The sequence below is a fragment of the Henckelia pumila genome, chromosome 3, assembly GCF_033568475.1.
Source record: "Henckelia pumila isolate YLH828 chromosome 3, ASM3356847v2, whole genome shotgun sequence".
Taxonomy (NCBI): domain Eukaryota; kingdom Viridiplantae; phylum Streptophyta; class Magnoliopsida; order Lamiales; family Gesneriaceae; genus Henckelia; species Henckelia pumila.
In genome coordinates this window covers 36904316-36976404 of record NC_133122.1, presented here as the reverse complement: position 1 = coordinate 36976404, position 72089 = coordinate 36904316, and the positions used below count along the sequence as shown (strand labels likewise).

Here is a 72089-nt window from a genome sequence, read left to right as displayed (position 1 = left end):
TTTTTGGAGACAAGGCAAGTATATGTCATTTCTTTGGTCCCAAGCAAAGCTATTGTATTTTATGTTGTGTTCTTGACTTACATTCGAATTTTTCTTGATGGTTAAGCTATGGTTTTGGTTTTTCAGTAGAAATAGTGGGGTGACTTGTGTATTTCGAAATCCATCTTCTATTTATTGCTAAAATGAGTTGTATGTGTTGTTGGAGATGAATCTTGGCAAGCTTTGGCTCAATTTCGAAATTTTCAGTGTGTGATGATATGGCCCCTGTTTATTTTGAAATCTTGATGATGTTTTGGAGTTGGAATGAGCAATGTATCATGTATAGGTTAATTCTTGAGGTTGCTTGATCAATTTAAAAATTTCAGCTTGTGTTCTTGAGCCATTTGAGCTCGATTTCTGAAATTGGATTGTATGGTGTTAGGGGATGCCTAGGCAAGGTATGGGGTGTTTGAATGGTGCATTGGGTGAATTTGAGATGGTATAAGGAGCTGGAGTTGTGGGCATATTGGTGGGATGAGTGTTTGTGTAGAAGGGAACCCCATTTGGTGTAAGTCGATCAAGATTTTGGCCTTCGAGCTAGCTTTGGCCGAGAGGGCTCTACTCGATGGTTCAATGTGGTCTAAGTGATGTTGATGGTGTTGGTTGGTAGGCTGGAAATCTATAAATTTATTGGTTCATGGTTGGAGAGGTCAAAGTTCAAGTTGAGTCTTGGTGCAGAATTTTTGTGTTTGTCGTGGGCTGTTAGGAATCGGTTCAGGGGGGATGGTTCGGTGGTCTGGGCAGGGTTGGTCTGGTCCTAAATCAATTTTGGGACGTTGTGGTCGTTTCGGTTCGAATTGGGAGCGAATCGGGTTATTTTTGGTCAAGTTAGGAATTTCTTAAGTTGGCGTGGCTAGTGCAGAAATGGTCAAGTTATGGATTTTATAGTTCGAATGCTCGAGGTATGTTTGTTTGGTTAAGACTAGCTTAGGGGCAGCCACTTACCATCATACTTTTCTCGTTTTAAATCATGTTTTTCATCCCGTTCATCCACATTTGAGTCTCTTGCATGGTCATTGAGTAAATATTTTCAAATACATTACATCTACATATGCATGCTAAGTCCATGAATCAAGAATGAAAGAAATAAATAATTTTTAGGAACGAAGTGAGATGATTGTGACTATAGAAAGTATGGGTTTGGACGGGCTGAAAGACATTCTGGCTTCCCTTACCAAATTTATGGGTTTGGACGGGCCAGGATAAATCCTAGCTTCCCTTACCAAGTATGGGTTTGGACGGGCCGGAAGAAATCCTGGCTTCCCTTACCAAGTATGGGCAAGACGGGTTGAGAGAAATCCTGACTTCCTTGCGACATAGTGCACTACAGCCATGATCATGATCGAAATCACGGAGTCACAATTCAAGGATCTAAGTTCAAATATTTATGTCTATGTTCCAGAACAGTTTATTCAGTTACAGTTCAAAATATTTATGACTATGTTTCAGTACAGTTTATGCAGTTACATTGATTATTTATGATTTAGCCATGCATATGTTATATTCATGTTCTCTCATTTTAGAAGTCTATTTTGTTTAAAGTAAGGGCTCAAAACAAAAGTATTTTTAGTATATGCTACTTTAAATCTGTGTGTGCTTGTTTTTACGTAGTACTCGTTATCCCCTCATATTCTTGCTGAGTCTTTTAGGCTCACTACACTTATTGTTTTTAGGTGAGGAGTATTTCATTTAGATCGAGGGGCAAGACTATCGAGTGGACTGCGATGCGGGCACGACACATCTCTCCGACCTATGCTTGTCTTCAGCATAGTTACTAGAATTTATATGTTATGAAGCATTTATTTTGCTTATTTGTCAAATGTATATGTAATGTTTAGTTAGAATTGTTTTGGGCATGTAAACATTAGATTTTTTTAAAAAAAACTATTGGGTATTTGTTATGTCGAATCTCTTCCTTGGGTTCTTGCTCTTTTTTCGGTTTAGTTTACTTGTGTCGTCGGTTTTTTATTTCTTTCATTTTATTTTGTTTGCTGTCTGTGACAGGTGGGTTGTACTATAAACAAATAGGTCATGCCGAAAATTTTAATAATTTTTTAAAAAATCCGTATTTTATTTAGTTTAATTATAAGAAGTAGTTAGGGTAGTTTCAAGAAGTATCAGCTATCAGACCACATATGAGTCAAGAAAAGATAGAGAATGTGAAGATTGATTTGAACAGAATAAGAACAGAGAAGCATAGACAGAGATAGCAAATAAGCAACATATCTCAATTTTGAAGCCTGAACAGAATGATCAGCAAAGAAGTTCTTTCCTGAGCATCAAGGTTCAGAAAGATTTCAGAAGTGAATCAATAATTGATCCCTGTGAGTATTTGATCTAGCTTATTGATTAATACTCACTCTCAAATTGTCAGAGAAATGAATTGTTATTCATATACATTGGCTGAAGACTATCAGCTAGAATATGTATGTGCATTCAAGTCAAATAAAGCAGAAGCCGATAATATTTTAAGAGAAGCTGACTAACCTATGCAGAGTTAGATCACGGGAAAGAGCAACTTAGATATAAGTTGACTCAGTGATTATATGTTCATGAGAATAGATATGATTGCAGAAGGAATCAGAAATAAGAAGAAGCTATGATAGCAGAGAAGATATCATAATAGATATCTAAAGCTCACAGAATTGAAGTAAGTATTACTTCAGTTAGCTATACATCTTACGAGATTCAGTAAGCAGAACGAATGCGATTTCGAGGACGAAATTATTTCTTAGAGGGGAGGAATTGTAAGGCCCGAAAATATTAAGTTTTTAATTCCGGGATTTGAGATTTAAATTCCGAAGATGAGAAAATATTAATTTGAAAAGTTAAGAAATTAGAAATTTAAATTTCGGGTCGAAAATATTTAATTTGAGGATTTTCGGATTTTAAGATTTTAATATCTGGAATTCTTAAATTAAAAGATTAAAAATATTTGAATTGATATTTATGGAATTTCAGATATGAATTCCAAGATTATAAATATCAAATATTTAATTTGAGTATGAAATCCGAGCAAGGACTAATTTGCAAATATTGAGACGTTCAAGGACTAGAATGCGATAAGGTCCGAAATTATTTAATTTTAATCTGAGAATATTTAATTTGAGAATACTTAGAGTTTAGAATTAAATTCTAATATTCTTAAATTATTTAGGATTTAAATTGAATTAAATCGCTTGTCCGGGGACTGATTTGCAATTAGGTCAAAGTTCAGGGGCCAAAGTGAAATTTGGCTTGCAACTTGCCATTTAAACGTGTAAAAGGGATGGAAGGAATCAGAATCTCAGCCCACTCAGCCAAGAAAACTGAGAGAGAGGGAGAAAGGGGTTTTAAACCATTTTGAAGATTTCAAGCTTTCATATCTTTTGATCCGCCCGATAGAATTTTTTATTAATCATATATTTGCGATCACGGCTCCGAGTGCTACGTTTCGACGTAAGTTTATGAAGTGCTACCATGTTTTAATTTTAAGATCTTGTTAGAATTAAGATTTGATTGTATAAACATGTTCTAGCATATACGACAATAGTATATCTAAGACGGATCGAGAAAATATCGTCGTTTGGACATGTTTTCGAATTATTGAAGAAATTTGTAACATCTGAATTTTAATATCTGCTGGTCACATGTATAAGTGGATGAATTGGTGATGATATTGAGCTTAAATGATTGACAAGATGATGTTTATGGTTTTGATATGGTGTTTGAGTTGTTAATTTATCGAACTCAAATTGTTGGGTCGCCGGTTTGAATTCTGATTGTCTTATCAAGAGTTGAACTGTTTAAGCATGAAAGATACATCAAATCATATTCGAAATTGATGTGTAGTTATGCCATAATCTCTTTCAGATTGAAATATAAGATTATCGAAGTCGAAACGACGAGTTCGAGTTCGAATTACTTGAAGTGTTTAAGATTGAAGCAAGAACACCTGCAATTAGCAACGATTGAAATGAGCAGATTTTGATAACAGATGTGGCTAGTTTGAAGTGGATCAGCATTTGCAAGACTTTGCAATGATTCAAGATGTTTGAATCCAAATCAAAGGTATGATTCGACATTATCCTCTTCAGGTAGAACAACTCGAGAACGTGGTGGTTTTTGAGTTTTTCTAAAATCACATACTTATCTGGTAAAGTGCTCTTATGTGATTTACTTGCTATTATTGCTATAAATGATTATTGAATTGTGTGTTCAATATGTTTATCAGTATTCATATGATTTAATGCATCAAGATTCTGTTGCATTCATCTTGAATCCTACCTTGAAAAGCACAAAGGGCTGATTGGCCTAGAGTGCATATGACGTTTGGAGGGCTGTAGTTGAGTGGCACGGAATGTAGATTTACTTCCAGAGAGCTAGAAGAGTCACTATAGTTGCACCAAAGTCAGGGTAATTGAGAAATTTAGCACCACCTCGATTGGGTAAGTTGGTGGTGAAAGAGTGGGTGCCCGATGAGCCAACTTGTGGCTAAGGGCTTTTATGACTCTATGTATAAACAATCTTTTGTTTAATATAATTTACACTTCTATAATGGCATTTACTTTATCTTTTATCATATTATTATGTTGTGACATACTATAAGATGTTTAGATGAAGACCTTGAATATACTATAGTGTATGTAAGATGTGGTAGCACATGGGGATGGCTATCATGAAACACATCTTATAGTCACTGTATATTCTAAACAGTTCCTAGTCATTTGAGCCATCCGTTAATAAGAATAAAGATCGCTCGAGATTGAGACTAGCATTTGCGATGCCGAGTATCACGTTTCATTGGTATGGAACATAGAGATGTTCAAAGCATGCAAATGGATATTCATATGATGAATGATCGAACTACCCTATCCGGACTTTCCAAGTGGTTATCACTTATCGAGTGGATAAAGTCCGCGGTTTTGGTTGTACACCATTAGTCCTTACTACTTGAAACATCATTGAGACTCTATATGCTAGTACTGTACTTTGACTCGTTTACTGACTCTATTGGGGTCATCAGGTGTCGAGATTGGGTACAGTTACGATACATATAGGAGTCGATGCTTTGTTGTCAAGGATTCACCACATACTTGCGAGTGTGGATATCCTATGCAATCTGAGGAGACATTAGTGTGACGAATCTCTGGCCAGATTACATGATATGTTTTAGGTTACTTGGTTTCCTAGTAGCACATGCGATGTCACTATTTGATCTTCAAGATGCATTGCATAGTTATTGAATCTCGAACGACTCTCGATTTACCAATGGTTGTTGATTCGATCGGGATATATGGATGAAGGGACCGTACTGTACGCTAACCAAAATCTATTGGTTCTTGCAGGCACTATCAGTGATACCTAGGGAATCATGGGGCAATGTTGCTAGGCGCTCTTACCATGATTCGATGGGCAAGTCGAAAATTGTTGTTCCGAGTCACAAGGAGTTGTGAGCCCATGGCTAGCTATATCCCTGAACCATTGAGGGTCACACAAGTAATGGATTTTTAATCCCCGTTGAGATAATTAAATTTAAAGAGTTAAATTTAGTGAATAAAGAAGTGGGACTTCTTATTTAAAAGTAGAGGGAGTAAGATTTCCTAAAATGACATAGTGATGGACATTTTTGGAAACCACTGAATTCGGATTCAGAAAATTTATCTTGACTTCAAAAGATGCAGAAATGGTTTCTGTGCACATTGGTGAAATTGGTTTATCAATCTGAGTCACGATGAATTTTATATTAATTTCTGAACATGCGGGCTTTGCTTGTCAGGCTTGAACTTATGACTAATGGGCCCTAAGCTGTTAGCAGCCCACATTATAAATAAGTTATTGCAGTACAGAAATTACACACAACTGGTCACAAAATTTTCAAAAACCCTAGTTTTTCTCTCTAGGTGTGGCCGCCCCCTCTCCTCTCTCTGTTCGAAAAATCCAGTCTGTGAATTTCGAATTTACAGTCTGGTTTAACGGATCAAATCTGTTAATTTTCTCTTCGTAGAAACTTTTGATAGACTTTCTAGTGCAGTCTATCAGAGGGATTAAATTTCCGTTCGTGGACCTGATTGAAGAAATGTTCGTTAATCAATTCCTGGGATATACAACAAGAGCAGATTAATCTGTTGGTATCCATAATCTCGCTTCGAGATTTTAAGGTAAAATTTATATTGTTTAAATTTTATGTTATTAATTTTAATCGTAGGAATTTGATACCCATATGGAATCGTTCCATATAAAATTTTAAAACTTCCGCTGCACCGGGTATCACTTTCTTTTTCGATCCGAAGAACGATCGTGTTCCAATAGTGGTATCAGAGCCATGTTGTTCTCGGATTTTATGATTAAAATTTTATCGATTGTACAAAGCCTCGATTTTTCAGAAAAATAAAATGAAAAAAAAAGAAAAAAAAAATTATTTTCGGGGCTGCCCGCTGCCCGAAGGCAGCGAGCAGCGCCGCGCGCAGCCCTGCGCGCAAATGGGCTGCACGCAGCAGCCCTGCGCGAGCTAGGGCAAGCGTTGCCCTAGCCCGCGCAGCTGGGCTGCATGGAGCGGCCCAGCGGCTGGGCTGGACGAGTGCAGCCCAGCGACAGGCGGGCAGCCCGGGATTGTCCCGGGCTGCCTAGAATTTTTTTTTTTTTATTAAAAATAAATTTTTCCTTGAATTATGAATTCTAGCCCAAAATGGTTTTGGGCCCAGTTTTTGGCCCGATTGAAAATTATTTCAGTTGGTCCACGAGGCAATGGGTCAAAATTGTTTGAGCCCAAAATTTTTAAGAAAATTAATTTTTGGATAAATTTTGAATTTTGGAAATTTATAAATTTAATCCAATAAATTAAATCTATAAAATTAATAACTTTGGTACAATTGATAATAAAATATGATTTTATGTATAAAATTGGATTTTATATGTAAAATATGATTTTATGGATAAACTAGATAAAATATGATTTTATGTATAAAATAAGATTTTATATATGAAATATGATTTTATCTATTTAAATTTATTGTCATTGCATGATATCCAATGAATTAATTTGAATTAAATATTATTGGATAAGGATGATCGATTGTCATGACCAATATTATAGGTGTATGTTAGGTTGTTTACATTTTGTTTTAATTGTTGTTGGATTTTTTAATGGCCTGGTTTATGGCCCGTTCCCACCCCTTAAATATGTATCCCCTGTTTGTCATCGAAATTTATTGTAAATTTTAGACTTAGTGGGAGATGAAGATTTGAAGACAAAGGTGGGCCCAGCAGACAATAAAGACCGAAGAAATGTAAATTGGAAGCTCAATGTAATAGGATTGCATTGCATACTTGCATATTACCTAGGATTGGACTTAGACTCGTGATTGGCAACCACAGGTCGATTAGTAATGGAATCGATCATCCTAAAATAATATATGATATTATTGTTGTATGCATGTTTAGACTAAATTGTATGAATCCCGCAAGCATACAAATTTTAAATAATGAGACAAATTTTCGAAATTAAAATCCCTCATTTTAAATATGATTTAAATTTGATATCAAGATAAACAAAAGGGCATTTAAATATTGTTTAAATGTTCCTACCTTCCATCAACGATCAATGTATGAGATGTTATCCGCGGATACGGTCCGACTCATATTATTGGGGGGGGCCCATTCGTCGGAAAGCTGTACATTGGATCGACACATGTTGTAAGTTGGATGGAATTCCCATGGGATTGGCTCATATTATTGGGGATCCACATGGCGACCGTCCATCACAACTTAATATTGATGGGTCATCTTGACGTGTCACAATAAACGGCGTCATATTATTGGGCCCTTATTGGACATAAGGTAAAAACATGGAGATTGCTTTGGAAGCAATTGGGCTCTACCATTTGAAAATTATGGTTGGCTGATATTATTCGGGACTATAGTTTGTCAATTGGACTCCATGTTCCCACTAAAGAAAATGTTTTTCGTTTTCACTAGAGGGTAGTGAAATCGTTAAAATAGTGGGAGTGAGATTCATAAAATAAATTTCGCCTTATTTTATGTCTTAGTAAATTAATTAAACAATCACTGATTATTGTCTGTTTCTTTTCAGTATTTCATTAAGATGAATTTGCGCAATCCACTATTCTCTATTCTCGAACAAAACAAACTGACTGGCGCAAACTATACTGAATGGTTCCGTAAGTTGAAGATTGTCTTGACCTTGGAGAAGATGTTCTACGTGTTAGAAAAATCTCCTCCAAAGGAAGCACCAGCTGATATAAGTCCGGAAGAGTTGGCCAAACTTGATAAATGGTGGGACCATGATATCAAGGCCAAATGCTATATGCAAGTTTCGATGTCTGATGAACTCCAAAGGCGATTTGAGGATACCGTGAATGCTGCTGACATTCACGCACAACTCAAGAAACTTTTTGGGGCTCAATCGAGAGCTGAAAGGTTCGCTACTGTAAAAGAGTTAATGACGTGTCGCATGCGTGAAGGGACTTCGGTTCGTGATCATGGGGTACGCGTGATTTGGCTCATTCAGAAGTTGGTAACGCTTGAATTGGTATTGGAGCATGAACTCAATGTGGACTTATTACTTCTCTCTCTTCCTTCATCGTTTGACGGTTTTGTGGTGAATTTCAATATGAACAAGATAGAGGCCTCCCTTGAAGAGATGGTCAATATGCTTGTAACTTATGAAGCCACTTTAAAGAAGGATAAACCGGTTCTCTTGGTGGGCTCCTCTTCTTCTGCTAAGAAGGGGCCAAGTACAAAGGATAAGAAACGTTCTGCCCCATCCAAAAAAACCGGACCCGAGAAGAAGAACAAGACAAAGGCTTCAAACGTGAAAAAATCCAAGGATGTTTGCCATCACTGTAAGAAACCCGGTCATTGGAAACGTAACTGCAAGGAATATCTTGAGCAGTTGCGAACTGCGAAGGGTATGTTTTATATTGAAATAAATGTTTCACTTAATACTACTTCTTGGGTATTGGATACCGGATGTGGATCTCACATTTGCAATGATTTGCAGGTGATGACAAGAAGTCGCAAGCTTAGGATGGGTGAGACCCAGCTGAGGCTCGGAAATGGTTCTAGAGTTGAAGCCAAAGCTGTGGGAGACGTTTATTTAATTTTGCAGAACGATTTTAAGTTACTTCTGAGAGATGTTTTATTTGTTCCAGACTTGATTAAAAACATTATTTCTGTTTCTATGCTTGATAGAGATGGTTTTTCTTGCAATTTTGTGAATGGGATTTGCAATATTTACAAGAATGAATGTTTAATTGGATGTGGACAACTTGAAAACGATCTATATAACTTAAAATTAAAAGACGTTCCAATTAATTATGTTGATAAACCGGTAACAACAAATAAAAGGAAAATTGATAATTAAAACCCGGCAAACCTTTGGCATGCTAGGCTAGGTCATATTTCTTCAAGGAGGATGAACAAGCTAGTGGGAGAGGGCATGTTTGATATGTCTGATATTAACTCTCTATCTACTTGTGAGTCCTGCCTCAATGGAAAAATGACTAAATCTCCTTTCAAAGGGAAGCCAGAGCGTAGTCAAAATCTATTGGATTTGATCCATACAAATGTTTGCGGACCCTTTAGTATTGGTACAAAATTTGGTCACACCTACTTCATTACCTTTACTGATGATTATTCTAGGTATGGGTACTTATATTTGATGAAATATAAGTCTGAATCATTTGAAAAGTTCAAAGAATTCAAGGCTGAAGTAGAAAACAAACTAGGTAAGAGTATTAAAGCACTTCGATCAGATCGAGGTGGAGAATACTTAAGTACCGAGTTCTTGGATTATCTAAAAGAGAATGGGATTCTCTCTCAGTGGACTCCTCCTATGACACCTCAGCTGAATGGTGTTTCGGAGCGTCGCAATCAAACCTTGTTGGACATGGTTCGATCTATGATGAGCTTCACTGAGCTCCCACCTTCGTTTTGGGGCTATGCTCTTGAAACGGCGGTATTGTTGTTGAACAACGTTCACACTAAAGCAGTGGACAAAACACCATACGAGTTATGGAATGGCAAAGCTCCTAAGTATTCATACTTGAGGATTTGGGGATGGCCTGCTTACGTGAAGCAGACAGTGGGAGATAAGTTGGATAGTCGATCCACCTTATGTTATTTTGTAGGGTATCCGAAGAATTCAATCGGATATTATTTCTATCATCCTACTGAAACAAAAGTGTTTGTTTCAAGGAATGCCACCTTCTTGGAGAAGGAGTTCTTATTGGATAAGAAAGGCAAGATGATGGAACTCGAAGAAATTTGAGAAGAACCCGAGATACAAAATAACGATCCTATACCTCAAGAATCATCACAAGACACGCCTATTACTAGAAGATCCGAGAGGACTTCTAGGCCTCCTATTATATATGGTCTTCTTCTTGAAGGGGATCAAAGTGAACCCGACATTGGATGTGATCCAAGAAACTTCAAGGAAGCAATTTCTGATGCGGATTCGAATTTATGGCTTGAAGCTATGCAGTCGGAAATAGATTCGATGCATACAAACCAAGTTTGGTCTTTAGTAGATCCTCCCGATGGAATTGTTCCAATAGGGTGTAAATGGATCTACAAGAGAAAACTTGGGCCTGATGGAAAGGTACTGACCTACAAGGCACGATTGGTGGTAAAAGGTTATACTCAAAGACAAGGAGTTGACTATGATGAAACTTTTTCACCAGACGCAATGTTCAAGTTCATAAGAATCCTTATTGCCATTGCTGCATGGTATGACTATGAGATATGGCAAATGGATGTGAAGACTGCATTCCTTAATGGAAACATTAAGGAAGAGATCTATATGATGCAGTCTGAGGGATTCATATCCATGGGAAGCGAGCATAAGGTATGTAAGCTTCAGAGATCAATTTATGGTCTCAAACAAGCATCAAGAAGTTGGAACCAGAAATTTGATGAAAAAATAAAGGATTTTGGTTTCATCAAGAACCAGAAGAAACCGTGCGTGTACAAGAAAGTAGTTAAGGATGCTGTGACATTCTTAGTACTTTATGTTGATGACATCTTACTCATTGGGAATGATGTAGGGATGTTGCAGTCAACAAAGATATGGTTGTCAGGTAGATTCTCGATGAAGGATTTGGGTGAGGCATCCTATATTCTAGGGATACAGATCTATAGAGATAGATCTAAGAGAATGATAGGACTTACTCAAGCTACCTACATCGACACTATATTGAAAAGGTTTTCAATGGATGAGTCCAAGAGAGGACATCTACCTATGTGTCATGGAGTCTTTCTATCCAAGTCTATGTGTCCCAAGACTGACGAAGAGATAGAAAAAATGACACACATACCATATGCGTCAGCCATAGGGAGTATCATGTATGGGATGATATCTACCAGACTGGATATGGCATTTGCTCTGAGTGTCACGAGCAGATATCAAGCCAATCCCGATCAAATGCATTGGAAAGTCGTGAAGGATATTCTTAAGTACTTGAGAAGAACTAAGAATGTATTCATGGTTTATGGAGGAAGAGAACTGAAATTGGAAGGCTATACCGACTCTAGCTTCCAAAGTGACGTGGATGACTCGAAGTCAACCTCTGGATTTGTGTTCATGCTCAATGGCGGTGCTGTCTCTTGGAAGAGTTCCAAGCAGGACACCACAGCGGATTCCACCATTGAGGCAGAATACATTGCGGCATCAGCTGCTGCTAAAGAGGCCGTTTGGATGAGGAATTTCGTCCAAGATTTGGGCGTTATTCCTGAAGCTGTTGGTCCAGACCCAGTGTACTATGACAACACGGGTGTCGTTGCTCAGGCAAAAGAACCAAGGTCTCATCAAAGATCCAAACACGTACTGAGAAAATACCACATCATCCGGGAGATCGTGGAAAGAGGAGACATCACTGTCGAGAGAGTGGCCTCTGCAGACAATATCGCTGATCCACTTACTAAGCCCTTGTCAGGACCATTATTTGACAAACATCGCGAAGCAATGGGACTACGTAATATGACTAGTTGGCTTTAGGGCAAGTGGGAGATTGAAAGAGTGGGTGCCCGGTGAGCCAACTTGTGGCTAAGGGCTTTTATGACTCTATGTATAAACAATTTTTTGTTTAATATAATTTACACTTTTATAATGGCATTTACTTTATCTTTTATCATATTATTATGTTGTGACATACTATAAGATGTTTAGATGAAAACCTTGAATATACTATAGTGTATGTAAGATGTGGTAGCACATGGGGATGGCTATCATGAAACACATCTTATAGTCACTGTATATTCTAAACAGTTCCTAGTCGATTGAGCCGTCTGCTAATAAGGATAAGGATCGCTCGAGATTGAGACTAGCATTTGCGATGCCGAGTACCACGTTTCATTGGTATGGAACATAGAGATGTTCAAAGCATGCAAATGGATATTCATATGATGAATGATCGAACTATCCTATTCGGACTTTCCAAGTGGTTATCACTTATCGAGTGGATAAAGTCCGCGGTTTTTGTTGTATACCATTAGTCCTTACTACTTGAAACATCATTGAGACTCTATATGCTAGTACTGTACTTTGACTCATTTACCGACTCTATTGGGGTCATCAGGTGTCGGGATTGGGTACAGTTACGACACATATAGGAGTCGATGCTTTGTTGTCAAGGATTCACCACATACTTGCGAGTGTGGATATCCTATGCAATCTGAGGAGACATTAGTGTGACGAATCTCTGGCCAGAGTACATGATGTGTTTTAGGTTACTTGGTTTCCTAGTAGCACATGCGATGTCACTATTTGATCTTCAAGATGCATTGCATAGTTATCGAATCTCGAACGACTCTCGATTTACCAATGGTTGTTGATTCGATCGAGATATATGGATGAAGGGACCGTACTGTATGCTAACCAAAATCTATTGGTTCTTGCAGGCACTATCAGTGATACCTAGGGAATCATGAGGCAATGTTGCTAGGCGCTCTTACCATGATTCGATGGGCAAGTCGGAAATTGTTGTTCTGAGTCACAAGGAGTTGTGAGCCCACGGCTAGCTGTATACCTGAACCATTGAGGGTTACACAAGTAATGGATTTTTAATCCCCGTTGAGATAATTAAATTTAAAGAGTTAAATTTAGTGAATAAAGAAGTGGGACTTCTTATTTAAAAGTAGAGGGAGTAAGATTTCCTAAAATGACATAGTGATGGACATTTTTGAAAACCACTGAATTCGGATTCAGAAAATTTATCTTGACTTTAAAAGATGCAGAAATGGTTTCTGTGCACATTGGTGAAATTGGTTTATCAATCTGAGTCACGATGAATTTTATATTAATTTCTGAACATGCGGGCTTTGCTTGTCAGGCTTGAACTTATGACTAATGGGCCCTAAGCTGTTAGCAGCCCACATTATAAATAAGTTATTGCAGTACAGAAATTACACACAACTGGTCACAAAATTTTTGAAAACCCTAGTTTTTCTCTCTAGGTGTGGCCGCCCCCTCTCCTCTCTCTGTTTGAAAAATCCAGCCTATGAATTTCGAATTTGCAGTCTGATTTAACGGATCAAATCTGTTAATTTTCTCTTCGCAGAAACTTCTGATAGACTTTCTAGTGCAGTCTATCAGAGGGATTAAATTTCCGTTCTTGGACCTGACTGAAGAAACGTTCGTTCATCAGTTCCTGGGATATACAATAAGAGCAGATTAATCTGTTGGTGTCTATAATCTCGCTTCGAGATTTTAAGGTAAAATTTATATTGTTTAAATTTTATGTTATTAATTTTAATCGTAGGAATTTGATACCCATATGGAATCGTTCCATATAAAATTTTAAAACTTCCGCTGCACCGGGTATCACTTTCCTTTTCGATCCGGAAAACGACCATGTTCCAACAGGTGGTCGGTTAAAGATTTTATTTCCCCGGGATCCCAAGAACCAAGATTTATTGGTATCAGATTTGATAGTCTATTCTTTGACACATGCATTGCATTTATGCATTAACCTAGAGATTTCTATGGTTTAAAATATGCAGTTATAAATGCTAGCATGTTTTGATATGCCATTCTAGATATGAATGTATTGATATGTTTATTGATTTAGATGAATAACTATACTTCAAGAATTTAGGAATGAAGTATGTTTCTATGATTACATGTTGTTACAGGTTTTGATGATTTAGAATTCTTATAGCATATAGATTCAATATGCTTATATGGTGTATATGCATGTCTTTCATACTGAGAATTTTATTCTCACCGGATTTATCTGGCTGTTGCTTTGTTTGTATGTGTGCATTGCATCAAGTTGGGGCATGAGCAAGTCAGACATGGCTTGGATAGCACGAGATTGAAATATTAGAAGTGGTGACTCGGGTTTTTAAGCAGATGACATGTAGTTTATAAAGGTGGTAAACATGTTAGTACAACAAGCACCTGTGTATATGTTGTTGTCGAGTATTGATTTATACTTGAGAATTCTTGTATTACAAATATATATATATATATATATATATTGATGTTTAAATGCATGTCACGTATATAGAATCATGTTGAGAAGCTTTGATGTAGTTTGTATCCTTTTTCAGATTTGAAAAGCTTCATTGTTTAATTTTGTAGCAGGGCACGGACCCCGTGCATATGTTGAGCAAGGTTCCGTGTACCTCCGCTGATTTTAATTATGTGCAGAAAAGCAAAGGCACGACCCGTGCCAAGATCCGTGTAGGGGTCCGTGTGGTCTGGAATGAAACCAGTAGCTTCAGAAATTTTGAAACTTGGGCACGGATCCGGGCACGGAGGCAAGCACGGGGTCCGTGTACCTTGAATATTTTGTTTTGTGCGTACAGGTTAATGCACGGACCGAAGCACAGACCCCGTGCCAAGGTCCGTGTCTTGTAAAAAAAAAAAATTTATGCTTCATTTATTTATTTGCATTAATGATGTTTAATGTATAATTTGTGCAACTCGAGGTCCCCACATTATCCATCAGACTTTTCGCTCATGGAGTTAATGCATCTTAGCACCAATTCATAACTTTATTTTTGACATTCGAAACAATAATTAGTTCTCTGAAGTTTCGCGGATTAGCAAGCTTGCTAAAAAAATGGTTCAATCAAAAATCAATTATATCATTTGGTATATATATTTAATTTTAAATTTAGCAGTATTATTACTCGTTTCAACTGTAGAGAGAGTTTTTTCAACAATGAAAATCACAAAAACATCACTTTGTTTAGGTTGTGAGAAGATATGGTGTTAAATGATTGTTTGCTACCATGTATTGGGCGATGTATGTTTGAGACATACAATTGATAATGAATGGATTATTCACATTTTCGAAGTATGAAATTTCGGTGTGCGTTATTGTAAAAACATATGAACTTAATATATGACATTAATTAATATACATTTTTTGTTGTATTAATTTTTATAAATTTATTGAATCCGCTCCTTCTCATTGAAATCTTGGGTACGCCACGGATATAGATATATATTAGAAAAAAAACCCTATAAGTAGATGATCCCTTCAGGCCAATAAACACACCAATTAACATCATCTTTGAAGTTTTATTTCCTGATACATGGCAATCCGTTAATCCACCACGATTTTTCTCCTCTTCCTCCTTTCTGCTACCTCGATGCTTCCGTCGCATGCAGACCTTATCACCATAAAGAGTGTTTAGGTGGTCGGCCGCCTATTCTGCTCAGCCACCGACAATCCTTGCCCTACATGCAGCGGCATTGCTAGAGTACTGAATGTCACCATCACTTGCAATGCTGCCACCACTAGTATTGGTATCGTGCTCACCGATGCTGGCGGATTTTTCTATACCATTCTCAATCTTGCTAATGGACTTTTGTTTGACAACAGTACTTCTTTGCCTTGTTTTGTGACGGTTAAGCTACCTATTGAAAAATTCACACTCTTGCCACCCACCGGAACCATCCGAGCTCCGGTGACATTCCTAGGAAATGTCGTTACAAGCACCATCGGGTTGGTGGCCGAAACCGTCGTAGGTTTATTTATCCTGTTGTAACTATAGCTAGTTAGCTGCAGCATGCAGTGTACAATAGCTATGAGTTCTTCTCCTGTGTGTTTTTGTGTTTAATTTCTCATATATGGATACTCAATGTATGATGCATGTAGCATCAACATGTTTTATTTGGTACCTTTTTGTCTTGGTATGTTTCTGAATAAAGGAGAAGTGTTCCTGTGAAGAATTTTCTGTTGACTAAAATTAGTTGGCTTTGGATGGCTGAGATTGATTCATGCTATTAATCTTAATCCAACGGCTGAAATCTAATTTGAGTTGGTTAGTTAGTTAATCTGTTATTTAGCTAACTTGATCGATATATTTTTAGAATTGGCTTTTACAGGGTTTTTTAAGAGACGAGATTGATATAGATACACAAAAGATTGAATATCAAATCCTCTGAAGATTCTTGCGATTGCTGCCATTGGAATCAAGATTCTTCTTCTACTGGAAAGATTCAAGCTGGAACTTGTGAAGAAGATCAGCTGCTGGACTCCTGAATCAGATGGCATAGATCGGGTTTAATCTTTTGTGCCTGAAGATTGTTATTATCTTGAATTGAGGACTGTAAACTTGGATATTCTTGGTTGATAGTGAATTCTTTTGGGGTGATTCCCAGATCCTTGGATGTAGGATTGATCTCAATCCGAACCAAGTAATTGTGGTGTTCTTGTGTTACTTTATTCTTTTGTTTTAGTTTTAGACTTTGCGGGCTTGATTGTGTCTGTTGAATCATGATTGATGAAAACATATATTAGGGGCTTAATCACAACAAGTGGTATCAGAGCCTCAAGATTTGGATCTTGGGGCAAAAGTTCTTTTTTATTGCGGCTCTGTATCTTCTCTTCGATTGTCCAGTCGATCTTCCCAAGTTTTTTTTTTCTTCTATGTGAATATCATTGATAAATATGTCTACTGGCCAGGGGCATTCTTTATCAATGCCCACATCAAGATTTGAGGTGGAGAAGTTCGATGGAAAGAATGATTTCAACTTATGAAGAGAAAAAATGGTTGCTCACTTGGGTAATCTTGGCTTAGAGGATTCCCTGCAAGGTGAGACCAAGATTCCCGATACAAAAGAAAATAAGGCAGAGATCTTGAAGAAGGAAAGGAATACGATAGTTCTGAGTCTTAGTGATCAAATACTCAGAAAAGTTGTAAGGGAAAAATCGGCAGCTGATATGTGGCTCAAATTGGAGCAGTTATACATGACCAAGACCTTGCCCAATCGAATATATCTTAAACAAAAATTCTACAGTTACAAAATGGATGAAAACAAGACAATCGATGAAAATATTGATGAATTCACAAAGCTTCTGGCAGACTTGGAGAATATGGATGTTAAGATAGATGATAAGGATCAAGATATCTTTCTACTGAATTCTCTGCCCAAGTCCTATGACCAGATGAGGGACACTCTCAAATATGGAAGGGAAACACTTACCCTTGAAGAAGTAATAGGAGCTGCATATTCCAAAGAATTGAACTTGAAAGTAAATGGCAAACTCAATAAACCTGCAGGTGAAGGGCTGAATGTGAGAGGAAGGTCTTTGGAAAGAAAGGATCATAATAAAAAATGGAGACCTCGATCAAGATCAAAATCAAGACCAAAAAGAGTATGATGGTCTTGTAAAAAGGAAGGACATATTAAAGAATCAGGGACAAGAAGCAGCTTCAATAACAGATGCAGCAAATGTATTACAAGAATATGAAGTTTCTGAAATTCTAAGTATCTCTTCAGAGGATACAAAAGATGAATGGATATTGGACTCGGGCTGTTCCTACCACATAACTCCAAGAAATGACTGGTTGATAGATTTAAAACAGGTAGAGGCTGGCTTTGTATTGCTGGGAAATAATGAATCTTGCAACCATGGTATTGGATCTATAAGGTTGAGAATGAGTGATGGAACAGTAAAGGTGATGACTGATGTTAGATACATTCCTGATCTAAAAAGGAATTTGATTTCCTTAGGTACTTTAGATCAAAGAGGGCTTAGTTACAAAGCTCAAAATGGAGTTCTTAAGGTGATAAAAGGTTCTCTAGTTGTTATGAAGGGAATTCTTAATCACGGCCTCTATGTACTTCAAGGAACAACTTTATTAGCAGAAGTGAATGTAACTACATCAGAAACAGGCAGTACACACCTTTGGCATAAGAGACTCGGGCACATGAGCCTTAGGGAACTTCAAGAACTGAGCAAACAACAGCTCATGGAGCCAAATCAGATCAGCAACCTTGATTTTTGTGAAAATTTCATATTAGGAAAAAGTCATAGACTCAAATTCAATACAGCTACCCATAATACAAAGTCTCCACTAGCTTATATGCATGCTGATTTATGGAGCTCACCTCCCTCTCTCACTTTCTAAGTGTCAATATTTCATTTTGTTGATTGATGATTATTCTAGGAAAGTTTGGATATATTTTCTTAGAACAAAATATCAAGCTTTTGAGAAGTTTGTTGAATGGAAAAATCTGGTAGAAAATCAATTAGCAAGAAAGGTTAAGACACTTAGAACTGATAATGGCCTTGAGTTTTTCAATCAAGAGTTCAATGATTTCTGTGCTAAAAGTGGCATTGTTAGGCATAGAACTTGCACATATACACCACAACAAAATGCTATTGCAGAACGAATGAATAGAACCATAATGGATAAGGTAAGGTGCATGTTAAATGAAAGTTCATTACCTGCAAAATTTTGGGCAGAAGCGGCCTCCACAGCATGTTACTTAATAAATCTGTCACCTTATTCAGCAATTAATTTTATGGTTCCTGAGCAAAAATGGTCAAATTCAAAACCATCCTATAAACATCTTAGAATCTTTGGTTGCATTGCATATGTTCACTCTAATCAAGGAAAATTAAATCCTAGAGCTAAGAAGGGAGTCTTTCTTGGATATCCAAATGGTGTTAAAGGCTATAAGGTGTGATTTTTAGATGATCTTAAATGTGTAATAAGTAGAGATGTGACTTTCAATGAAAGTGAATTCTATAAAACTAATAATTATGTTGAAGAATCAGCCAACTCCAAACAAGTTGAGCAGAGTTTTATGGACAGGGATGATGTGCAGCCTGAAAAACCAAATAAAGATCAAGATGAAGGTGGAGTTGCTCGAAATACTTCAGAAGGTTTTTATGATATATATTCAAGTGAAAATCAAGAAATAAGCCAAGATAACACCAAGACAGGTGCAACTAGACAAGGTGATTTAGATCAACACCAAGATGAATATCTTCTTGCAAGAGATAGAGTAAGAAGAGAAATCAGATTACCATCTAGATTTGCCTCATCAGAATTCACTGTTTTTGCACTTAATGTGGCTGAGATTATGGACCTAGAAGAGCCATCGTCATACTCAGAAGCTATGAGGTGCAAAGATAAGGATAAGTGGCTGAAGGCAATGAGAGAGGAATACACATCTCTAATTAAGAATAACACCTAGGTGCTTGTGGAAAAACCAAAAGATCAGAAGGTTATTGGTTGTAAATGGGTGTATAAAAGGAAGCCAGGAATACCAGGAGTGGAAAAGCCAAGATATAAAGTAAGATTAGTGGTCAAGGAATTCTCACAGATCGAAGGTATATACTACCATGAGGTTTTCTCTCCAGTAGTTAAGCATACATCAATAAGAATCTTGTTAGCAATAACAGTTATTCACAACTTGGAGCTTGAACAATTGGATGTCAAGACAGCTTTCTTGCATGGAAAACTGAAGAAAGGATCTTCATGACACAACCTGAAGGTTTTGAAACACAAGATGGGAAGGTTTGTTTATTAAAGAGATCTATCTATGGCTTGAAGCAATCTCCAAGACAATGGTATAAGTGTTTTGATGATTTTATGTTGCTTCAAGGATATAATAGATTCAAGTTTGATAGTTGTGTGTACTTTAAGCTGCTGCCAAAAAAGCTACATATATATCTGTTAATATATGTTGATGATATGGTAATAGCTTGTAAAGATCCTAAAGAGATACAAGGGTTAAAACATCTTCTCAACACTAAGTTTGAGATGAAGGATCTAGGACCGGCAAAACAGATTTTGGGAATTGAGTTAAGCAGAAACAGAAGCCAAAATCAGTTGTTTCTGTCTCAAGAGAAATATGCTAACAAGATTCTAGGAGTCTTCAATATGACAACATCTAAGGCAGTAAGTACTCCTATAGGTGCTCATTTTAAATTGAAGGCAGTAAAAGATGATCAAGAAGAATTGGAATCTCTTCACATGAGGAACATTCCATATTCAAATGCAGTTGGAAGCATAATGTACATGATGATATCAATAAGACCTGATATTTCATATGGATTAGGACTTGTAAGTAGGTTTATGAGTAAACCTAGTAGAGAACATTGGCAAGCAATTAATTGGTTGCTCAAGTACTTGAAGGGATCCTTGAAACTAAAGCTCAAATATTCAAAATTGCTAACTGATTTGTGTGAAGTTGAAGGATACTGTGATTCGGATTATGCTTCAGACCTTGACAAAAGAAGATCGATTTCATGCTATGTTTTTACAGTAGGTGGGAATGTAGTTAGCTGGAAATCTAATCTTCAACATGTGGTAGCCTTGTCCATGACTGAAGCAGAGTACATATCCCTCACTGAAGCTGTAAATGAAGGCCTATGGATTAAAGGTTTTGTCACAGAGTTGGGTTTTGAACAAAGAGGTGTTACAATTTTTTGTGATTCACAAAGTGTTATTCATTTATCCAAGAACTCTGTGTTCCATGAACGGACTAAGCACATTGATGTGAGATTACATTTTGTGAGAGACATCATATCATAAGGAACAGTCAATGTTCAGAAGATAGACACTTTGGTTAACCCAGCAGATATTATGACCAATGTTGTATCAGTTGGTAAGTTGAAAGGAGCTTTGAGTAAGCTCAACGTCATAGAGTAAGTGGTGTTTACTCTGCTGGGACTTCATTTGAATTTGCTATGAACGACTAATATGTGTCAAAGGTGAAGATTTGTGAAGACTTTTATGTTGACTACAATTAGTTTGCTTTGGATGGCTGAGATTGATTCATGCTATTAATCTTAATCCAACGGCTCAAATCTAATTGGAGTTGGTTAGTTAGTTAATCTGTTATTTAGCTAACTTGATCGATATATTTTTAAAATTGGCTTGTACAGGGTTTTTTAAGAGACGAGATCGATATAGACACACACAAGATTGAATATCAAATCCTCTAAAGATTTTTGTGATTGCTGCCATTGGAATCAAGATTCTTCTTCTACTGGAAAGATTTAAGCTGGAACTTGTGAAGAAGATCAGCTGCTGGACTCCTGAATCAGACGGCATAGATCGGGTTTAATCTTTTGTGCCTGAAGGTTGTTATTATCTTGAATTGAGGATTGTAAACTCGGATATTCTTGGTTCATAGTGAATTCTTTTGGGGTGATTCCCAGATCCTTGGATATAGGATTGATCTCAATCCAAACCAAGTAATTGTGGTATTCTTGTGTTACTTTATTCGTTTGTTTTAGTTCTAGACTTTGCGGGCTTGATTGTGTCTGTTGAATCGTGATTGCTCATGAAGACATATATTTGGGGCTTTATCACAACAGTTCCAATACTTAGATGTTCCTTGGTGTTTTCAATTTTATTTCATTCTTATATATATAATTGACTCATTAATTTATTGGAACAAAAATTAGCGAAAACACCACTCTAAAAACTTTATAAATGAAAAAATCCATTAAATTTAGGTATCCAAATATCTGTTCCATCAAATTTTCGTAACAAATAAAACAATTGGATCGAAATCTAAATATTTTTTTAAAAAAAATTGTCCTTTACTTGTTTTTTTAAGAGTTATTTATTGGATTGAAAACTAAATATATAATTTACGATCGAGATACTCGAGTACACAAACATATTTTACAGCTCATATATAGCTATATATATATGTGTGTGTGTGTGTTTGATATTGTGAATGTGTGTGTGACTAGCATGTAAGTTATAATTAATATATATTTTTAAGAGTAATACTACATATACACATAGGGTTACCAGGGCCGGACCTGATATTTTTTAAGTCTGAGACGATTTTTAGAAAATGGGCCCTCAAATAATACAATGCAATTTTTTTAGTTAATGAGATGTTTCTCTAAAAGAAATACTTAAAAATATAACCTAAAATATAAACTTAAAAATATAACCTAAAATATAAATACCAAATAACGTATAATAATAGTCAAAATGTATGTAAAATAATCAAATAACATAAAATTAAAGCTTTTTTTTCACCTAATATCGTTTTTAAGCCTTAAATATCGTAGAAGCCCAAATTAACTTATTGGGTCAATCAATAGAGTTGAATTCCTTAAGAGTCAAATAAATTAAAACTATTTTTTGGACTTATGCTTAATACTTAGTGTAATTTTTTTTGGGCCCTCCTAATTACATGGGCCTGAGGCGGGCCTCTTGGGCCTCCCCTCAAGTTCGAACCTGAGAGTTTCACGTTTCGATTACACATAATTATTCTTATTACATGATTATCTTTGCACTTATTATAAAAATATAATGTAGTATTCCCCGGCCCAATGTCTTCTAATTTGTACGACCTCGACAAAGGCATCGATCTATGTAATGTTGGAAAAATACTAATGTCCATGCATGTAAGTAAATAATAAGTTTTGAAATCAGCTTCATTTTTCTTCGACTAATTGTGATTGTGCCTCAGCGATGCATAGTGTCTCCAGGAATTAAATAACTTTTTTTGTCTATTAACTTGTTTATTTTTTTTGTTTCGATCGATTAACTTTAATTTCAAAGTTCGATTTTGGTATACTAACTTTTAGTTTTCGGCTTATTTTGATTCAACTGCTCATGTAGCATCGAAAAATGATGACATATTGGCACCAGAAGACACGTCAGCAATTGAACCAAAATAACCGAAATCTAAAAATTGAGTATATTAAAACCAAATTTCGAAAAATTAATAAAGCAAGACCAAAAACTAAACAAGTTTAATACACCAATGGAGAAAAAACTAAACATGCTCTACTTTTCTTTGGGTGCGGATTTAATTAGCTGTTTTGGAATCGATCGAGGGAGCACTACAATGGAGAAAAACCCCCTGGTCTAGCTAGGAGGCTAGCTATCAGCATGCAAAGCTTGGTAACATATCTGCTGTTCCTGGAAGCATTTACAAATTATGTTGATAGTGAACTGTGCAAATTAAAACACCGAGAAATTAGACATAAGGGATCAATGGCCAAGCCTTGGGCCAATTTTATGTGGGGACCACGTAAATTTATGGGCCCATTAAAAATAATGTGTGGTCAAATCTTGATCTGGTTTCTTGGTACCCTTTAATTTGTAGGGTCGAAGGATCCGCGAAACACCATACCACGATACCAGAATCGGTGGTTATTATATTGGAGAATTAATGGCAATTCGAGAAGGGCTAAAGATGATCCGGGATAAAGGTTTCAACCAGGTGCTTATTTCATCAGACTCATTTTTGGTAGTGCAAGCAATCACGAAGCCACTTGAGTTATGATGAGTTATGTTCTCAACAACTCAAGAAATTAAAAAATTGCTTTTTCAGTTAGATATTGTCTCTTTGTCTCATGTTAGGAGATCGGTCAATGTTGTAGCTCACTTTCTAGCAAAGTTTGTGTGTTCTTTCCCTGCACTTTTTTTTGAGTACCTGAAAATTTTCTTAGGTGGCTGATTAATCTTGTAATGAGTAACTTTTAATTCTCGTTAATAAAGATTACAAGTTTCCTGTAAAATATTTATATATATGAAATCCAGCTTGGAAGGCTTAAGAGAAAAGAAGAAGATATTGTTGAGGATTTGTCTCGTTTGAGCCATACTGTCATATATTAGATATATCGCTCATACTTTTTTTTTTTTAGGGAAAAGACTAATTCATTAAACCCAAATATCATCAAATATAACTTCTTGAAGTCAAGAAGGAAATCCATCAAATTAAATAACCAGAGACATGAGACGAACAAGATAAAGCACATTTGGAGAGATTACGAGCAGCCTAGTTAGCTACATATATATGCTTTATCCCAAGAATGCCCAGGGTCGAGAAAAGATCTTGAATTTGTACAATCACCGAATACTCGTGCCCAAGATTATTTATGATCGCAATCACACCATTATCAATTATCCGCCTCCAACGCGTATGAAAATATCCAAAAATTAGTAAAATATCATTTTGAATATAGAAATTCATCCCAATTAAAAAATTCATCCCAATTAAAATGGCTGGAAGGCGCCCCTGATCGATCATAACCGATCCCGAATTGCGAATCTTATGTGCCAAAGCAGCGATAACATGCATACGATAATCCCGCACAGTCGCCCCACTCCAAAAGCAGCCCTTGCGATAGTAATAATCACGCATACTATTTTTAGTTAATGTTTGCAACCTCTAAAAATAAGTGATTATGGAAATTCTTTACTTTGATTAATTAGGTACATGCATGCGTTAGTGGAACATTTATCGGTGCTCACTCAAAGTGATTCAAACAAACTTCTATCCTGTTAAGATATTCAAGTTTCAAAGCATTCAGACATATATATCAACCACATGATTTCAAGAAACAAACTGAACCAATTAAACCACTAGCTCAATGTAGTCTAGAAACTAAGCCTCCTCTTGCATCCGTCCAAAGGTAACGAACAACGAATCCGACAAGATTTCAGTTCTTTGACAACCTCCTCGACCAAGTCTCTGCATATGTAATCCTGCAACACCACCAATATTCTCCCCAATTCTCTCCGCTCGCCCCAAGCTACGTCTTTGCACACTTCTTCTATGGTCCGAACCTTTGGCGACGACGTGCTACGTAGGCCGGGAGAGGCGGCGATAGGTGGCGAACGACGCGATCTCATCAAAAACGCTGCCGTTAGTCCAGCGTCGTCTTCTCCTGGCTTCTTCGATGCTGTAGGAGGCTTGCGGTGAGGTAGGGGACATGCTTCATGTGTTTTGCGAGTTGCGCAGAGTGCTGCATGATTTATCAGTCACTGTTCTATTTTGTGAAAAGTTTACAAGGCACGAGAACCTTCTAAATGCTCATTGTTTAATTTTTACGTATGATTTTTAAAACAATATGGTCTACAATACTATTAATTTTACATATAATATTATTAAAAAAAATTATCTGCTGTCTTGATGCAATTAACCCGATCTCTTTTACCAGATTTTGTCTAAATTTTGTTAAACTAAAAATTGAGTTAAAGCGTGTCGTTAATAAAAAACAATCGGTAGAATAGTTTTGACGATGCTAGTACATATATGGACACTGTCCATATGCTAGATCCGACGGGTTTTTTTTTTTTTTTTTACTCGCGAGATAAAAGTTGAGTCATTGGATCCCCACCCATCCGAATGAGATAACATCGACAGATCCGGTAGAATGGAACGATAAAATTGATTAAAGTAAAAAAAATAATAAATATGTAAAGAAATTGGTGCTATAGTGAAGGACCAAAAAGCAGAAAAGGTTGAGAATTGAGATAATGTATGTCATCAAAAGCAATAATAAACAATGATGCTTCATTGCCTTTTGGTAGTCACAGCAAGCAGCTAGCAGGCCACCACCATTCTTCTTCTTTCTTTTTACCCCTTTACCTTTTTCCTTTTTAACTTTTCATCTTCTTTGACTCATCATCACCATCACCATGGTAAAATTATTTAATATTATTCTGGGTTTTATATATGAAATTATTCCACATATACCTTAATATTCATTTCTAATGGTAGGATACCGATCGACTAAACACACTTGAAAATTTGTATGATTAATATATTCATTTGTTTTGATAAAAAATTAAGATTAATTATTATAACTTGCATTGATTAAGGGAGTGTTTGCAATAGATTGTGTTTTTGTAGAAGTAATTAATTTATAAATTATAAAAAAATTAAAGAAAAATCAAAAGTTGGTAGTGTTTGGAAACAAATGTGAAAATCTAAAAATCAAAGTTGGGTAGTGTTTGATAAATAAGTGATTAGAGTGATTTTAACAATGACCTTCCTATTAGAATCACTTTTGGAGAATCATAATCACCACATGACTAGCTTTTGGATTTCAATTAAGTTAAGTATAACCTAACACATAATCTAGGTTTAAGAAACACACAAAAATGATTTTTTTATGCCAAAAGCTAACAATCATTATTTTTAGTGGTTGCAAACACTCCCTAAATTATATTGGAGATTGATTTGTCGACGGATGATAATATATTAAGTTTTTTTAAATCATTAAGTGGGATAAAAAGCTAGAAATTATGTAATTTTATATAAAATATTTATGATCACTATTTCCATTAAATTGGGATAAAAGAATATTATATTATGGATGATTAGAAACATAGCCAGAAAATTATTTATGAGATAAAACCATGGCTAAATAATTAATACTCCCTCATGATCATATTTTTTAAGAATATTGTATTACAATGATCAACTAATCAATTTATTGATTATTTTTAAAAACGTTATAAAATATCAAAAAGAAAAATTCTATGTGCATTTGCTGGACTCATTATTTTTTCCCAAATGATCAGTTCGTTTAATTATGTCATAACTTTTAATTTCTATTTTGAATTTTCACATTTTCATCATTAGTCTCTTAACTCAGAAAATGAATGTGTTTCATTTTTCGGAGCAGTTTGTGTCCTGTTTAATTTTTCAAGAAAGGTTAAACATATAGGCATTGTTTGATTTGAGTGATTGGATAAGTAATTCATGGATAAGTAATAAAATGTAAATTAAAAATAAATAAGAAAAAATAGTTAATACATTATTTGATTTGATGGATAGATTATAATTTATTTGATTTAATTGATGTAAAATTATTAATTAATAAATAGATAAATAATATGACGAAAATAAGACGAAATTGATTGAGATAAGTTATACATAAATTAATAATACATCAAACCAAACAATACGATAATGTACTAAAATTAAATTGAAATTTGACAACGTAAAGCCACGAATGTGACTTAGAAATGATAAGTAAACAAAAAAAACTGAAATTATAAAATTAACAAATATAATATATTAAAATTGAAATTTGACACGTAGAATTGCAAATAGTCAAATAGATAAATATACATAACTACTATTGCTCTTTTCGTTTATTTAGTAAATTTTATCTAATAATATCTATGAATTTTAATATACATTAATTATACATTAAGTATTATCAACATATTTATGTTATGCTTCAAAAAAATTCAATAGCGAACATGAAAATTCTAAAATTTATATAATTTTTTAGCTTGGATTTGTACGTTTTTAATTTGTGATTATACAGATGATATCAAATCGGGTTATTATTTTACTTGGTTAACATAAATTTGCAAATAAAAACGAAAAAATGAAAACAATTGAAAAAGAGACATACCTGCAGTATTCTGCGCTTCGGAGAAGCCACTAACAGTTGCCCGGACCTCAGCCCACACGGCGGCGCGCTCTTCCGTGCAAGAATTCACCGCGCGAGAGTACTCTAATTCGTTTCTTCCGCCGCGAAGATCCATCTTCGCCGCCGCCTGCGACGGCGGCTGAAGAAGCAAGTCATTTGTTTGCACCGCCTGGATGATCCTCCTCAACCCTTCCAGATCGTCATTACATTTCTCCAAAGCTCGTATCAGCTGCCGTCTCTTCTCCGAAACGGTGCCGGTTTCCACCAACGCCGGCCTTTTCAAGGCACAGTTCATATCCTCCAATCCCATCAACCTCGCCACCACTGATGACGGAGTCCCACGATTTTCCGGCGACTTCACGGCGTTCGACGGCCGGACCTCAGGCGGAGTCGATGGACTTCTGGGCACGTTGATTTCGAGCGATGATCCAAAATAATCCTGGCTTCCGCTTTTGTCTTGTTTGGCACAGGAAAGAGAATCCTTTTTTGGCTTGTCTTTGTCTTTTGCAGGAGAAGATGGCTTGCATTTCTCTCGTTTCCTGCCTGAAAATGTGGTTCCATTTCATACAAACATTTTTGCTAAAGAATTCAGGGAACGAATGATTGATTAGTTGGAGAAATTAAGTAATTATAAAGAATTTGTCTAACCAAAAGTGAGGCGTTTGGTGGAATTGTGGTATTTGGAGAAGAGTTGAAAAATGCCAGACATGCAGCCGATGGGTTTCGCATGGCGAGTGTCCTGCAATGGTGGGGTGGCGGCGGCCATGCGGCGGGATGAAGACAGGGAACTCTCCTGTCTCTTCAGCATCACTGTCAGAGCGTAATCGATCGATCACTCGTGCTGTGAGGAATTTTCTTGGGAAAAAAAGAATTAAAAATTAGCCGTTTGTTATCTATTTATTTTTTAAAAAAACATATTCATTATTTTACTTTTTTTTTATTCCATTGTGGTCATAGGCTTATCCCACAGACCCACACTACCAACAAAGTATCGGCTTTTTTTTTTTAAATCACTATGCCAAAAAGTAATATAGTCGTTATATATAAATTATATGATATATATTGTGTGTATCAAAATGGACTTATTTGTTAATAACATTAATTTCTTGGTGTATTGAAATACAAAAGATAGAAGTAATTTTAAAAGATGAAAAATTAGCAAATTAGTTCCCGTATATTGGCCTGTTTTTTTTGTTTTGGTCATGTATGTTATCGAAAATGGTACAATAACTTGGTTTTGTTTTGGATTATAGTCTCGTATGTTGTCATGTTTGGAAAAAAAATACATCAACTTGGCTTTTTTTTGGATATTGGTCCTATATGTTGTCATGTTTGAGAAAATTTACAATAAATTTACTTTTATTTTATTTTATTCTGCGTAACCGAAACTCGAGGCAATTATCTTGACATAAGATTTCACTTAGTACTTGACACCTATTAATTATCATATGACAATAATTTGGGTTCTACATAAGCAAAATTAACTATAAAAAACTATATAACAAAATAACAAAACAAAAAGACATAAACCAATATATAAACAAAAAATACCTGAATCATTTATCTCAAACAAATATTTGCACAAACAAAAATCTAATTAAAGCGATTGAGTCTAAATCGCTACCCCTATTAAATAATAAAATTCAAGAAATTGTTTTTATATTTTGGTTTTAATTAATACAACTGTTGTTGAAGTAAATGACGGACAATGTATCTATCTGTCAAGCCATGTGATAGAAAATTTAGCCACTTAATTTTTTTTGTTAAGATCAATAGGACCCATCGACTCAATTAAGTTTTTTGTTTTTTGTGAAAATTTGTTTGAGTTAAATGATTTATGTATTTTCTTTTATATTGAATTTTTTTTATTTTTTATAGTTAATTTTTCTTGTGTGGAACTCAACTTACTTCACATGATAGTTAAAAGGTGTTACGTAGGTGAAATCTTATATAGCAAAATCCAGCAACTCTCTCTAGTTCTGACGACACATAATGAAATCCAAAAAAAAAGTAAAATTATTGTATCTTTTTCCAAATATGACAACATGGAGGAACAAAACAAAAAAAAAGTCAAATTATTGTACCTTTTTCCCAAACATGATAACATATAGGACTATAATCCAAAACAAAGCCAAACTAATGAGCTATTGTACCATTTTCCAAATATGACAACATACAAAATCAAAATAAAAAATAGGCCAATATATAGGACTAATTTGCTAATTTTCCCTTTAAAAGATTACACACAATTGGGTGTTTTAGAAATACCTGCCTTTTGTTTAAAAAAGAAAAAAAGAAAAAGAAAAAACTGCCCTAAAAATGAATGGCCAATTAATATACGTTAATTCAAGAGTAGTCCTGGTATTTGAGAGGGAAATTTCAAAAGCTATCTTATGGTACTCCAATAGTGCATATAAGGATGGATTTAATAATAGATATAGGATTTATTGAAAAATGAATAGATTTCGTATGTATTGATAAATAATTATAATTGGATGAACTTTTAATATATTATTATAAAAGTAGCATCTCATTACTCTGATATCGTGAGTTAGAGTGATAGCTCGGTACTAATTAGGCAATAATTTTAAACTTCTAAGTTTCATTATGAATTATTAGTACGTTTCTAGTATTAGCATGGAAGTGTCGGAGGGATTTGATTGACCTTTTACCTGAAATTATATAGGTCTTTTTCGTTAATTAATAGAAATTTTTTAGCAGTTACGTACAGTTAAAATATCATTAATCCCCGTAAAAAAAATATCATTAATCATCTTGTAAATTCAATTAATTTTGAAAATGAAACCATGTTTCTTTGACTCCGTCAAGTAAAAATGTGACAAATTAGGTGTTAATGTTTCAGATAATTAATTGTTTTAATCGTTGGGGGATATTTTGGGTGCACGCGCGCCGAGAACTCAAGTGCATTATGTAATGTAAGGTTGTACACGAACTAAGTCAAGCTCAAATATCAGCTTGATTCGGTTTTAATTATGTGATTTGAGCTCAATTCAAACTCACTCGAGCATATTAAGTTTCAAGTTTAAGTTTGACTCGTGAAAATATTGAGTTATTCAATTTAAAAAAAATTCTCGAAATTTTTAGTAGCATAATTTTAATATTTATATTCATGTGGAGGCAAATACATTCCAACTGTATGTCTTTTTTTAAAAATAATAATAGTTACTCGAGTAACGTATAAATAATTAAAATCCAAACTCGACTCGAACTCAGTTAAATTAAACTTAACTCGACAATAGCTCTAACCTATGCCAATTTTTAAAATTTTGAGGGTTTTTTGTTGCACTTATATAAGCTGTTAAAATTTGTTTGGTACAATTTTTTTCCAAACAACTTATAAGTTGTCAAAATAAGTTGTTTGAAAGCTTATAAACAGATTTAAAATAAGTAAGGTGACTCTAGCTTAATTTTTTTTTTAAAAAAAATTATTTTAATATTTTATCTCTCCAAAATATTATTGCATATTTTCATAAATCCACATCATATATTATCTTCCACCAATTAAATATTAATTTAAGAAAATTAATTTCAAATAACATAAAATTTTTCTAATTAAACTATAAAATGGTTTTTTTTAATATAGATTCATTCGAAGACTATTTTATCTCTCCAAAATATTATTGCATATTTTCATAAATCCACATCATATATTATCTTCCACCAATTAAATATTAATTTAAGAAAATTTTCAAATAACATAAAATTTTTCTAATTAAACTATAAAATGGTTTTTTAATATAGGTTCATTCGAAAACTATTTTCATATATGTATAACTTATTACATTATCTTCATAACTTTATACACTTTTTGTAATTTTTACAATAAAAATATTTTAAAATACCAAATATATTAACATTTTTAATTTATTTAATTCAAACGCTTTAACAACTTATTTTTAAAATAAGTCCTAACAACTTATAATAAGCTCCTAAAACAGCTTTTAAGTTCTAAAAACTTATAAACTTAAATATTTTTAATGGAGAAAAATTTTAAATTTGTACATAATATTTAGTTAAACTTAAATATTTTTAATAGAGAAAAATTTTAAATTTGTACATAATATTTAGTTTATTGAATTAATTTCTCTTTCTTGTTCCTTCCCTTTTTGTCATAAAATAGTCTCGTTCAACCCTATTAAAACTCAAATATTTTTAATAGAGAATTTTTTTAAATTTATACATAATATTTAGTTTATTGAATTAATTTCTCTTTCTTGTTCCTCTCCTTTCTGTCATAAAATAGTCTCGTTCAACCCTACTAATTTATATATGTTGCTTTTATTCAAAAAAATAAATAAATTTAAACTTGTAATTAATTCATATGTAAGTTTATATCTATCTATTTTAATGTAAAACACCCATATTTACAACCAAAATAAAATATTTTAACTTGTCAATTTGAATACTTATTAATTATTAATAAAATAATTATTTATTTAATTAATTGTCCGAAGCTTATCGTTTGGTAATTTGGACACGCAAATTAATGACAAAGACAATGTAAAGTCACCTACGTGCGACGTGCCCTTTGTGTCTACATTTATTTTAAGCCAAATTACGACATTTCCCTCGATCATACAAAAATTACAAACCACCCCTTCAACTGTGGCAATGTGACTAAGATCGCATAATACATGAAAGAACTATATCTGATTTTTTTTAAAAGAAAAAATGAAATCATGTATCTGGTTATTGTTATTTTTTTTACCTCAACGTTCCTGTATAAAATGAACACAATAACAAATAATTTTTTAAAACTGATACACCATCACCATAAGTTATAAAAACTCGAGATCGTACTTATCGTTATCGAATTTGTTATAAAATCTTATCACCACATAATATATGCACACTTCATAGCATATCGAGGCTTTTTATAATGACTGTGGATTAAAGAATTCACGCTACTCATGATGTGATTTTATAATTGAAAACCTTTATAAAACCATATGTACGCCTAAATTTGTTATAAAACATAAATAGATTGATTGTTGAGAAAAATATAACTTTAGACATAGAGTAGGGTGTGAAGTGCAATTAACCTTCATACAAGTTTAGCTGATAAACAACGCTGACTTTTTTCTAAACATAACATCACGCTGTGCCCATTGTCCCCAATCTCCAGAATCATTTCTCATTTCTTCGATTCCAATCCTACAAATCTGGTGAATTGAATCCAGAGATCACGAGCAGAAAAGATGGCGGATCAATTGACGGATGACCAGATCTCCGAGTTCAAGGAGGCTTTCAGCCTTTTCGACAAGGATGGCGATGGTTCGATCTTTTTTCCATTTCATCCTTTTTTCTTTTTTTTTTTCGCGTGATTTTGTGTATACGAGCTCTTGTTTCTCTTTTTTTCTGCGATCTGTTCGTGTTCTGAGTGTGTTTTGTTTTGTTTCTGTTTCTGTTCCAGATCTCATCAGTTTTTGTTTATTTTATTTGTAAAATTTCGATGTGCGATCTTTCAATGTTGCCGCGGATTTGTGTCAATTGCTTAAATTTTCCGGAAAGTGACAATTTCCTTTTTGGGTGATGGATGCTTTGAGATGTAAAGTTGAAGATTTCCTGGTATATTATATGCAATTGGCGGAATCAATTAGTGTCCGGAATACTCGGATGAAAACTTTCTTGCTTTGAGATTAATATGTAATTAACTATGTTGCGACTTTATCGAACCCCAAGGAATTGAAACTTGTGCTCGATTCTTTTTCTCCTTTTTTTTTTAATTCTTTTTCCTTTTTTGAAACTTTTGTACATGAACAGTTGGATTATGAATTGTGTTGTATGATTGAGGCCTTCATATGTGGAATTCTGTCGTATTTATCGAGGCAGCCTGAGCATAGCATGAAACTCTAATACTTTTGTGAGTGTGGACTTCTAAAGAAACTAAACATGGCTGCTGCAGCCAAATTTACCAGCTGAGCAGCAAGCAAAGATTAGGTATAAATGGAAAACCGCTGGGATACCGTTACTTTGAAAACTATTACGCCTAGCTACAGTATACAGTTCTATAAAGAACAACAAAAAACTTGAATGTAAAAGTGCTCGAAGCTCGTGTTTATTCTTTTTTTTTTTTCTGGGAAAATAACTCATGAAAGGTGATATATTTTAGTTTGAGTGCCATTCCCGCTCTTTGGATGTAGCTTTGGAATTTATATGGGAATGGGAATGGGTTATGGGTGTCCTCGCCTTTGGCTCGGAATGATTTGGGTAGGATCTGATATTTATACGACAAGTGGAGATGTAGGAAGATTAAATGGTTGTGCAAGTTTAATTGTAATTTCTGCAAAAATGTGGTAGTGTCATATATCATTTGCTGATGGATATGTTCACATAAGCCTGTAAAATTGTTTGATACATGTTCATCAAATGTCCGACACGATATGACATGGGTTTGTGGCCACTTTTAGTAGCATCTGCAAAGATAAGCGTATTTCATTGTTACTGGAGTTTGCATCTATCCTCCGTTTACACTTGGGAGTTGTTACCTCATGGTTGACCCCATCCTGGAATTTATAACATCCATTACCAGAAACTAGATTTATGTCATGTGAATTTATTGTGCGATTAGTTCCATATATATGGTAGGTAAGAATGTTGTTGCTGTCGTCAGCATTTCAAAGCTTGCGTGTTTTTGTCGTCCAGGTTGCATCACGACAAAGGAGCTTGGTACTGTGATGAGATCCCTGGGGCAGAATCCTACGGAGGCCGAGCTTCAAGACATGATCAACGAGGTGGATGCTGACGGTAATGGAACCATCGACTTTCCAGAGTTCTTGAATCTCATGGCTAGGAAGATGAAGGACACCGATTCTGAGGAGGAGCTGAAAGAAGCGTTCCGAGTTTTCGACAAGGATCAGAATGGTTTCATCTCTGCTGCTGAGCTTCGTCATGTGATGACGAACCTCGGTGAGAAGCTGACCGATGAGGAGGTCGACGAGATGATCCGGGAGGCAGATGTGGATGGCGATGGCCAAATTAATTACGACGAGTTCGTGAAAGTTATGATGGCCAAGTGATGTTCTCATCTCTTCTATAAGATTTGTAAAAGGCAAAACCTGTTGTGGAATCTTTTTTATGTCGTTAACGGTCGTGCGACTCTTGTTTGCAGAAATTGTAGTTCTTACTTTTTATTTCAACACATTTGCTATGTTTATGGGACATGTTTTGCTATGAATTAAATTAAATATTAATATATGATTGATATTTTCAGTGACAATCAAATTCGGGGAATTATATATGGGGTCTAATGAAAATATTTCATAAAACACCTCTATTGATTTGAGTTTATGAACTCCTAAAATTTGTTTTGTCGCAAGTACTTTTCAAACAATCTAGAATTTTTAAAAACTTTGGAGTAGTTTATTTTATTTTTTTTAAGTTTTATTTTAAAATTTTACCCCTCTAAATATTATTGTACATTTTCATAAATCCGCACAATATCATACGCCTATTTTTCCAAAAATTTAACCCAACAAATTACGGCTTACATCTTTCTCATGTTTCTTTCTATGGAAATTAAAATAATGTATGATTTTATTTTTTCTCTTTAGATTTAAAAATAAAAATGCAAGATATTATTTACTAAATTTTAAATAAAATTTTCATTTGAACATATTAAATAACATTAAATATATATATTTTAAAAATAATTCTTATAAATGTCATTTTCTCTACATTAAAATATAATTTTTTATTGTTAAAAAAATAAATTTTTACTTAATGATAAATTATATTTATACATGAATATATATATATATATATAACTATTAATCTTATCTTTAGAATATTATATTTTTTTGGTAAACAATAAAAAATCTTATATTATCAAAAACATATTTTTCTTTAAGGTTTTTAAAAGAAATTTATCTAAATACTTTAATATTTATTTTTAAATTAAGATAAGATATGTGTTCTTCAAAATCATTGTTCTAAAAGCTCGTTTAAAATCATACTAAATTTGTTTATATATATATATATATAACTACACCGTCAAAAAATATATATATAAAACTACTTGTCTTATCTTTACAATATTATATTTTTTGGTACTTTAATAATAAAAAATCTTAAATTATCAAAAACATCTTCTTTTTTAAGCATTTTAAAAGAAGTTTATCTAAATACCTTAAGGTACAATGTTATATGTATATAGGCTCTTACATAAAGGTGTACACACCCTATTAAATTAGGAAAGAATTTCAAATTCTTTTAAAATTTATTTTTTTTCAATCTACAATTTTTTGTTTTGCTAAAAAAATATATCAAATTCTTTTACAATATTTTTATTTTCAACCTACAATTGTTTATCTTTTTTCAAAAAAACTCTTTGCGAAAATATTATTATTATTAATTTAATTATTTATTGTAAAATTTTAGGGGTGTCAAAATTGAACCCGACCCAATTTGATCAGTTACTATCGGATTAAGGTTGATTTTTGGGGTTCAGGTTAGACCCGAAATATTTGATTTTTTTAAAAATTTTAACAAAATAATTAAATACACATAATAATTGATATATTTTGATTTAAATACATAATAACAAAATCTCACGTATATAGTTCTATATAACTTAAATTTGAAAGTCCAAGTAATTTAAAATAAACTTACTACACACAATAAAAATTATTTTTAAAAATCAATGTTTTACAAAATAATTATTACATGTTTAAATCTATGATACAACTCAAACCAAATCCGAATAAATCAATAACGATCGACTCAAACTCGACTAACACGATCAACATAAACCTATATGATTTAATTTTTTATTTTGTTTTTTAACAAAATAATTAATTATTACAAATAATAATATTAAATATATTTTAGTTTAAATATATATTTTATCCATAATAAATTTAAATATATAATAATAAATCTCGCTTATATGATTTAAATTTGAAATTTTAATTTTAAAAATTTTAAAATATATTTTTTATAAGAAAATAGACAATTATTATTTTTTAACTCAATTAATAACTATATTTTAAAATTTTATAAAATAATTATTTTTGTGAAACTAAGTAAAATTAATTTTACAAGTAAGTAATAAAAAATAATAATATTTTCTTAAAAATAATTTTGAGTAAGACAAAAAATTGTAGGTTAAAAAAAATAAATTTTAAAAGAATTTGAAATTTTTTCTTAATTTAATAGAACGTGTACATCTCTATGTAAGAGTCTATGTATATATAGCATTGTTCTACTTTAGCATTTATTTTAAAATTAAGACATGTCGCTCCTAAAATCAATGTTCTAAAAGCTCGTTTAAATTCGAACTCAACGATAATATCCTGCTAGACCCAGAAAACTACGATCTCAGCAACCATCGTTGGTCGCAACCAATTAAGTACAGCCTCAATATTCCTTGGATCAACAAAAATCCCATCCTTGGATATGATATGGCCAAGAAAGACCACTCGATCCATCCAGAACTCGCACTTACTCAATTTGGCATACAACTGTTCATACCAAAGAGTCTGCAGCACCAACCGCATGTGAGAAGCATGCTCATCTGCATCACGCGAATACACCAGAATGTAGTTAATGAAACCACAAAAAACTTATCCAAAAAATTCCATGAAGAAACGGTTCATCAGATCCATAAATATAGCCGGAGCATTAGTCAAACCGAAAGGCATCACTAGAAACTCGTAATGCCCATAGCGAATACGTAATGCAGTCTTGGCTATATCCTGATCTCGGACTCTCATCTGATGATACCCAGATCTCAAGTCAAATTTGGAGTAAACCGAAGTACCCTGAAACTAATCAAACAGGTCATCAATACGAGGCAAAGGATACTTGTTCTTCACAGTAACTCGATTCAACTGCCGATAGTCAATGCATAACCGCATAGACCCATCCTTCTTCTTCACAAAGAGAACAGGAGCTCCCCAAGGAGATACACTAGGACGAATGTACCCCTTATCCAAAAGATCCTGCAACTGATTCTTCAACTCTCGCATCTTTGACGGAGCCAGACGATACGGTGCTCGAGAAATAGGCGAAGTAAGCTGCATCAACTCTATGCCAAACTCGACTTCCCTAACATGCGGAAAACCCAGAATCTCATCTGGAAATACATCTGGGAATTCATTCACAATTGGCAGACTCACTATACCAACGCTCTCAGCAGACAAATCAACTGCATAGATGAGGAAGCCTTCCCTGCCAGACTCTAGAGCTCGACAGGCTCTCAAAAGCTGATACCAACGGCATCAGAGGTTGTGCTCCCTCACCATAGAAAAACCAGCTATCACCACCAACCAGATGAAAGCGTACCAACCTTTGATAGCAGTCTACTGAAGCTCGATATGTAGTCAATATGTATATCCCCAGAATACAATCAAAATACTCCATTGCAAGAACCATGAGATTTGATATCAGAATGTTCCCTTCAAAGTCTAAAGGGAAACCCATCACTAGACATTTGGCCAAAGCAGATTGACCCGTCAGAGTAGAAACAGAAATCACTACGTCTAGTGCAATGCATGACAACTTATGATTCTTAACAAAACGTACAGAGATAAAAGAATGAGATGCACCAGTGTCAATAAGTACAAGAGCAGGTATGCCATATAACAGAAATGTACCTGCGATGACCCGCTCATTCTCCTCCACTGCCTGATCATGCCTCAAAGCAAACACCTGACTAGATGTCCGCGGCTTTATATGAGAACTCCCAACAGACTGTCCCTGCGATCTCTGCTGAACGGACATCTTTATATGAGAACTCCCAACAGAATGTCCCTGCGATCTCTGCTGAACGGTTGTATGAGAACCCGATACTGAACCTAATCCAGAACCAGAACCAGAACCGCCTCCTCTAGCTAGTGGACAATCCATCCGGTTATGACCTACCTATCCACATCGAAAGCACGCTCCAGAAGCTCTATGGAATCTCTCCGTCGGATGATTCTTTCTACAATGATCGCACTTCTATTTCTTTCCAAAACGCACAACGCCACCAGAACCAAAAGAATAAGAAGATCCAAATTTCTTGAAAGACCGAGCACGGGGACCCAAGGAACTCGCAGGCTTAGACTGAGAGATAGACCTATTACGCCGAATGCTATACTCCGCCTGGTGACATCGGCTTACCAATCCCTCATAAGTCATATCGTCACCAACTGCCACCCGGTCATGAATCTCTGGATTAAGGCCTTGTAGAAATAGATTATACCTCATCTCGGAGCTGTCAGCAATCTTAGGGCAAAAGGATAACAAGTCTAAAAATTTTTGCTGGTAATCATCAATCGACATGGCTCCTTGACGTAGACCCAACAACTCGCTCACCTTCGCCGGGTGAAGTGCAGGAGGAAAATACAGCTTCTGAAAAGCTATGCGGAACTCGGCCCAAGTAGCAACTCCTCTCGCCGCAATGAACGGTGCAGAAGTGAACCTCCACCACATACGGGCTCGTCCCTCCAAGAGATAACCAAGCGTCTCCATCTTCTGCTCCTCGGTGCAGTGGAATGTCTGAAAACAACTCTCCATGCGCTCTAACCAGTTCTCAGCATCCTCGGGAGTCTCGCCTCCAACCAAGGGCTTAGGACCCATCTGCATGAACCGATGCATACTGAAACGGAGATGATCATCACGATGACGATGATGGAACTCCCGATGGTGATCACGATCACCATCTCCCCAGCGTCCACCTCTACTACCATGGCTACTCTGATCATCGTAATTCGCCATCTACAAAATTTATCCCATGGTTATCTTATGCAGAATCGAAATCCCAATATTATTATGCATGCTAAGATACCATAAATTTAGTGACCCTTACCGAGATCACCTACGAATCAGAAACTTAAGCATGTAATTAACTTTAATTAAACAATAATCCAGAATAAACTGTGAAAGCAATAAACATTATAAAATCCAAGGAAAGGAATCTGTAAATACCCAAATAATTATACAATCATATCAAACAGTGTATTATCCCAAACACATCAAAATAAAACCATAGACGATACTCACAACTGGCCAACCACAGCCTACTCCTTCATGGATCCACCTGCCTTGTCCAATTGCAAACCTGCCCCATGGAATAGGGTGTCCATATACACAAAGTACGAGACGTAAGCATAAAATGCTCAGCACGAGAGTATGAGTATACCGTATTATATAAATACATGAATGCAAGTGTACCGCCTACTAAAACTAGAGGCCAAGGATCAGATAACAAAGACAGACCGGGCCCTGGTATGTAGCATGTTGTGTCGTTGCTTCAGGAGGTGGCTCCCATACCAAATACTAGTGGATACTCTGGACCCAAATCGATGGAAATCCATACAGTAACAAGATAGGGAAAAAACCGTATTACCAGACATCTCAAAGAGATGGCTCAATATGAAAATGTATGCATCATAAAATCATGTCATATAAATCATGCAGTCACATAATACTTGCATACTCAGTCAAGATATCTTGAACAGTACTGTCGTACCTCAACTACTAGGCAAGCTCTACTAGCACTAGGTCCATGCCTATAGTCCGTACTACACTGCAAAATGATACTAATATCGTTATATTACTCCAAAAGCCTTAACTAAACTATTGCATACTCTTAAATATTTTTATGAAGTAAAAGCTATACCTGCGTCCGTTGTCAGCCCTTTGCTGTCGTCTACCTCAAAACTATGCCACAGCTCCGCTACGATGCCTGGACCACGTTGCCGCTTCCGTATTTCCCAAAGAAATCCTAGAATTCCCTAGATCTAAGATAAAATCCTAACGTATCGAGAGAAGAGAGGTGATTGGTGCGCTTGAAAATGAAGTTCGGAACCCCTATTTATAGACAGAGATCGAAACATCTGATCATCGATCGGAACTTCCGATCTCGATCAAAACGTCTGATCCCAACATTGGAGCTTCCGATATCCCATCAACATGTAAGCAATAATGTCATTTTACTGAGCTCATCCCTGACGTCATGTTCGGAGCCTCTGATCGCCGTTTGGAGCTTCCGATCTTGTCGGTGTTTTCGTTCCCACCTTCGGAGTTTCCGATCTCAAACAACCCTCAATTGTTCATTTTTTTGTTGATTAATCCCTTAATCACCTATTTTGGGTACGGGCTACTACATTATAATACTTATACAACCAAATCAAAAGTTCTTAGGGTCACAATCCTACCACTACGACTCTCGCTGCAACTGGCACCGGCCTCACTCTTGGTGCAAACCTCCTGGACTGTCTAGCCTCAACTCTGCCCCGCCATAAGGTATCCCAAGAACACCAAACACATGGCATGAGCGACAACGCTAAATACAAAAGCAATGATATATAAAAAAATATGCAGCACATAAATGACTTTAAAATCCTGGGTAAAACAGCCAGCTCAGGGCGCCACCGAATATACATTACCTTGCTAGAGAGCGACTCTGTGGGGGTACTCGTATATTCACCCTATCAACTATAGCATGTACTCCACCGTCGTGGTCGCTCCTAGTGATAGCAAAACCTGGGGCTGAGCCTCCCCAAACCTGACCCGAATCCAAAACAGGACACAAGGCTCACATGGATACTGACAATACCTGACTCGAGTCCATGATGAGTTACAAGTTCCTTATGGAAACGTCAATGACTCACATCTCATAAGATGCAGTCTAGTATAAAGCATGCATGTGCTAAAACGGTAAATCATGGAAAACATATAGCACATACTCATACAACATATAAGCATATATATCATGTCGGCTATCTCGGTCAGTACTTACGTACCTCTAACACTGCGGGCAAATCCTAGCACCACTGGTCTAGATCTCATGCCTAATAGTCCAAACTACGACATCTACAACACAAATACCCATGCATCAATATTTAATCTCTAAAAGCCTTAACTAAGATATCCATACACCTAAATATTTTTAGGAATTCAAAGCTATACCTGTGTCCGTCGTCATCCCTTTGCTGTCGCTTGCCTCAAAACTAGGCCACACCTCCGCTATGACGCCTGTATCACTCTGCTACTTCCGGATTCCCAATAGGATGCCTAGAATCTCCTAGATCTAAATTAGAAGGCCTAGGAAATGAGAGAGAAGAGAGAAGGTGCGAGTTGCAAATGAGCCTTGAAACCCCTATTTATAGACCGAGTTCGGATCATCCGAACCCCGATCAAAGCGTTCGAACACGATAAGAGCGTCTGATCCCGACATCGGACCATCCAATGTCCCATTTCACGTAAGCAATGACGTCACCTTGCTAACGTAGATGATGACGTAAGACCTATCCCTGATCGGACCGTCCGATGCTGCCGATGGATCGTTTGATCCTGATCGGAGCCTCCTATCTCCACTTCGGAATGTCCGATCTGCTCTGGCCCAAATTGCTTATTTTTGTTAATTATTCCTCTTAATTACCTTAATTGGGTGCGGGTTACTACATTCTTCCCAACTTAAGAAAGTTCTTCTTCGAAATTTAATTCTAGATGAAAACATGGAAAATCAAACAAATGTTCTTTATTACAATCTAACATTAAAAAGTACAAATCTTTCTTACGAAGAAAAGTACAAAACATCAAAACAAATCTGGATGCTCAGCTCGCATCCGGCACTCCAGCTCCCAGGTTGCTTCTTCAGTTCCCCTACGCTGCCACTGCACCATCACTAGAGGTATGCGCTTGTTGCGAAGCATCTTGTCCTTCCTGTCAAGAATCCGGAGGGGTCTTTCCACAAAGGGCAGATCCTGATCTAATTTCACCTCAGTCGGATGCAAGATGTGCGACTCATCTGCCACGTACTGTCTCTTAAAGGACACGTGAAACACATTATGGATAATGGAAACATATGGTGGAAAATAAATCTCGATCGGACCAATAAATCTCGGCAATAATTTACCCTTGATTCAAAATCTCATAACCTTCTAGAAAGGTGACATTCGTAGAAACACGTGCTCTCCTAACTCAAAATGTAACGGTCTATGGTGAGTGTTAGCATAGCTAGCCTATCGATCCTGGGCAACCTTAACCCTTTTACAAAATAATTCCACTACATCGGTCATCTGCTAGATCATCTGTGGACCTTCAACTTGAAGTTTGCCAACTTCGTCCCAAACAAATGAGTGCGACAGCGGGGTCCATATAAGGCCTCTAATGGTGCTATGTCAATGCTGCGATGGTAACTTTTATTATAAGAAAACTCTACCAACGCCAAATGCTCATGTCACGCTGGACCAAAATCCATCACTGTCGCTCGAAGCATGTCCTCGAGAGTACAAATAGTCCTCTCACTCTGCTCGTCGGTCTTCGGGTGATAAGTTGTACTCAAATGCAGAGTAGTGCCAAGAGCTCGCTGGAAGCTACCCCAAAACCTAGAGGTAAACCTTGGATCTCTGTCGCTGACAATGCTCAACGGAATCCCATGCAGACAAAAAACCTCTTGCACGTATAGAAGTACCATCCGATTGAAAGTAAAGTACCTATTGTAAAGCAAAATATGAGCGAACTTCGACAATCGATCAACAACAACCCAGATAGCATCCCAATTCCTGGAAGACATCGGCAAGTGTGTGACAAAATTCATCGTCACATGCTCTCACTTCCACTCAGGAATATCTAAACTCTGGAGCAATCAATCGGGTCATCGAAATTCTTCCTTGAACTGCTGACACACAAGGCACCAAGATACAAACTGATAAACACTGCGCTTCATCCCTTCCCACCAGAACCTCGTACGTAGATCCTTGTACATTTTCATGCTGCCTGGACGCACAGAGAATCTACTACGGTGAGATTGTGATAGAATCTCCTCTCGTAGTGTGGAATCATCAAGAACTACCACACGTCCAGAGAGACACAACAAACCATCATTTTGCAAATAAAAACCAAATGTATTTCCATCCTGAGCTAATCGAGCTAACTTCTGCATCTTCGGATCAACAGTCTGTGACTCACGTATACGCGTATACAACGCTGGTTTGGAAAGTACTAACGAAATGCGAACTCCTTGTTGTTCCCTCTTATGTCAAAAAGTAAAACCCAAGGAACAACCCTCCTCTACCACTCGCGCAACCGAGCTGGTACGAAGTGAACTCACATATACTTTGCGGCTAAGAGCATCCACAACTGGATTAGAAGAGCCTTGATGGCACTTGATCTCACAATAATAGTCCTTCAATAAGTCCATCCATCGACGTTGCCTCATGTTCAACTCTGCTTGAATGAAAAATATTTCAAACTCTTATGGTCAGTGAAGATCTTTAACCTTTTACCGTACAAATAATGACGTCATATCTTAGGAGCAAAGATAATGGCCGCAAGATCCAAATCATGTACGGGATAGTTATCCTCATGAATCTTCAATTTCCTAGAGACATAGGCAATCACATGACCTCTCTACGATAACACACATCCCAAACCCTGGAGAGAAGCATCAGTGTGAACTACAAAGCCACCTGATCCAGACGGTAGAGCCAATACTGGATCTGTAGTCAGACGGCATGGTAACTCGTGAAAACTATACTTGCACTCTGACGTCCAAACGAAAAGCACATCATTCCTCGTCAGCTGCGTCAAGGGCTTAGAAATTTTAAAAAATTTCTCCAAAAATCTTCGGTAGTAACCGGTCATCCCAAGAAAACTACGAATCTCTGAAACTGTCGTCGGATGCGACAAATTCAAAATGGCTTATGTCTTACTAGGATCCAAGAAAACTCCGTCTCGTGAAATCACATGACCAAGGAAAACAACTTGGTCAATCTAGAAATCACACTTGCTCAACTTCGAATACAACTGCCTCTCTCTCAGTATCTACAATACTCTGCGGAGATGGAAAATATGCTCGTCCACACTGCGAGAATATACAAAGATATCATCATTGAAAACCAGCACGAACTTATCCAAAAAGCCACGGAACACTCTGTTCATCAAATCCATGAAGACTGCTGGAGCATTCGTCAAACCAAACGGCATCATCAAGAACTCGTAGTGAACATACCGTGTGCGAAAGGCTGCATCGGAGATATCCTCCTCTCTAACGCTCAACTTGTGATATCCCGACCGTAGATCAATCATCGAGAAAATGGAAGTACCTTGAAATTGATCAAACATGTCATCTATCCACGAAAGAGGATACTTATTCTTCACCGTTGCTTAATTAAGCTGTCGGTAGTCTATGCAAAGATGCATCGACCCATCTTTCTTCTTAAAAAAAGGACTGGGGCTCCCATGGCAAAACACTCAATCGAATGTATCCCTTATCAAGAAGATCCTAAAGTTTCTTTTGCAATTCTCACATCTCTGAGGGTGCCAATCGATACGGAGCTCTGGAAATCGGTGTTGTCCCTGGCACTATCTCGATGCCAAATTCAATCTCCCTCACTGGTAGTAAACCTGGAATCTCCTCCAGAAACACATCGGGAAACTCACGGACTACGGGTATCTCCTAGATGTCTGGTCTGTCCAAGGATGCATCGATGGCGTAGATAAGGTAGCCTTCCTCGCCAGACTCTAAAGAATGCCGGGCTTTCAGAGCAGAAACCGCTAGCATCGGAGGTCGCTCTCCCTCACCATAGAAATGCCATGCCTCGCCATCCGCAGGATAAAACTGAATAAATTGCTGATAAAAATAAACTATTGCTCCGGAAGTAGTCAGGAGATCAATCCCGATAATACTGTAGAAATCCTCCATGCCTAAAATCATCCGGTTAGCACTAAGCTGATGTGCCTCGAAATCAAAGATGCAACCCAAAACTAGAAGCTTGGTGATGGGCATGTTTGTGTTGCATATTTTATTATCATTTTATTGTCATTTGTGCGTGCATTCATTTGTTTTAATTAAGTTTTTGTTGGTTTTTCATACATCGTGAATACATTACACGCTCCCGTGTTTATTGTATAGGACGTAGCATTTTGTCAAGGAAAAGATGGAAAAGCTTTTGCGCGAAAATGAATTACGGAGCAGCAATGATCTGAAAATTATATTTAATTTTAAAGCTGATGTCAAAATTTCAGCTCAATCCGATGGTTAGATTGTGAGATATGATTTTTTGAAAATTGTCGCGCTCTGTAGAATAACACATGCGAGAGAAGGCGCGCCCACACGATTTTTTGCGTGCCCGCGCCGTCCCTGGATGTGAAAAGAAGTGTAATTTCGTAGCTTAAGCACGCCCGCGCTGCTCTGTGCAAGAAATTGGCCGATTTTTGTAACTTTAAAACACTCGATTTGTCTGGATTTCTTTGACGGGCTTCGAGGACATATAAAAAAGATTTAAAAGACACAATAGAGAGGAGATCAGAGGGAACGAGGCAGACTTGAGACGGCTGAAGCAGAAGAGATCTGGAGGCGGCTAAGTTCTTCCTTGTTATTAGTTTTTAATCTTTTAGTTTTTGTTCTTGGTTAAGGAAGACGAAACCCTTGAATTTATTTAATTTGTGAGATTCAGATTTTGATCGTTTAATTCGAATTGTGTATCAAGAGTTATTCTGAATTGATTTCCATGCTTGTGTGTGAGATTATAGGCCTGTGATTTCTATACAATCTACTGCTAAATTGGAATTCAAATCTGTAATTGTTTGAAACCTCTGATTTGTGAAGCAACTACAATTAATAATCGTCCGCTTGTGAGATTAGGAATTCTAGGGATAATAATTGACTAGGCTAAATTCATCCGCTTGTGTATGGGTTGTCTAGATTTATCAGTTTTGCTAGTTTGAATGCTGTCGTGGGTTTAAATCTAATCGCTTGAATTGGGTTAATTCATTGGTAATGGTTAATTTAGAACGCTTGTGTCCAGTTAACTAAAATTAAGGTGAAACAGGAATTAAATTTCCAATGGTGAATATTCAATAAGAATTAATTATTTTTAGGGAATCGATGATCGAATGAATAATTTCAAGGGTGGAGTCGACTGATACCAAGAATTGTTTTTAATTATTTTATTTTATTTTAAATTATTAGTAGTTAATTTTTAAAATCAAAAATCCCCTTTTTATTTAATTTCAGAATTTTTTTAAAACACAGATAAATTTCACTTTCCTCGTGGGAACGATCCCTACTCTCGCTACTACATGTATAATTGTTTAATCTGAGTTGGGTTAATTTGGGCGTGACACGACTAAGAGTTACCAAATTTTGGCGCCGTTGCCGGGGAAGACGTTTAATTTATTTGTGTTTTTGTTTTTGTTTTTATTTTATTCTTCGTTTTCTGATCTGTTTTTTTTTCCTTCTGTTTTTGCAAGAGTTCTTATGGTGTAATACTTCGAGATGTCAAATCGACAATTATTAGCAAGTTTTATCCAGCAACACGGAGAGCCTTTCTACGTAGCTTGGAAGAGATTCAATGATTTAGCAACCATCTTCCGGTATCATGATTTTTCTAACTATTCTCTCCTTACATATTTTCTTAATGGTTTGGATACAGTGACAAGAAAATGGGTAATTGATGGAGCTTTCACAGCCCGTATTTCAATATTTTGCCAAGATGATGATACCATGAGACACCTGTTGAATGATATGGCCGAGTTTGACTATTACTGGTATTCACACTCTCAATACCCGGATTTTACAGACCAACCATTTGAGCTTCAAAAAGAGGAAGGAAGTTGTTCGCAGTTGATCTTACATCCGCTGGAAGATATCATGAGAAAGCTTGTGGCATCGACTGTGGAAACTGTAGAATATCTGAAAAAGTCTAGATGTGACCTTGTGGATCACATGGAGAATATCAAGAGATCACTCGTCCATGAATATCGAGAACATGAAGTGAAGCAAGATACTCAAGCATTGACCAACCCAATTTGGTTTAATGATGATGACTCAGAAAACCAGAATTGGGAGTGCGAATCAATTCCTACTGAAGATTTAGAGGTGTTTGAGTCTTCTCTTCTTATTGAACCTCAGTCGGAAGATGTTCTGCAAGAAATTTCGTACGATGGACATATGTTACCACTTGAGTTTGAGGATGACGGAGTTCAAGAGTCTATCGATATGAGCTCATCGATAGGATTATCATACACACATCCCCAGGATCCTTCCTTTCCATTCGTACCAGTCTCAAAAGATATTAGCTTCCAAGAGCCCACCGAGACGTTCTCTTCCCATGTTTATCAGCTACTTTGGAGTGTTGTTGCGGTGACGAGTTTTAACTATTTATATCTGGCCAAGCTTGAGGGCTTATGGAACCAAGACCCATTTGTGGTGTCATATGACACTTATTTTGGGCGTCAGCCGCTCTTTAAGCAGTGCTTCTGAGAGTCAAGCTGAAGACTGAAAATCAAGCGCTGGCTGGGAGGCAACACAGTGTTTTTTTTCCTTTATTTCATTTTTGTTTTGTTTTTTTTTTCTTTTTTCGTTTTATTTTCTTTGTTTTCAGGAGCCTAGCCGCCCCATCTGCAGACCAATTTTCAATAGGAGTCTTCCATTATTCAGCCAGATATCGAAGAGGACGACAATGCTAACACTTGAACCAGGGGAGTTCTGTTTTAATTTTTCATCTTGTTATCATTTTGTTATTTGTGTTGTGTGTTGTGTTTTTAGTGCTAGAGCATTGAGGGCAATACTTTAAATAAGTGTGGGGGGTGCATTTAGTGTTTTGTTGTTTGTTTTGCATTGTGTTTGTTGTGTACTTGCATATAGTTCGTGAATTGTTTCATGTGTGTTTTGTGTGCATAATTAGAGGATGATTTCTAGCCTATGATGATGAAGTTGAAAAAAAAAATTGAAATTTTTGAAATTTTTTACTCTTGATTGGATATGAGAGACCGGAGGTTGTTTGTTGAATATTTTAAGCACGCATGTTTAAACCGGTGGATTGTAGCGATGTTTTAGATATTGTGGATGTCTGTTGGACCATTGCATGACGATAAGTGGTTTGTCGATCTCGATTGTGTTCTATGAAGTTTGATGAGACTCTAGTTTACACTTATGATCTTGGGCGCACCTAGAAAAAAAAAATTTATACAACTCCATCCGGGCCTAGAAAGGATTGAAATCCTAATCCTAAAAGATTAAATTCAAGGCTAAGTATGCGGATTAAATGGGGTTGATGCTCCATCCAGGCGAAGACGAGGGGATTGAAATTCTAATCCTGTCTTAGTTGTAGCTAAGTTAGCGGGTAATTGTTGGGGCTAAAGCAATACCGGGTGCAAAATCCGGAGGTGTATAATTCATTATCTCAAAAGAGGTGGATATGTATAGAGGTCATTGGAAGGAATGGACACTTGAAAAGTGAAACTTACACTGAATTGTTATAGATCGGCAAACAGTTTTGAAACTTGTCTTTTGAAGTTGCATGTAACTGGGGTAACATGTCACACACGCACGTTCGCATTCGACTGAAGGTGTATCATTGACGACCGAGAATGGTTGTGAACTTGTTTTTAGTTGAGAAACTTTTCTGAAGCTATATTATGCATGATCGTCCTTGCTTATGTTTTTGTTATGTTTCATTTTGTTTTTGCATAACTTGCTCGAGGCGAGCAAGGATTAAGTGTGGGGGTATTTGATGGGCATGTTTGTGTTGCATATTTTATTATCATTTTATTGTCATTTGTGCGTGCATTCATTTGTTTAAATTAAGCTTTTTTTGGTTTTTCATACATCGTGTCTACATTACATGCTCCCGTGTTTATTGTATAGGACATAGCGTTTTGTCGAGGAAAAGATGGAAAAGCTTTTGCGCGAGAATGAATTACGGAGCAGCAATGATCTGAAAATTATTTTTAATTTTATAGAAGTCCAAATCCGATCTCCACCTTTTCGAATGAAGTTCAAGATGTTTTAAAGCTGCTGTCAAAATTTCAGCTCAATCCGACGGTTAGATTGTGAGATATGATTTTTTGAAAATTGTCGCGCGCTGTAGAATAACACATGCGAGAGGAAGGCGCGCCCGCGCGATGTTCTGCATGCCCGCGCCGTCCCTGGATGTAAAAAGAAGTGTAATTTTGTAGCTTAAGCGCGCCCGCGCTGTTCCGTAGGCGCGCCCGCGCTGCTCTGTGCGAGAAATTGGCCGATTTTTGTAACTTTAAAACACTAGATTTGTCGGGCTTTCTTTGATGGGCTTCGAGGACATATAAAAGAGATTTAAAAGACACAATAGAGAGGAGATCAGAGGGAACGAGGCAGACTTGAGACGGCTGAAGCAGAAGAGATCTGGAGGCGGCTAATTTCTTTCTTGTTCTTAGTTTTTAATCTTTTAGTTTTTGTTCTTGGTTAAGGAAGACGAAACCCATGAATTTATTTAATTTGTGAGATTCAGATTTTGATCGTTTAATTTGAATTGTGTATCAAGAGTTATTCTGAATTGATTTCCATGCTTGTGTGTGAGATTATAGGCCTGTGATTTCTATACAATCTACTGCTAAATTGGAATTCAAATCCGTAATTTTTTGAAACCTCTGATTTGTGAAGCAACTACAATTAATAATCGTTCGCTTGTGAGATTAGGAATTGTAGGGATAATAATTGACTAGGCTAAATTCATCCTCTTGTGTATGGGTTGTCTAGATTTATCAGTTTTGCTAGTTTGAATGCTGCCGTGGGTTTAAATCTAATCGCTTGAATTGGGTTAATTCATTGGTAAGGGTTAATTTAGAGCGCTTGTGTCTAGTTAACTAAAATTAAGGTGAAACAAAAATTAAATTTCCAATGGTGAATATCCAATGAGAATTAATTATTTTTAGGTAATCGATGATCGAATGAATAATTTCAAGGGTGGAGTCGACTGATACCAAGAATTGTTTTTAATTATTTTATTTTGTTTTAAATTATTAGTAGTTAATTTTTAAAATCAAAAATCTGTTATAAATCATAATAGAAATAGAGAGATGAGTAGAGAGAATTAATGAGAGAATAGAGAATTCATATGAGTCAATACTCAGGTGCAATTATTATTGAACTCAATCACCCTATTTATAGGAAAAGATTACAAGATACAAATATTCACAAATATTATTTTTACATATTTATCTTGATCACATATCTTTAATAAGATAATCATCTATAAATAATAATATATTTATAACACTCCCCCTTAGATGATTATTTTCACAAGCAACTGATTCTTCAAAATCTCCATTTGGCAAGATGGATGCTCGGGAACTTCATCGGAACTCAAGTGCTGCCTCGTTAAAACCTTGACAGTAAAACCCCATGGGAAAAATCTGAACGAAGGAAAAAGAGTACAACACCATATACTTTCTTTGAATGTCTTTCCGACGATAGATGCGCCTCATTAAAACCTTATTAGGAAAAATCCAGTGGGACAAAATCTCAATGAAGAAAAAAGAGTACGACATCTCTCGCGATACTTGTTAATTGCCTCATTAAAAACCTTGTTATGAAAAACCACGTGGGAAAAATCATAGACAAGGGAAAAAGAGTACAACTTTGATTCCTCCCCCTCTTGCAAGCATCACTTGAAATTATTAACTCTTAATATTTCAATCTTATGCACTTATTTGCCAAAAATTGATTTAGATGCTGATTTTGTCAAATATATGGTATTTCAAGACCAAATATATTTTATTCTTCTTCAAGTTGACAAAAACAATATTTTGAGCATCGAATCCTTCGTGGATGTTTCTATATGTATCACCATCAAATCAGTGCATCCACGATAAGTGCAAATATTTTCTCATAATCCGCTTGAAATACTTTGAGAAACTTTGTTAATATTTGCTCATATTGCCACATATCATTGTTATTGAAAGTTCAACAAGTTGTAGTTCAAAATAATCATCATTTTGCGTAATAGCAAAACACACGAATTATTATATCATTTCGATCCCAAATAATTTGTGAAATCTCATATTTTGAAATACTTGTTATTCTTCATGAATAACATAATCCAAATTGGATTCATTGAAATATATGGTCGTTCACGCATCTAGCGTCCTTTTTCATTTACTTGCAAGTAATATAAAATATGGTCCTGCAGGACGTATTTATTTCATAACGACCAGCCTCCATTGTTCTTTTCACATTGAGATGTTCACTCATTTTCTTTAAAGGGGTTCTTCGTCACTAAAGACGATTTAAATTATTCAACTTGAACATAAATGAAGCTAAACGATCTTATACACAAGATCAAATAATGTATTTGAGATTTAAACTTTGAACATCATGTTCACTTTATATTTCATTGGGATCGATCTCAAATATTCTTGTAGCTTCTATTTCCTCCCCCTCAATGTTGGAAACATTGTTTACAAGAATAATAAATGAGAATGTCGCGTCATAAAATCTCATTTCTCAAGATAATTGATCATAAGATTCAATATATTTCCAACATATTTACAATCCCTTCAAAAGATTTATTGTAGTGCATTTTTCGCACAAACATTAACTTTCAGTACATGAGCATTTGACATAATATTTATAATATATCTTTCAGATATCCCCAAATATGACGCATTTATTCTCATGGTTTAATAGTTGATTGGAGACAAAATAAATCAACTAAACCAATGTATTTATAATCATGAAATTGATATGCCTATCCTCTTTTGATCAAGCTTGTCTTGATTACATATTCTGGAAATTTTCTCAATACGTATTTTCGCAAACATCATGTTGCGTTTTGTGGGCCCACGTTATTTATTCATTCCAGATAATATGGGGATTCTCTACCAATTTGAGCTAATGATAGTGATATCAAATTTGATAAGCCAATAAAAATTCATAAAATCTTCTGGATCTTTGATTAAAAAACATCCATATTTATCGATCCAGAAATTTTTCTCTTGTTCATTAACAACTTTGTGCACTTTCAATAGTTTTTCAACTATTTATATAATTTGAATGCTCAATTCAATCCATTATGCCAAACTCTGAAAGTATTTGTATCAATGATACTTTTGGAGCTCTTTAGCTCTTCTAGAAATATTGATTTGTAATATACTATTTAAACCAAATCAATATCTACTAGATTCAAAAATACATATACGTCATTATTGTATATCACTATTTTATAATATCAAGCACATCATATTTTTTCATCGTCAATCAAGCGATCTTATTGATCTTTCAAACATTCAATCAACATACGATGAAACATATAATTTGGATAGACATCACTGGTCTCCACAAACTTTTATATCTTGCTTGATAGATATCAATAAATCTTTTTACGTATTTCAGGTACAATAGTGATACGAGATACCGATGTACGTTTAGTACAATACTTGATTATGGCGTATATCTCAATATTTTGTGCCGAATTTATGATTCACATCTCGCTTCATACGAGATGACATATTCTTCCTTGAAGAATTAAACTACAGTGTATCAACTGTGTTCATTGACACTGTCACGTTCTCCTAAAAGAACGGACAACATTAATCAGACAATTTTCATAATTGTTTTCCTTGAACAAAATACTATAAATAAGATATTATAATTAAAGAATAAAAAATCGGACGTACCTTTTCAAATACCTGTATGCATCAAGTAGATCGTTTACCTTCAAAAGTAACATTTGATCTATCACGAATATCGTTTTACATTAAATTCATGTTCCTACATGTAAGATAATAACATGTGATAAAAATACTCTATCATTCATTTAAAAAATGATAGCTTAATCAAAAGATTGAAAAAATTCAAAATTTATATCCACAATCAAAATTGAGGAATTTAAAATCCATAATCAAAATTTTATGGAATAAAGATGTAACAACCCAATATATCCTTAAAATATAAAATTTCTCAAATAAGAAAATTTATCACCAAATTGCATAATCAATATCTCATGCAATATATTTACTAATAGATTCACAAAATTTGTAGTTCTTATTTTATATCATCAAAATAATTTATGTGAATCAAAACACATGCTAGAGTTTTTCAAAATCTAGTTTAAACATAAATAAAAACTCAATTTGTCAAAAATAAATTAGTTCAATAAATAAATAAAATGGCTTGAAGTTAGCCATATATTAACCCCTTAATATCATCATGCATAGGCTACCACCAATCTATCGTCGTCGTTGCCCAATATAGATGATGATCCAATTCATTGGGTTTAACGTTTATTTTTTTTTCGATTGATAGTGTTGCGATCTTACTACCGCACATTCATAATCGTCAATCAATAGCCTATGCAGTTCATCATTGAATATCAAGTCGCCATTCATAAAAATAGTGACAAATAATATATTATGCTTCTTCTAGAGCATTAAAAACAAATATATGATTTGAATCGATATCAAGTCAATATTTTTTGATATATATCTCACATATATCTTTAATAATATTTTCTTATGGATATTGATAATTTTAGATCATATATCGATATTCATTGAGAAATTGTACTAAATTTCCCAATTCATAAGATCCTCAACAACCAAAAGGGCATTAAATTATATTCTTCGAGAATATTTTCAAATCTTGGATCTTATATTAATATTTTTCATGAATATTATAAAATCTTGCATCTTTTTATCAATATTTCAATATTGATATATTATGATATGAGAACAATTTCTTCAATGATATTTATAGATATTTGATATCATATCAGATATCAATCATGATTTTTTCATTTTCTCAATTTACGAAATCATATATCTCATCTTTATCATGAATCTATTCAGATTCTTAATATATTATATTATAACTAGGAATCTATTTAGATTATCAATATATTTGATCTTATGTCAGATTTTAATCTTGAATATCTCAATATTCAATATATTATATCATGAATTCATGAATATCTTTCGATATATAAAAATTGTAGTCAGGAATCTCTCAAAATTCTCAATATATTATATCATGATCATGAATTTCTTCAAATTCTCAATATAAAATCATGTTGTGCTATTTTATAGCCATCAACATATTCATGATATTTCATGGGCACCAATATATCAATTGTTTTCATTGTGCTACTTCTAGAACACCAATGAATATATCTTTGTGCTACTTCTAGAGCACCAATGAATATCTCTCATAAATTTGAGTATTGACAACACGTTGTGCTATTCCAATAGCATCAATAAAACGAGAATTATTTTCATTTTCAGTTGGTTACAGCATCGTGCTGATAACGTGTTATAAATCATAATAGAAATAGAGAGATGAGTAGAGAGAATTAATGAGAGAATAGAGAATTCATATGAGTCAATACTCAGGTGCAATTATTATTGAACTCAATCACCCTATTTATAGGAAAAGATTACAAGATATAAATATTCACAAATATTATTTTTACATATTTATCTCGATCACATATCTTTAATAAGATAATCATCTATAAATAATAATATATTTATAACAAAATCCCATTTTTATTTAATTTCAGTATTTTTAAGAACACAGATAAATTTCACTTTCCTCGTGGGAACGATCCCTACTCTTGCTACTACATGTTTAATTGTTTAATCTGAGTTGGTTAGTTTGGGCGTGACACGACTAAGCGTTACCAAATTTTGGCGCCGTTGCCGGGGAAGGCGTTTAATTTATTTGTGTTTTTGTTTTTGTTTTTATTTTATTCTTCGTTTTCTGATCTGTTTTTTTTTTCCTTCTATTTTTGCAAGAGTTCTTATGGTGTTATACTTCGAGATGTCAAATCGACAAGTATTAGCAAGTTTTATCCAGCAACACGGAGAGCCTTTCTACGCAGCATGGAAGAGATTCAATGATTTAGCAACCATCTTCCGGTATCATTAATTTTTCTAACTATTCTCTCCTTACATATTTTTTTAATGGTTTGGATGCAGTGACAATAAAATGGGTAATTGATGGAGCATTCACAGCCCGTATTTCAATATTTTGCCAAGATGATGATACCATGAGACACCTGTTGAATGATATGGTCGAGTTTGACTATTACTGGTATTCACACTCTCAATACCCGGATTTTACAGACCAACCATTTGAGCTTCAAAATGAGGAGGGATGTTGTTCGCAGTTGATCTTACATCCGCTGGAAGATATCATGAGCACGCTTGTGGCATCGACTGTGGAAACTGTAGAATATCTGAAAAAGTCTAGATGTGACCTTGTGGATCACATGGAGAATATCAAGAGATTACTCGTCCATGAATACCGAGAACATGAAGTGAAGCAAGATACTCAAGCATTGACCAACCCAATTTGGTTTAATGATGATGACTCAGAAAACCAGAATTGGGAGTGCGAATCAATTCCTACTGAAGATTTAGAGGTGTTTGAGTCTTCTCTTCTTATTGGACCTCAGTCGAAAGATGTTTTGCAAGAAATTTCGTACGATGGAAATATGTTACCACTTGAGTTTGAGGATGACGGAGTTCAAGAGTCTATCGATATGAGCTCATCGATAGGATTATCATACACATCCCCAGGATCCTTCCTTTCCATTCGTACCAGTCTCAAAAGATGTTAGCTTCCAAGAGCCCACCGAGACGTTCTCTTTCCATGTTTATCAGCTACTTTGGAGTGTTGTTGCGGTGACGAGTTTTAACTGTTTATATCTGGCCAAGCTTGAGAGCTTATAGAACCAAGACCCATTTGTGGTGTCATGTGACACTTATTTTGGGCGTCAGCCGCCCTTTGAGCAGTGCTTCTGAGAGTCAGGATGAAGACTGAAAATCAAGCGCTGGCTGGGAGGCAACCCAGTGTTTTTTTTCCTTTATTTCATGTGTGTTTTGTGTGCATAAGTAGAGGATGATTTCTAGCCTATGATGATGAAGTTGAAAAAAAAAATTGAAATTTTTGAAATTTTTTACTCTTGATTGGACATGAGAGACCGGAGGTTGTTTGTTGAATATTTTAAGCACGCATGTTTAAACCGGTGGATTGTAGAAATGTATTAGATATGTGGATGTCTGTTGGACCATTGCACGACGATAGGTGGTTTGTGGATCTTGATTGTGTTCTATGAATTTTGATGAGACTCTAGTTTACACTTATGATCTTGGGCGCACCTAGAAAAAAAAATAAACTTTATACAACTCCATCCGGGCCTAGAAAGGATTGAAATCCTAATCCTAAAAGATTAAATTCAAGGCTAAGTATGCGGATTAAATGGGGTTGATGCTCCATCCGGGCTATAGACGAGGGGATTGAAATTCTAATCCTGTCTTAGTTGTAGCTAAGTTAGCGGGTAATTGTTGGGGCTAAAGCAATAACGGGTGCAAAATCCGGAGGTGTGTAATTCATTATCTCATGAGAGGTGGATATGTATAGAGGTCATTGGAAGGAATGGACACTTGAAAAGTGAAACTTACACTAATTTGTTATAGGTTGGAAAACAGTTTTGAAACTTGTCTTTTGAATTTGCATGTAACTGGAGTAACATGTCACACACGCAAGTTCGCATTCGACTAAAGGTGTATCATTGACGACCGAGAATGGTTGTGAACTTGTTTTTAGTTGAGAAACTTTTTTGAGGCTATATTATGCATGATCAACCTTGCTTATGTTTTTGTTCTGTTTCATTTTGTTTTTGCATAACTTGCTCGAGGGCGAGCAAGGATTAAGTGTGGGGGTATTTGATGGGCATGTTTGTGTTGCATATTTTATTATCATTTTATTGTCATTTGTGCGTGCATTCATTTGTTTTAATTAAGTTTTTGTTGTTTTTTCATACATCGTGTCTACATTACACGCTCCCGTGTTTATTGTATAGGACGTAGCATTTTGTCGAGGAAAAGATGGAAAAGATTTTGCGCAAGAATGAATTACGGAGCAGAAATGATCTGAAAATTATATTTAATTTTATATAAATCTAAATCCAGTCTCCACCGTTCCGAATGAAGATCAAGATGTTTTAAAGCTTCTGTCAAAATTTCAGCTCAATCCGACGGTTAGATTGTGAGATATGATTTTTTGAAAATTGTCGCGCGCTGCAGAATAACACATGCGAGAGGACGGCGCGCCCGCGCCATCCCTGGACGTGAAAAGAAGTGTAATTTCGTAGCTTAAGCGCGCTCGCGCTGTTCCGTAGACGCGCTCGCGCTGCTCTGTGCGAGAAATTGACAGATTTTTGTAACTTTAAAACACTCGATTTGTCGGGCTTTCTTTGACGGGCTTCGAGGACATATAAAAGAGATTTAAAAGACACAATAGAGAGGAGATCAGAGGGAACGAGGCAGACTTGAGACGGCTGAAGCAGAAGAGATCTGGAGGCGGCTAAGTTCTTCCTTGTTCTTAGTTTTTAATCTTTTACTTTTTGTTCTTGGTTAAGGAAGACGAAACCCTTGAATTTATTTAATTTGTGAGATTCAGATTTTGATCGTTTAATTCGAATTGGGTATCAAGAGTTATTCTGAATTGATTTCCATGCTTGTGTGTGAGATTATAGGCCTGTGATTTCTATACAATCTACTGCTAAATTGGAATTCAAATCCGTAATTGTTTGAAACCTCTGATTTGTGAAGCAACTAAAATTAATAATCGTCCGCTTGTGAGATTAGGAATTGTAGGGATAATAATTGACTAGGCTAAATTCATCCGCTTGTGTATGAGTTGTCTAGATTTATCAGTTTTGCTAGTTTGAATGCTGCTATGGGTTTAAATCTAATCGCTTGAATTGGGTTAATAAGGGTTAATTTAGAACGCTTGTGTCTAGTTAACTAAAATTAAGGTGAAACAGGAATTAAATTTCCAATGGTGAATATTCAATGAGAATTAATTATTTTTAGGGAATCGATGATCGAATGAATAATTTCAAGGGTGGAGTCGACTGATACCAAGAATTGTTTTTAATTATTTTATTTTGTTTTAAATTATTAGTAGTTAATTTTTAAAATAAAAAATCCCCTTTTTATTTAATTTCAGTATTTTTAAGAACACAGATAAATTTCACTTTCCTCGTGGGAACGATCCCTACTTTCGCTACTACATGTTTAATTGTTTAATCTGAGTTGGGTTAATTTGGGCATGACACGACTAAGCTTTACCAAATTTTGGCGCCGTTGCCGGGGAAGCCGTTTAATTTATTTGTGTTTTTGTTTTTATTTTATTCTTCGTTTTCTGATCTGTTTTTTTTTCCTTCTGTTTTTGCAAGAGTTCTTATGGTGTAATACTTCGAGATGTCAAATCGACAAGTATTAGCAAGTTTTATCCAGCAACACGGAGAGCGTTTCTACGCAGCATGAAAGAGATTATACGAAACTTGTTTAAACTTGAAACTTAACTTCCATGTTTCGACATGTTTCGTGTTTTTTAAAACTTTGTCTAAAATAATTTATTAAATTCAAGAACTTTATCGGTTGTGTTTAATAAATTTATTCCAACATTGAGATAATCATTAAATTGCATGGAAAATTCCAATAAAATTCGTGGAAAACACTACCTTTTTGACGGGAACTTTAATTCCACCAAACATCCAATCTAAAAAGAAATTTACAAGTCCAAGTCAAAAACCTAGTCTACCATAAATTCATATGATAATGAGGTCGATCTATGTTGGAAAATAATACTACTCTGTTTATCTGCCAGCATCAACGGATCCGATCATTATTGCAGATCAAATCAGTTGATCTGATAATGGGGTCGATCTATGCTGGCAAACAATAATACTCTGTCTGTCTGCCAGCATCAACGGATCCGATCATTCTTGCAGATCAAATGATTTGATCTGCAAGAGATCAAGTCCGTTCGATTGCCCTTCGGAGCAGCATAGACCCAGACATAATAATAATGTTAATTATTAATAGCTAACATTTTGGACAAAACAGATTATATGTAAATGATAATTTTCCTTATCATGAGATTTTTACTTTGTCATAGGACCACTTGATAACATAACCGTCTCTAAATTATTTTGATTTTATTCCTGGAACTTCGTACATTTGTGCGAACGTAATTTTCAGTTGACAAATTTTAAAAGCTTTTAATATTTAATAAGTTAATAATAATAAAATCTTAACCAAAACGAACTATTCTAATCACACAAAATACCTCTTTAAAACTCTCACACGTTATATTTGTGACGGATCTCCTATTCAATCCGTCACATGAAAAAATATTTTTTTTTTGTTGAAAATATTATTTTTTACTGTATATATGAATCGGGTTGTCTCACGGACCATTTCCCAAGAAACCTACTTATCCATTAAATTTTGTCTATACAAGGTGAGCAAAAACTGATTAACCAAACCAATACTTTTTGGTTTGAATTATAAAAATCTTTTATTTGGTTTTTAGAAGTAAATTTGTTGTAATATAATTGATTATATTTATTTATTGAATTTATTATTCTTTTTAGCAATCTTATTAGTTTTCTTATTTAAATAATGAAAATTAATTTGGTAAATATTAATTAATTTATTGTATTATTTTATTTTATTATTTTTTTAAAAAATGTGTGCACGTGTTATGGAAACAACACAAACCCAACATCCTCTCCATCTGCACTTACAATTTGCTTGCACATATTTATCATTCGCAATTACTCTGCAACTAATCTTCACTGGCAAAATCAATCCCTTCCGAGCTCAAATCAGGAGATCCATGGCTGAAGGGAGAGATTTTTTCTTGTTTTTAGCCCTAACCATGGTGTTTTCATCATCAGTAATCGTGCAGAAAGCATTTGGGAATTCGGAGGGCGACGCGCTGCACGCGCTACGCCGGAGCTTGTCCGATCCTGATAATGTGCTCCAGAGCTGGGATCCGAACCTCGTGAACCCCTGTACCTACTTCCACGTCACTTGCAACCAAGACAACCGCGTCACCCGGTTGTAAGTACTTGTCAAGTTTCTTGAAGCTTTATATATTTCAAGTTCTCGGAATTTTTGGTGGCTTTTTGTTTAATGAATTTCAAAGTGAAGCTTACTTGTTTTGATTGCCTGGTAATTTTTGTTTTTTCGTTGGTATTGATTGAATTTATTGTTAGAACTTAATGAGTAGATGAAGTGTGTTGAGGAAAAAGAAGTGGATACTGCTGTTTTGTTCAGGAAATCTTGAAATTTTCTATTTTTTTCCAAATATACGTGGCATTTGATGAATTCGGACCCACCTTTAGTTCTAAAGCTAACTGCTTTAGCAAATTGGTCAGCGGTGCTTGAGATTTTGTGAATTCATTTAGGCATTAGTATGTCCCGGCGAATGGTTCTTTTCCTTCAAGGTGTACTCTGGAAGTGAGGTGAAGAATATGGTGGTCCTGAAATCAAATCCTAGTGAATTCAGAAAGTTATACTAAGAAAGATTTGTTTTTTGTGCTGTAGGTGGTTCATTCTAGTCTTCTAGATCATAAAATCGTTTACATGTTTTTTATTGAGTGTTATTTTTAGTTATGTAACCTAAAGTGTGCTGGCATTTTCATGAAACAAAAACAAAATGGACAATAATTTTTTTTGAAACATACATAGAACCATACATGTAAAGAATATACCTCATGATGTCTACCATTGATGGATCGCCTCTCTTGTGTCGTATTAGATCGAAACTTCGTAAGTTTCCGAATTTCACGAACTGCCAAAATTTGGTCCCCCAACCAGAAGCACCTGCACTGTTTTCTTGGATACTGTGGATTAATGATGTAGAACTGTAGTCATAATTTAATTTATCTATTCGACTAGTGGTAACCGTTTAAGGTAAGCTTCGATTGAGGGGTTTGAAGCTATAGATTTCAAATCATTTAATTGCTTTGATGAATTTATGTTAGTTGAATTTCAAATCCAGTCATTTGTCAATTTACGTTGATGTATTGAGATTTTTTATGGATTTGAAATATACTCAAGATTATTGGAAGCCCCCCTAAATCAAATTCATTAATCAAAATCATATCATTCTATCTAAGTGCAACCTTAGAGAATTTAGGGTGTGGGTCACTCAGAGAACTCATTCGATGAGCACCTATGATTTGTTCACATGTCTTTGCATCGGTGTTATTGAAATGCGGTAATGATACAGTACGAATATTTACCTCTACCAAGCAATTCAAGATCCTTTTTATTAGATCCTCATTGAGTAGGAAGAAATTCAGAGAGCAGTGTTACTAAAAAAATACATTTTGCCATTGCTGGCAAGTATACAACCCATTTTGTATGAACTATAATAATCTCAAAATCTTCATCTATGCGAAATATTGATGTCATTACATGCATATATATGTTGAATAGCTGAAAATTAGAGTTACCACCAAAAAAAAAAACGCATAAACTTCTCACCTATCCAGACACCATGGAGGATTCAGTATTATATTTCTTGGCAAACTAGCCCATCTTTGTTGCTTTCGAGCATGACATTCAAGTAAGTCATCATACAGCAAAGACAGTTGCATGGAGACCCTCAAATGGGGAACACAGAAAGATAAAATAGTTATAAATGGTGTTACCAAAGGGAATGGTTGAGAAAATGAAAATCTTATTCTTATGATGTTCACATATTTCTCGCAGACAGAATATGATTCCTTTGAAATTCACTTTTCGATTTCCCTGTTTAATTGGATTTGGGGCTTTTTTTTACATGATTTATGTTTCTGTCGAAAATTACCATATGGTTGTTGCATGGATAGGGACCTTGGCAACTCAAATTTGTCTGGTCACCTGGTACCTGAGCTTGGGAAACTTGAACATCTCCAGTATTTGTAAGTATCGTGCACATCTTTCATTCTGTTGCTTACTGGCAGATGCACTAGTGTGAACGTTGCTTATTTTTTTGCATGAAATGCTTGTCCAAGATCTGTGCTTGCTAGCAGCATGCATATGTTTTTGCTTATTTTCAGAAATCGTTTGTTGTTAAAAGATTTTTTGTTTTGTTCTCATGTTGATACTCGTTGGCGTCCCTTTAACGAACTTTTTAGTATTGCAGGGAACTTTACAAAAATAACATTCAAGGGACAATTCCAGCTGAGCTTGGTAACTTGAAGAGTTTAATAAGTTTGGATCTTTACAACAACAATATCTCAGGAACAATGCCTCGATCATTGGGAAATTTGAAATCCCTCGTCTTTTTGTAAGTTTGAGCTCACCTCATGACATTTTTACTATCTACATGGTTATTGATGGATTTGGTGGTGGGGGTTTGGCAAGGGTAAAGTTGGCTTCTTTTGAGCTTCTTATACCTTTCTGATTTGAGTGACGTTCAGTAGCTTCAAAATAAATTTTCTGATGGCTACTAAATTCATCCATCTCTCCCAGTTCCGCTTTGTGTATACTTGCGCATTCGGCAAGAATTTGCAAACTAATTTCATTATTTATGACTAATCAACAAGCGTTGGTATACTTTAACAGGCGTCTTAATGATAATCAGCTAACCGGTCCTATCCCAAGGGCACTTGCTAGCATATCTAGCTTGAAAGTTGTGTAAGTTCTTCTGATTGTACTACTGCTTACATCTATGGCATGTTATATGGCGAAATATGGTTTCTAAGTATTTACATATTTTTCAGGGACGTATCTAATAATAACTTGTGTGGTACAATTCCTACAACTGGACCATTTGAGCACATTCCTTTAAACAAGTGAGATATTTCGTTCTTAACATTACTTGTATATCCATCTTCATTTTTGCTTCCACATACTTGCATCTGGTTCTGTCGGGTTCATAAATTCCTCTCGACTTTTCAGTTGAAACATCTGGTTTCCATTGTTTTCCCGTGACTTTACTAGTTTTTGTAACTCATCACTTGCTATTGCAGCTTTGAGAACAACCCTCGTTTGGAAGGTCCGGAGCTGCTGGGACTTGCAAGCTATGACACAAACTGCTCGTAAAGAAGTGAATTTTACTGCTAATTTGTTCTTTCATATTGTGCCTTCTCTCCTTAAATAGTCCTACTATGCTAAAGTCGGTGTTTCTGCCTGTTTTGATGTATTCGACGCTGCAAGCTTCTCGTAGTTACCTGTGTAGTAGTCAACTACGAAATATGATGAAATCTGTAACACTGTCCTACTACCTAATTGGGTTTCTGTTTTATACTTTATTTGCCTATGTTGACAAGTTTTTTCTTTGCTGTCAACCCAACAACGTGCTAGCTGGATTGGGTATATCCTCCGATACAGCATATGGTGTCATGAATTTGAACCCATGATTTCTTGACGACAATAAGAAACTTGATTCGGCGGAAGCAAAAACTGCACTGCATATGTTCCTCTTAAGAGGACTGCTCTTCGGAGTTTGCAGTATTAAGTGAACACTAGAGTTCTCAGTATTGGAAGCTTCAAAAAGAAAACAAGAAATTTTGAACAAGACTTTTATATGGGTTGATGTTGCACATAAAAACTGCACTCAAGTTGTCATTATAGATCAAAAATACAGTATACAATGCCATATTGTCCAAAAACCAGTTTCTTCCCATACGTTGGGGCGCACTGAAAGAAATTTGCCTAGACGGGTAAATGAATTCAGGATAGGTGAACATATTTTACAGAACCTGCAGTGGTTAATAATAGGTCAACACTTTTTTCACTCACACAACCTCAAAACTGCAAACGCAGAAAGATGAAATCGCACCAAACCTCGAACCTTCAAGAAAATCAATGAAAACTCATTCTTGAAGAAAGCAACAATCTTGCCAAAAAAAGAAAGTCATAAAGTAGTAATGAAATCGGAAATAGGCTCAATGAAAAGTATGAGAGGATGATCTTGGATTCTTATTCCCTATCGGAATCACTTGAGCTTGATTCAGAACTAGAGCTTGAACTTGAGCTTTTAGAAATCTTACCCTTGCCTTTGATAGGTTTGATCGAATGCACGTCTTTACAAACTTCAACTCTGTGGTCTGACTTTTTGGTATCAGCAGATCTTATGTCTTCAACTGTAGGCTCGTTATCCAGACGCATATCTGCTTTATCTGCCTTGACTTCTACTGGTCCATCATCTCTTTTTGGTTTCAGCTGTTCGTCGATGTTACCATCTAGCACTAGCTTTTGAGGTAAACTAGTACCTTCTGGAGAAATGGCTTGTGCAACATGCAAATCTGAAGAGATTCCTTGTGCTTCTCTCACACCAATCGTGTGCAGACGGTGATCTTCAGATTCAGGAAGAACGGGATTGTCTATAGTGACAACACTAACTTGCTTGTGATCCAAAGTAGCATCCTCAACCGGTCTGATATCAATAACTGGCGTCTCATGAGTGACGCCTGTCTTAACTTGCAGTGTCCCTTGCTCAACTATGGTTTCTCCAGTTACCAGCTCAGAACGAGGTTGATCCAAAACAACAGATTTCTCTATCTCCTTGTCATCAGTTTTCTTAAACGTCAAGCCGACATCTTCAGTAGTTCGAGCTTCAGTTTCAGGCATTACAGAGGTTTTATGTATATCAACGTGAGGGGATGCCTTGGGAGGTCCATCTCTGGCTTCAGTCTCCAGAGATGCCAGTTCATCCTTCTTGGCTAGAAGATCAGCATCCTTGATGACTTCTGCATCAACTCGAGAAATCCCAAAACTCATATCTTCATATCCCTTGGAAAATATTGTATTTTCTTTGGTCATTTTTTGATCAGGCGAATCATGGTCATCTCTTCCATCGAACTCCTCATTCGACACATCAATACTTTCAGCTACACCATTATCCCGTGTTTGTAGCTCTGAAATACATTCCAGGTCCTCACGTACATCAATCCCCTCCTTCGAATTAGAATGAATTGCATTTTCCACTTTACTAGTTTCAAAAGGGTTAACCTCCACGATTTCATGTTTCTCAAACCCATCTGAGGCAGGTCCCCATTTTTTGACAGTAAAGTCCCCAACACTATCTAATTCCGACAATAATTCTTCATCAATGTCCTTGATTTCATCATCTTCTTCAATTATCGTCTGCATTTCAACATGAGGGCTAGCTGCCCCAGAAGACATGGATGGTATGGAAACAAAATCTGGACTTAATGGAGGGTTGAGATTCTCTGAAATCTTTTGATCAAGCTCATCCATATTCAGAATCTGTGTTCTCTGCCTTTCCTCAAATGATCCAACAGGTGTATTTGGTACCTGCATTGTATCAAACAAGATAATGCCTAGAGAACGTCATAATGCCGAGAAAGACATTTCCTATGGCTATCTCTAAACGATTACTTTGAAAAGTAAGGTCATACCAACAATTCAGAAAAACAACCAAAAATAACCTGAATAGGCTAACTAAATCTTGATTGGTAGTTTGGTACCTTTTAAACCTGAGATAAAACTTAAATCAAGACAATACAATGCTGTTCTACACCAAAAGCAAAGTCGACATACAATATGCATATTTCTTGTCACACTTGATCTGTACAAAATATTATCGCCTGATGACCAAGAAAAGGCGAAAGTCTAACCAAGACAACAAAAATATGTAATCCACCAAGACATGTTAGCATATTCATGTCTGAATGAATAGAATTACATGTTTGCAAGCAGAACTATGACATGATTCTTTTCCTAATTTATCTGTCTGCTACATATTCTGGAAATACATGAATCTCACAATCGTTAATATCCTAAAATACCCGAGATAGCACATTTAACTGGTCATCCTCAATATAAACATGTTGAAAAACATTTTTCTCAGTCAGATAATAATGTAAGAAGGTGACTAAATCATTTTTCCTTCGCATGGATTGAAGATCTACGAGTTTCATCTACACATTGCATTCTAGAGTTCAACACATGGCCAATAACCCACTTTTTAGACATTAACGCACTAATACAAGGATTTTGATCTGAAACCATGCTTACTGGATTTCCGTCTTAAGAATGCGTAGAGTTAACAACTCTGAGTGATGACAAATTTATTATAGAAATCAACTTAACTTGTAAAGCAATTATTGAGATCCTTAAAAGCAAATCATTCAAACTTTAGTTTATTGGATTTTATATAACTAGGCTCAATTATATAAACAAGAAAGAAAAACAAAAAATTCATACAAAAATACACTTACCTGCACTTCATTGACATGATCAAAATTCCTTTCGTGTATGGTACTATCATCAAAGAAAGACAGATTTCCTTCAGCAGAAGGCGTAGTTATCAACTTCTCGTTCGCTTCATGGTAAACATCAGCATCAGAATTTGGTGATTGAGCGGTTCCTTCCTCAGCGATTAAATGATCTGCCGTCAACCGACTCTCCATAGGTATTTTCACTGCATGTTTTTCAGAAACTACCAAATGCTTTTCCTCCTCTAGTTGACTTTCATCTTCGCAAGATTCGGCCACACCATGAGTATTCTCAGAAGAGCTCGAAGTAGTGACTTCACCTTGTGTATGATGATCCTTAAGATTTTCCTCCATAGAAACTTCAACAGATGAACTCAGTCTCTGATCAACTCTACCGGAATCAAAGATTTCATCATCATGCTCCCTTATCTCAACCACATCTATCTGTCCCAATTCACGTTCAATTAGAGAATGAGGCGCAGCTGATTTCGGTAAAATCTCAAAGTTACTGGGAACATCCATTTCCAGACTGCTCCCTTCAGATTCCGTCTCAGTGAAAGATACCATCTTCTTGATCAATTCAGGTGGCAAAAGATCAGACTCTATATGCACATCAGACGACTTTAAGGATGATAAATTCTTCCCGACTGCTGGTGCTTCTGCAGTTTCTTCCTCAGCGATCGAATGATCAGCAGTCAACCGACCCTCCATAAGGGGTGCACTTAGTTCAACTGTAAGTATTTCAGAATCTGGCAAATGCTTTTCCTCCTCTAGTTGACCTTTATCTTCGGAATATTCAACCACACCTTGAATATTTTTATCAGAACTCGAACCGGGGATTTGGCCTTGTATATGATGATCCTTAAGACTTTCCTCCACAGAAGCTTTAACAGATGAACGCGATCTCTGCTCAGCTCTGGCAGAATCAATGATTACATTATCATGCTCCCTTATCTCAACCATATCTATCTGTCCTGATCCATGTTCAATTACAGAATGAGGCTTTGATAATTTAGGTGACATCTCAATGCTACTGGAATCCATTTCTGCACTGCTCCCTTCAGATTCTCTCTCCGTGAAAGATACCATCTGCTTGACCAACACAGGTGGTAAACCAAGATCAGACTCTATATGCACATCAGAATAAATAGAGGACGAGGAATTCTTCCTGTAGGCTGGTGGGCTCGAATCATAAATGGGATCCCTGAGTGGCATGCCTTCAACTAATGTGACACTCAAATCACTTCCTATAGAAGTCTGAGTTGAAAGTCCTGGATCCTCAGCAAAGCCATCACTTCTTCCCTCCAACATTGACAGTTCACCTTCAGTCTCATTGAACACCCTTTCACTAACTTCTGAGAATGACGAGGAGTTTGAACCCCTACTGTCTACCTGTTCGACAGCTTCAGAATTTGGATGATATCCAGTAACTTGGACTTCCAAAGATTTAGCTACACCTCTTTCTTCATAATGATCTTCAGCATCCTCTAATTGAAATTCGTGCTCATCTTGTTCAACATCTCTCACCCCAAATCGGCCAAATTCTAGCGGCTCATCTTCTTCCGAAGATTGGCTTCCATGTCCAACATGCTCAGAAACATGCTCCATGGTTGAGATCAACTCCGGTTCCCCAGTAGTATCTTCTTCAGGGATGTCTTCCGTCTTGGAAATTGGTTCTGGGTCTCCTGAAGAGCTCTCTTTAGTGGCTTCTTTTGTCCCTATAATTGCCTCCAGTTCTGGTGGATTGTCTTCTTCTGAGAGTCCCCTCTCTACCGTATCCTCAACTGAACCAATTGATTCAGTTTCAGGCACCGAACTCACTTTTGAATCACTTAGTTCACTTGATTGCCGTTGAAACGGTGAGTAGCTGGACTCTTCTGAAGCCATCTGCTCAGGAACAAAGTAAGGCCTCAATTTGGCATTTTGCCTCTCTGTCTTGGCTGGTGCAAAGATCGATGGTCCCACACTAAAACTCTCATGTCTCCGAAAGAAAGGTTCTCTAGATTGAACTGTGGTAAATTCTTCTTGAAATCCATCTCCCATAAGATCGGGCTTCTCTTCACTTGAGTCATAAGGAATGTCGAAAGGATTCCGCCTCGCTAATAAAATTGAAGGAGCTGAGCCAGGAATTGGAGGTAGCCCCATATTATCATAAGAATCACGAGGAAGGTCGAACGGGTTCTTTCTTGCCGTCGAAATGGGAGCAATATTGAATCCAAGATCAAAACTTTCCAAGTCTATCAAGTTCCTTTCAGGCACCATACTCATGTTCTTTCTTGCTCTCCTCCTCAAAATTAAATTTTCCAAACGCTGGTTCCTTTCAATCTCCGAACTCCCGAGATCCATGAGATTCTTTTGGTCCTCTTCTGTCCACGTAATGGCAGATTTCATCTGCTCTTGCTTGTCCCCTTGCACATCATCCCCATCTTCACCATCTTCACCATCTTCATTATCCTCTTCATTATCCTCATCATCAACTTCCAAGTCTTTGTTGTTTTCAGTCTCTTCATCGGACTCATCACTGCTCATACTGGATTTTGGAGACGATTCGGATCCGGCATCAGAACCTTCATGGGACATATGATCAGGTTGTGGAGTGTCTTCATCAAGAAGAGGATGGAGCTCATCAAGAATTGGTATTATGTCAGCCATAGAAGCACCTGGAGAGGAACTCTCAGCCTTATCAGACCCAGATTCCAACGTGTCCTCTTCTTCCTCCTCTTCTTCCTGCCCTTCATCCTCTTCTTCCTCCCGGTCATCTACTCGTTTCCAAGGCGAGTGAGGAGGAGAATCCAAGGAATCTACATTTACCCTCTCCGAATCAAAAGAATCTGCTTCTGACTTCTCATAATCCGATTCGAGGTGTTCATCATTATTCATCTTTGGAATCGACGCATACTGATTCTCCATAACTTCCTCATCACTAAGTCTCTCTTCATTAACACCTAACTCTCTGTTTGCTTCCCAAATTTCACCATTTTCTCTTTGAATTTCTGCCAATCGTTCATCAATTAATGGTGCAGTATCATCCAAACTATCCTCTCTATGAACGTCACCAAGCTCCCTTACCTGTTCCCCTCCACTTTTCTTTTCACCATATCTCTCACCATAATAACTCTCATTTTTATCAATAACAGTAGCATCTCTAGAAATACCCATTTTCGCCGAGACAACCTCATGAGTTGTTTTCGATTCCCTTTCAATCTCAGGTATGTTTGGTTGCCCAAAGCTTAATAGCGTTCCAAGTAAAACAGCAGTGCACACAAGCACAGGAGATGCTGACACCAACAATGAAAAAATAAAAGGAGATGATCTGTACAGAAAAATCAAGAAACACAAGACACCCACAAGAAATGGATGATCACAAACTGATCCAAAACACCTTCTGATCACAAAGAAGGCCCCTTTCCTCATCTTAACTCCAATCTCCAATAATTCCATGCCAATATCTTCGATCCTCCCTCTCAAAAAGCAATATTTCCTTATAAATATCTCATATCAACAAAATCCAATAACACCCTCATAACAATCATCATTAGATCAAGCCATATAATCTACACTAGCAACCATAGCAACCATAGCAATCAAGAACTTGCCTTTCAGAAACACGGAATAAGAATTAACAGGAGCCGGAAATATTTAACCAGTACTAGAGAAACCCAAAACAGATGAAAATACAAAATCCCGGAAAAGGGAAAAGAGCGAGGACCCAACTACACCAAAGATTGAAACAAAGATCAATCTTGGAAAATAGAAAGCCAAAAAAAAACCCCACAACGTGTATCAGTATTTTCTTGGCTCCGAATTTACTCTCTTTTCCTCCCTCTGCTGATCGATCAAGAGTTTTGTAAATCTACCCACGACATCAAAATGTACGAAGGAATGAGGGGTAGGCGTGTGTACCCAATAGCATGAAAGGGAGAATGTGAAAGGAGAGAGGTGGGATCTTACTTTTTCCCTGTCAAATTTTCTATTCGGTCTGTCATTCAAATTGGTGATCGCTTTTGTAATAAAGAATTTATGACTTTTTCCAAATCTTTAAATAATGGTAATGGCGATGATGTGTTGTTGAATCCGATTCATTGGATTAAGGATGTATCTGATCACAAAAGTATCGGACAGCTGCTGTTTGAGGTCGCAGGCGGATTGCTGTGAACCTTGGTTTCTTGTAATAAATATTGTGTCGTTTGATTGTGGGGGTGTAGTGAGGGTGATCATTACTTTTTCTTGGATCAAATGCTTCCAATCTCATTTGCTTTTGTTTAACATCCCGGACTCCCTTCAAACACATTTGATCCATAAAAAAATTATTGTTTGTTATAATACTATTTATCTATACTATCTATACTATTATATAAAAGTTGAGACCCATTTAAAAACTACTTTTGGTATGTTTTATGACACCAACATAAATTTACAAATTTAACTCCAAAAATGCATTATACTTCATATAGAGTATTGGGTAAAATGGTAAAAATGTAGTTACATTTCTTACTCCTACTTTTAAAAACCACCTCATTTTCCACTATTTATGTCTTGCTAAAATTAAGGATTCATTCCAATCAATTTCATTACCCACTATTTATGTCTCGCTAAAATTAAGGATTCATTCCAATCAATTTCATTCTATTTCTTTAATATCGACATATTATTTACAAAATATTAAAATTTCATATTGTAAATAAATGTGAGATCGATCGTCTGTCGTCTCACAAAAAAACTATTCGATTATATAGACTTTCTTCTTTTTCTTTTCGGTTTATCATGGATGTATAATCAAAGATATTTGAGATTATTACCATATTTGTTGTTTTATTAAAAAAAATCAAATCAAATTTATACCCTTATGGATATTTTTTTCGTGAATTTTTGTGAGAAATGTCAACTTTGTTCATATTTACAATAAAAAATAATATTTTGGCATGCAAAGTAATAGTTTTTGTTGGTGACCTAGATAAGATATCAGTATCACAAAATTGACCAGTGAAACTATCTCACACTAGTTTTTGAAATATTTTTTTTTTTACTAATATAAACATAATAACTAAACATTAAAAACGTGAGATCGATTTTCGAAATATTTAAATAAATATTAAAATTTCAAAATAGAAAGTTCGTTTCTAAATTTAATTTTCAATAATTTTCTTAACCTATATGAAAAATGCTAATAAATTTATATATTTGAGATATATTTGAAACGTTATAATTTAAATTGTTGGATAGATCGTAGAGTATAAACTAAATAGACAATTTAAATGGAATTTGCATGATATAACTAATGGACTAAAAAAATAGGGCAAAAAAGTGAGATGAGTCAGATGACGTATTTTAGATTTAATAATATATACGGGGCGAAACGAAACAATTAAAAGAATTGAGTATAAGATTATGAAAATTTTTGTGGGACGTTATGGGGTGATATAAATATATAATTAATACATTTCGGAACATATATTTTAGATCGTGCTTGGTAGTTTCGATAGATAAACTCAACGCTAAAATATATTATTGTTTAGAGAAGAAAGAGTATAAATTTCAAATTTATTCTACATGTTTATATATTATTTTATATTTTATTTTAATTATGATAGATTTTAAGTCTAATCAACAATGATGTCATTTGAGTTCATTCTTCTTTCATTTGTATTACTAATAATGTTTAAATAAGTAAGGTGTAGTTTTAAATTTTGATATATTATTTCTTTTAAACAATAAAACTATAAACAAAAATCCATATATTTCAAATTCATCGATCCAAGATAACTTTAAAGGTTTTGTATATATAATTTAGAAAAATTTCATGTGAATCGAGTATTTTTAATTGATAAAATGTGAAAAATATTTTCATTTTACATAAATTGGCATAACATATATAATTTTTAGGCACCGTTTG

The 72089-nt window shown here is 35.5% G+C and overlaps 5 protein-coding genes across 5 annotated transcripts; 2 read left to right on the top strand and 3 right to left on the bottom strand.

Annotated features, from left to right (window-relative positions):
* Positions 1–24626: 24626 nt before the first annotated feature.
* LOC140893274 (uncharacterized) lies at positions 24627–28272 on the bottom strand. The gene is made up of 3 exons (XM_073302339.1): positions 28098–28272; positions 27432–27992; positions 24627–25022 (listed from the first exon to the last, which is right to left on the bottom strand). Exons 1-3 carry the CDS (start codon positions 28255–28257, stop codon positions 24655–24657), a joined length of 1089 nt encoding a protein of 362 aa, XP_073158440.1. The 5' UTR covers positions 28258–28272; the 3' UTR covers positions 24627–24654.
* A 4280-nt stretch (positions 28273–32552) lies between these two features.
* Positions 32553–34667, top strand: LOC140886680 (calmodulin). Its single transcript, XM_073293397.1, has 2 exons — positions 32553–32744; positions 34116–34667. Exons 1-2 carry the CDS (start codon positions 32669–32671, stop codon positions 34487–34489), a joined length of 450 nt encoding a protein of 149 aa, XP_073149498.1. The 5' UTR covers positions 32553–32668; the 3' UTR covers positions 34490–34667.
* Positions 34668–41995: 7328 nt separating this feature from the next.
* Positions 41996–45008, bottom strand: LOC140888476 (uncharacterized). The gene is made up of 7 exons (XM_073296166.1): positions 44985–45008; positions 44188–44265; positions 43835–43982; positions 43513–43628; positions 43145–43359; positions 42874–42964; positions 41996–42223 (listed from the first exon to the last, which is right to left on the bottom strand). The coding sequence occupies exons 1-7, from the start codon at positions 45006–45008 to the stop codon at positions 41996–41998; spliced, it is 900 nt and encodes a 299-aa protein (XP_073152267.1).
* A 14720-nt stretch (positions 45009–59728) lies between these two features.
* Positions 59729–63265, top strand: LOC140891025 (leucine-rich repeat protein 1-like). Its single transcript, XM_073299234.1, has 6 exons — positions 59729–60080; positions 61859–61930; positions 62155–62298; positions 62577–62648; positions 62735–62806; positions 62984–63265. The coding sequence occupies exons 1-6, from the start codon at positions 59854–59856 to the stop codon at positions 63054–63056; spliced, it is 660 nt and encodes a 219-aa protein (XP_073155335.1). The 5' UTR covers positions 59729–59853; the 3' UTR covers positions 63057–63265.
* A 269-nt stretch (positions 63266–63534) lies between these two features.
* On the bottom strand, positions 63535–70355 carry LOC140891024 (uncharacterized). The gene is made up of 2 exons (XM_073299233.1): positions 66200–70355; positions 63535–65273 (listed from the first exon to the last, which is right to left on the bottom strand). Exons 1-2 carry the CDS (start codon positions 69635–69637, stop codon positions 63936–63938), a joined length of 4776 nt encoding a protein of 1591 aa, XP_073155334.1. The 5' UTR covers positions 69638–70355; the 3' UTR covers positions 63535–63935.
* Positions 70356–72089: the final 1734 nt, after the last annotated feature.

What these genes read in the sequence shown, in the direction of transcription:
- LOC140893274 (XM_073302339.1), bottom strand. Translation starts at nt 28,257, where the DNA reads ATGCTGAAGAGACAGGAGAGTTCCCTGTCTTCATCCCGCCGCATGGCC. An exon ending in CACCAAACGCCTCACTTTTG is followed by an intron (nt 27,993 to 28,097) that starts GTTAGACAAATT and finishes CCACATTTTCAG; the next exon opens with GCAGGAAACGAGAGAAATGC. An exon ending in CGAAGCGCAGAATACTGCAG is followed by an intron (nt 25,023 to 27,431) that starts GTATGTCTCTTT and finishes TAAATCATGCAG; the next exon opens with CACTCTGCGCAACTCGCAAA.
- LOC140886680 (XM_073293397.1), top strand. Translation starts at nt 32,669, where the DNA reads ATGGCGGATCAATTGACGGATGACCAGATCTCCGAGTTCAAGGAGGCT. An exon ending in TTTCGACAAGGATGGCGATG is followed by an intron (nt 32,745 to 34,115) that starts GTTCGATCTTTT and finishes TTTGTCGTCCAG; the next exon opens with GTTGCATCACGACAAAGGAG.
- LOC140888476 (XM_073296166.1), bottom strand. Translation starts at nt 45,008, where the DNA reads ATGGCGAGGCATGGCATTTCTATG. An exon ending in TACAAGGATCTACGTACGAG is followed by an intron (nt 42,965 to 43,144) that starts GTTCTGGTGGGA and finishes GATGTCTTCCAG; the next exon opens with GAATTGGGATGCTATCTGGG. An exon ending in ACTTTACTTTCAATCGGATG is followed by an intron (nt 42,224 to 42,873) that starts GTACTTCTATAC and finishes GTGTCCTTTAAG; the next exon opens with AGACAGTACGTGGCAGATGA.
- LOC140891025 (XM_073299234.1), top strand. Translation starts at nt 59,854, where the DNA reads ATGGCTGAAGGGAGAGATTTTTTCTTGTTTTTAGCCCTAACCATGGTG. An exon ending in CTTGAACATCTCCAGTATTT is followed by an intron (nt 61,931 to 62,154) that starts GTAAGTATCGTG and finishes TTAGTATTGCAG; the next exon opens with GGAACTTTACAAAAATAACA. An exon ending in TTGAAATCCCTCGTCTTTTT is followed by an intron (nt 62,299 to 62,576) that starts GTAAGTTTGAGC and finishes ATACTTTAACAG; the next exon opens with GCGTCTTAATGATAATCAGC.
- LOC140891024 (XM_073299233.1), bottom strand. Translation starts at nt 69,637, where the DNA reads ATGGAATTATTGGAGATTGGAGTTAAGATGAGGAAAGGGGCCTTCTTT. An exon ending in ATCATGTCAATGAAGTGCAG is followed by an intron (nt 65,274 to 66,199) that starts GTAAGTGTATTT and finishes GATACAATGCAG; the next exon opens with GTACCAAATACACCTGTTGG.